General features: G+C 41.1%; 3 protein-coding genes, 2 long non-coding RNA genes and 3 pseudogenes across 7 annotated transcripts; 3 read left to right on the top strand and 5 right to left on the bottom strand.

Moving 5' to 3' along the window:
• Nucleotides 1-17,127: 17,127 nt before the first annotated feature.
• On the top strand, nucleotides 17,128-18,691 carry IFNE (interferon epsilon). Its single transcript, XM_004828359.3, is given in 3 exon segments — nucleotides 17,128-17,389; nucleotides 17,392-17,603; nucleotides 17,605-18,691. Coding segments are annotated over 3 exon segments (561 nt in total). The 5' UTR covers nucleotides 17,128-17,283; the 3' UTR covers nucleotides 17,848-18,691.
• An 11,466-nt stretch (nucleotides 18,692-30,157) lies between these two features.
• On the bottom strand, nucleotides 30,158-31,018 carry LOC101683200 (interferon alpha-1/2-like). Its single transcript, XM_004761833.3, has one exon. The coding sequence runs from the start codon at nucleotides 30,974-30,976 to the stop codon at nucleotides 30,413-30,415; it is 564 nt and encodes a 187-aa protein (XP_004761890.1). The 5' UTR covers nucleotides 30,977-31,018; the 3' UTR covers nucleotides 30,158-30,412.
• A 5,341-nt stretch (nucleotides 31,019-36,359) lies between these two features.
• On the bottom strand, nucleotides 36,360-36,897 carry LOC101674448 (annotated as a pseudogene).
• A 706-nt stretch (nucleotides 36,898-37,603) lies between these two features.
• On the top strand, nucleotides 37,604-49,071 carry LOC101674744. Of its 3 annotated transcripts, none has more exons than XR_200133.3 (4): nucleotides 37,604-37,799; nucleotides 37,911-37,994; nucleotides 39,815-39,991; nucleotides 48,910-49,071. It is a non-coding gene; the product is annotated as an uncharacterized LOC101674744 (long non-coding RNA). The 3 variants fall into 3 exon arrangements; XR_006606680.1 differs by lacking the exon at nucleotides 48,910-49,071 and adding an exon at nucleotides 40,167-41,263; XR_006606679.1 differs by lacking the exon at nucleotides 48,910-49,071 and having other exon boundaries at nucleotides 39,815-41,263.
• A 579-nt stretch (nucleotides 49,072-49,650) lies between these two features.
• On the bottom strand, nucleotides 49,651-50,506 carry LOC123391997 (interferon alpha-1/2-like). Its single transcript, XM_045079700.1, has one exon. It carries the CDS (start codon nucleotides 50,458-50,460, stop codon nucleotides 49,873-49,875), a length of 588 nt encoding a protein of 195 aa, XP_044935635.1. The 5' UTR covers nucleotides 50,461-50,506; the 3' UTR covers nucleotides 49,651-49,872.
• Nucleotides 50,507-55,643: 5,137 nt separating this feature from the next.
• Nucleotides 55,644-56,210, bottom strand: LOC101683504 (annotated as a pseudogene).
• Nucleotides 56,211-56,986: 776 nt separating this feature from the next.
• Nucleotides 56,987-69,869, top strand: LOC106006731. Its single transcript, XR_006606678.1, has 4 exons — nucleotides 56,987-57,132; nucleotides 57,259-57,327; nucleotides 68,281-68,402; nucleotides 69,643-69,869. It is a non-coding gene; the product is annotated as an uncharacterized LOC106006731 (long non-coding RNA).
• Nucleotides 69,870-70,421: 552 nt separating this feature from the next.
• On the bottom strand, nucleotides 70,422-70,985 carry LOC101683809 (annotated as a pseudogene).
• Nucleotides 70,986-71,834: the final 849 nt, after the last annotated feature.

Below are 71,834 nucleotides of genomic sequence, written 5' to 3'. Positions count from 1 at the left end.
TTCTGTTGACCCATTTTTTTCCTGAATATGGGTCACATTTTCCTATAACTCATAGGTATAGTAGTTGTATACTGAATGCTAGACATTGTGATTTTATATTTTAGTATGCTGGATTTTGTTGTATTTCTTTAAAGAATTGTGGGTTCTGTAGTGGCAGGCAGTCATTGGTTGTAGATTAGTTGGGTTTTTTCCCAGTCTTGTTTTTAAGCTCTTTCAAAAGACAGGTCTAGATTAGTTTTAGGATTAATTTAGCTTCATATTTAAGAGCGACTCTTTTGGGGTTCTTTATTGAATCCCCTATGGGTTTAAGAAGGTCTCTTCTAGGTGGCCAGTGGGAACTTGGATTATTTCTGACCCTGATTGCTCTTTGGCTTCAAGCTCCATCATAATTATTTTCTTCCTCTGGATGTTATACTTGTTGGGCCTTGTAGGGCTTCACCTGCACAGACTAGGATTCACCAAAGACTCAAGAGTATCCCTACAAAAATCTCTGGAACTCTTCCTCTGGATAGCTAGCTCCCTCCTTTTGGGTACTCTGCTCTGCAAGTTCTGGCTGTTTGGCCTTCCCAAACTCTGATTTCTGTTTCTTCAACTCAGAGAGACTATCTCAGGAGGCTCCTCCTCCCTGCAGCCTAATTTAGAAATTGCCTTCGATCAGAAAGCTTCATTTGCTTCCCATCTCCCAGGAATCACAGTCTTAAACTGCCGATAATTCAGTGACTACAAATAGTTGTTGCCTATATTTTGTCTAGTTTTCTGTTTACTGCAGGAGGGTAATTCTTGACCCTAATACTCCCTCATGATCAGCAGTGTAAGTCCCTATGGTTAGAAATGTTATTTAACTTCTTAAATCACAGGTGGTTTCTTTCTTTTCATTTTTAAAGTGGAGATAAGACCTATCTCTCAAGCACAATATAAATATTAGAATTAATATTACTGCACATTTGGACTTAATATGTCTGTATCTTGATTTCCTTCTTTGTGCAATGGAGATTGTAATAAGACTTAAATCATAGAGTAATCATGTGGATGAAATGAACTAATATCTGTAGTTTGCCGAAAGTAATGCCTTGCACATAGTAAAACTTACAAGTGTTCGCTGAATAAGTAATTTTAGATAATCATGGGAATGTCTGCTATCAGAAAGAAAATAATCCTACCACTAACCAACAGCAAACACATGTGGAGTTCAGAGGACATACAAGAAATTTCTTAGCTTTTCCCACTGAGATACTATCCAGTTTGGAGAGACCATCTTTCATGGTTGTCCAGGACTCCATTTCTCTCTTCTCCTGCCCTTCATTTTCCTTCAGTCTTAATCTCTTTTCCCTTCCCTGCCCAATTACCTTGTTCACTCTGGCTGCATGATGAATGTTAGGATGACCATACTTGCCTGCATCTTTGAAGAGCTTCGGAGTACCTTTTACTGCTGATCTTAGAAAAGCTTAGGTTTTTTAATTTTTTAAATTTTGTCAGAGTGGATCATATATAGCAGAAATCTTTCTCTTGTTATCTGGACCACTTCTTATAACTTTGATGTGTTTGATGTGCTAAGCCACAGAGATTGCTTTACAGTATTTGACCAAAGAATCCTGCTGAGGGTTGGAGGGTAAAGGAAAGAAGGAGGTAATAAATACCAAATCCACAAAGCTTTTTGAGAAAATATGTATGTAGCATATGTAGTATATATTAAATAAGTGGTGGCTATTACTTGGATATTGTCATGTGAGTGGATACATAAATGGCATTGTTACCCAACCAAGTATTAATATTAAGATTAGAATAAGAAGTCAATTGTAAAATACGATCAGTGAGATTTAGGTGGACTATATTGCCCTTGAACTTGATCATTTTGGTATAATCCAGACTCATCCGTTATCAGTTCCAGGGTTCAATACTTCCACTGCTCTCTTACTAATATTTTAGATTCCCTTGTTTCATTATCATTCAGAACATCCCCTGACAAAGTCCCAATCCTGGATGAACTGTGGACCTTCTCTGCTTCTATTAAAAGCAAGGTAAATTGATGTTATTATTAACTAGGGTCACCAAGCAACCTAACCATGTATACCAGTTAACTTAATACACATACATTAAATATGAAATATAATTGTGTATTATTTTATTGTCTACTTTTTTGTCCATTCTTACTGCTAAAGACCAAGCCTGCCATGAGTTCCATCTCTTTCTCCTCTCTCTACTGGCTTCTTCCAGTCAACAGGTTGTCTTCCTTACCTTAAAAACAAGCCAAAATTAAAAACAACAACAACAACAAAAAAACAAGCCTTTCCAAGATTGAATATCCCATTCTTGCTTTCAATTTATTTCTCTCCTCCATGGAGTGATCAAATTTTTGTTGGCATCACCTACATTGTTTCTTCCATTACATCTTAAAAGCATTGAAATCTGTCTCCCACTCAGACTACTCTGTTGAAAATTCTATTATTTACAAAAACCACTAATGATTTCCATGTCATTAGTTCGTATATATGTTTTCAAGTAGTTTCTTCGCTTATCCACTCAGTAGCATTGGACACTGTTAGACTATCCTTCTTTCTTGAAAACTGGTTTCCCTTCTACTGATCTAGACACTCTTTTTCCCTTTGTTGTAGCCTCTTCTCATTCCTGAAATACTGGTGTTCCTCAGGGGTTGATCTTAGGCTACTTGCTTTTTTCACTCTGTATATGGAAGTTCTGCAGCCAGGTTGTCTATAAATGGAAAGAAAAGATGTTCCCAACTGATCTTATTCTGATCCACTTTTATGTTATGTTATGATGTGTACTTTGTTTATACATTATTGTTTTTTCCTTCTCACCCTACCTAATCCAACTAAGCTCCATTCTAGGCATCTTTATCACTGGCTCAGAGAATAGGGCTAAACAGTGATGGGAAGATAATAGGCAATCAATAAAAATGTGTTGAAAGAATTAATGTCATGAGGGCCAGTACATGTTGTGTAAGTGCTTTTAGAACATGCACCCACTTGATCCTTCTTTCTTTGGATTAATTAACATTTACTAAAAAAAAAAAAAAAAACATTGATGGAAGATAGGCTTCATCTTATTTCCGTCTGTGATTGATTAATATGGGACTGTGCTTGGAGAGCTATGCTGAATGTACTTATACAGGGGTCAGTGGAAAAAGGTATTACAATCTATTAATACTGTTGTGCCTCATACAAATAACATAATAATATCATTTATTGAGCACGGACCATGTGCCAAACACTGATAAGCACGTTATTTCAATTAGAGGTCACAAAAGCTACATGAAGTATTGTTATTACCCTTGTCTTTGCATTGATATAACTGAGATAGAAAGATGTTAATAGCTTGCCCAAGACCACACAGCAAACAAATGGCAAAGTTGAGATTTAACTATAGTCTGTCACACTTTAGTCTGTAGTCTGTAGTCTGTCACACTAATGGGCTTAAGCATCACCCTATAGTCATAACCTGGAGTGGTGGCCTTTTCTTTCTGTGTATTTTTGTCATTCTTTGCCTAAATTAAACTCTGAAGAAGGGACAGAAGAAGAGTATAGGTGATGTTAGTATGGAGAAAGAAGGTTCCTCTGGCCTAGGAGGCCTCAGCTATCACATCTCAAAAATGAATTATCTCTTTAAAAAACACATGCACACACAAACACACACACACTATTTTTTCCTTTTTGAAATAGTCACAAAAATTGCCAATATAGGAGAATCTTGGTTTTAAAACCAGTTCAGGGTAAGCTGCTGGTTTTATGCCCCAATAGTCTCACACACTTTAATGTGTATTGCCTATATAGAGGAACATTTCTCCTGCATAACCACAATGTCATTATCAAAACTAAGAAACTAACATCCTGGGGTACCTGGGTGGCTCAGTTGGCTAAGCGTCTGACTCTTGTTAGGTGTCCGACTTTTGATTTTGGCTCGGGTCATGATCCTGGGTCATGAGATTGAGCCCCAAGTCAGGCTCCATGCTGAGTGAGGAGTCTGCTTAAGATTCTTTCTCTCCCTCTCTGTCTTCCCCTCCCTCACATTCAAACTCTCTCTCTAAAAAAAAAAAAAAATTAAAAAGGGAAATTAGCATCATTACATTTGAACCATGTAATACTCAACCTTCATGTTTAGATTTGTCCAGTCGAACCAATATTATCCTTAATAGTAAATGGAAACTGTTAAAAATTATACTGGTGTTCCGGTGACATATTCTTTAGTCTCAAGGAGCCTCCAGCAACCCACCAATAACAGTTCAGCTTTCCTACCCCAACGCGGGTTCCTGCGGTGGTTTCCATTTACAAGTCTCTGCTTTGTAAAACTGTTAGTCCCTGGATTCCCTGCCTCTCTCTCCAATTTAGGGGGCATTGGTTTGCCCTGTGTCTTCCTCTATCTTGTGGATCCAAAAAGAGTGATTGATTTTTCAGTCTGTTCAGCTTTTTACTTAATAAGCCTGAGTAATGACTTCTAACCTCCTTATATGCAGAACTGGAAACCAGAAGTCCCTTTGGTCTCCTTTAATCTGGAACCATTCCTGTCTTTCTTTGACTTTCACAACCTGAAACTTATAGGGCAATTATTCTGTAGAATGTTCCTTAATTTTGGTTTAAGTGATGTTTCCTCATAGTTAAATTCAAGTTCTTTACATTGATGGAAATAGCCCAGAAGGCATGTTGTGTTATTTTGAGTTGCATCTTACAAGGTGGTGCATGATTTGATGAGGTTGATGAGGTTCACTTTGATCCTTTGAATAAAGATGGCATCTAGGCATTTTGATGTGACTGCCAGGCTTTTCCACTATTTAACTCATTAAAACTAGTAAGTATTTAGGTGGCTATGTAAGGTAATGGATATATTACTTAGCTTGACTATAATAATCATTTCACAATGTACATGTATATCAAAACATCATGTTCTATACCTTAAATATATAGAGCATAAATAAATAAGTAAATAATAAAATAAATTAAAAATAAGCAATATAAATAAATATAATAATATTATAATATAAATTTAATTAAATTATGATTAATCATAAAATAATTATAAATTATTGAAATAACCATAAATTATAAAATATTATAATTAATAAATTAAAATATAAATATATTATAATTATAATATATTTGTTTATAATATATAGACAATACAAATAAATATAAATAATAAAATGTCTAAAAATAAATAAATATTTATTTTTAAATATTTGAGTAATTTCTAAGGCAGTACTTTGAAACTTTGTCCACAAGAACTTTGCCTTCCTCACCCCACTTTGGCTGTGACTCTTCACAGAAACTATACCCCCTCAAATACTCTGCTCACTCTTCTCAGGCTCTAACACCACATGCCAGGTTCGCTCTCCATATGGACATTTGCCTCATCCTCTTTGAACCCTGGCATCCCGTTCCAGACTACCATACATCCTGCCCCTTTTAGCAGAGTGCTTCCTTTTTTTCTCTCTTTGTTGGCTTTAGAACTGAATTTTTCAGGAAGGGAACAGGAAGCAGAGATTATATGTGATTTAAGATCACTTCAAACTACAGCATTCTAGGACAGATAAATTAATATGGTTAAGTATTTGCTAGTGTGTGCTCAGAAAATGGGAGTAGAGGTGTGTTGAGGTCGCTGGGACAAAGGACCCTGCCTGAAGTAATCACTGAGGCTAGGGAAAGTGAAGCACTGAGTAGCCTGGAAAGGGCTAGATGTGTCAGATGGGGAGTCAGGCCAGAAGCCCAGGATCTAAGAGGAGGCAGAGAAGTCAGGCTATGCATACCAGTAACCCTCGAAAAGGGAGAGGTGATGACAGTGAATAGCCAGAAAGCAACAAATGTCCACTAAAGCAGTTAAGGCAGGAAAAGGAAGATACTTAACAATACTAACCATCAAGTATCTTAATATGAGTTAGAGTGATTAGTAATCTTATGCATTATCGGAACAAGTCATTTTGTCAAAATAATAATGCGTTGCTCACATGTCATTAGACCACTAGATGCCATGTACATTTTGATTTCCCTTGCCAACAGTGCAAAATTGATCCCAGGCTTTAAGTAATTGATGTTATGCTGCCATCCTTTGGCCAAATTTAAAGTGTCTTCCTTACTAACGAACTCTTGGTATGTTTTTAACATACAGAAGTGATCAGAATTTTAATTACAGCATTATACATTTTAGATTGACAATGTTAAATTTGTGGGGGGGGGAGGTGAATAAAAATGTAAGCTTGTGCAGTTATTTTTTTCTATTATTATGTTAGTACTACATCATTAGTTTTTGTAGTGTTCTAAAATTCATTGCTTGCGTGTAATTTTAAAAGTCACTTACAAGTCCATTCTAGTCAGATAGATTGCCACTGTTAGTTTATTCCATTTTCTTCAAAGATTGTCTTTTTTTTAAGATTTTATTTATTTATTTGTCAGAGAGAGAGGGAGCACATGCAGGGGTAACAGCAGGCAAAGGGAAAAGCAGACTCCCTACTGAGCTGGGAGCCCAATATGGAACTCGAACCCAGGACTCTGAGATCATGACCTGAGCTGAAGGCACATGCTTAACCACTGAGCCACTCAGACAACCCCAAAGACTTTGTCTTAATCAGTGATGCTTAAGACTTAGCGCTTTTTTTTCCCACTGTCATGATATTTCCCCATTGTTTTTCTCTAAAGTAGTGTAAGTTTGCAGTGGATTGTCTTAATACCATCCACAAACAAAAGGGACCTATGCACCAAGCTTTACTGTCTCATGGGCTCTGAGTGTTATTCCTGATCCTCCACATGCAGACATGTGTACAGGCACACACTTAATTCCATGTAAACACACACATGCACACACATAACTTTTTAAAAGAATACCTAGTGCCCATGTCACTTAAAGTCTGGAGACCAGGGAAAGAATTCTCAGGAAGGAATGGGCCAACTATCCCCAGGGTGGGCACGGGGCTGGGATTAGTACATGTTTCCACCACCCAAAGTGCAAAGATTTCATAGAATAGGGACCAGCAAGTAAAGTCCTTATAAGGATAGTCCCTTGGTAGTGAGATGACATTGCCCTAGACTATGAAGTCTGCTCCATCCATGCTAGCAAGGTGTAAAAGCAAGCCCCAAAGGAATCGAAGAGAGTAACTCAACGATGTCCTAAAACAAAGCCCAACCATACACGAAGCACTTCACAGATCCAGTAATGTCAAAATTACAATGTTCTGACTCCAATCAAATGCTACCAGACATACAAAGAAGCAGGGCAATAGGACCCCAAAACAGTAGAAAATATAATCAAGAAACAAGGACTAGAAATGACACAAATAACTGAAGTAGCAGACAAGAAGGCTAGAATACCTCTTATAAACATGTCGCATAAGCTCAACAAAATAGGAGAAAAGATGAATGTGATGAGGAGGAAAATGAAAGATATTAGAAAGGAGCAAAGTGGACTTCTGGAGATGAGAAACATACTACCTAAAGTGATAAATATGCTAGATGGATTAACATTGAGGTAAGATATTACAGAAAACAGTATCAGTGAGCTCGAAGACATCACATTGAAACTATAAAAAATAAAAGAGATAAAGACTAACTGAATATCAATTGCCTGTATGATCATACTAAATGGGTCTGGTATTTCTGTAGTTAGAGTCCCAGAAGGGGATAAAAAACGTTGAAAAAACAAGGTCTGAAACTTTTCCGAATTTAATTAAAATGATGAAACCACAGATTCAAGAAGCATAAGAAACTCCTAATAGAAGGTACAAGAAGAAAATCACACCAAGGCACATTATCATCAAATAACTGAAATATAATGACAGAAAGAATACCTTAAAATCATCCAGGGAAAAAGAAGACTGATGATGCACAGAAAAATAAAATTAAGATCACAGCCATCTTCTCTTTGGAAATCATGAAAGCCAAAAGACAGTGGAACGGTATCTTTACAGTACTGAAAGAAAAACTATCTCCACCTGGAATTCTGTACTCAGCAACAATATATCCCAAACTGAGGACAAAATAATTTTTCAGACAAACAGAAAGCCAGGAGAATTCATTGCCAGGAGACCTGTGATACAAGAATAATTAAAGGAAATTAGTCAAGAGGAAGAAGTTATTCAAGAAATTTAGATCTACCAAAAGGATTGAACAAGACCAGAAAGGGTAACTATGTGGTTAAATACATGATAATGAGTCAATATAAATGAAATACTTTCTCATCTTAAAAATCTCTTTGAAATGTAACTGACGATTTAAAATAAATATAAATATTTGTGGGGTTTAAAACATATGAAAATGTATGACAACAAAGGATGAGAGGAAGGAAAAAGAAATATATTGTTGTAATACCCTCCATACTGAACTTTAAGCCATGTGTTATTAAGCCATATTATTTAAAAGTAAATTGTAATATGCTAAATAAGGATATATATATTTTAAGCCCTAGAGAAACTACCATAAGAATAAAATGGCGTAGGTAGGGGCACCTGGGTGGCTCAGTGAGTTGGCGTCTGTCTTCAGCTCAGGTCATGATCCCAGGGTCTTGGGATCGAGTCCCACATTGGACTCCCAACTCTGTGGCAGCCTGCTTCTCACTCTCCCTCTGTCCCTCCTTGTGCTCTTTCTCTCCCTAATAAATAAATAAAATCTTTGGGGGAAAAAAGTGGTATAGCTGATAAATCAGTAGTGGAGATAAAATGGAATCATTTTTTTAATCAGTCCCAAAAAGGGGAAAACATGAACAATTTAAAAATAAATAGTAACACGGTAGAGGTAAATCCTGCTGTAGTACATTAATTATATTTATTTATGTATATAATCACATTAAATGTAAATGTGACCCAAAAAATAGCCATATATGAGACAGAGAAAGAAAGGCATTTTAAAAAGGATAGACGGTACTGTGAGCATCCAGAAGAGATTATAGCTTCTTTAAAACAAAATCTAGGCTGTAAAGGAGAAATAATCCTTGGTCCTTGCACAGACAGGTACTGGGGGTGAAGGAGGCATGGGTGATGTTTCTGAGACACACACACGCGCGCGCACACACACACACACACACGATGCTAGATATATTAAGGCAGTAGTGAGTCATTAACCTTATCTGGCATTCATTTTCCCTCACAGGACATTTGGAGCAATAGTGGGAGATAAGATTGGGAATGCATACTGGAGGCATATTCAGGATTTAGAATGTGGAGCTGGGTATTTGTAATTCGAGAGGCATTACTGATTTAAAGATATTGATGTGAAAGTTTACCATAGTTACAGGTACCCTAAGGAATACATACCAGCCAACTGCCCCCAATCTCTTCACATATAATTGTATCATTTATAATAGTTACATAGCGGGGCCCCTGGGTGATCCGGTCGGTTAAGCGTTGGATTGTTGGTTTCAGCTCAGGTCCGATCTCAGGGTTGTGAGACTGAGCCCCGAGTAGGGCTCTGTGCTCAGCACAGAATCTGCTTGGGCTTCTCTCTCCCTCTCCCACTGTGCACATGCATGCTCTCTCTCTTTCCTTCTCTTTCTCTCAAAAAAATTTAAAATATCGATCAGGATGGAACTAGAGGGTATTATGCTTAGCGAAATAAGCCAATCAGAGAAAGACAACTATCATATGATCTCCCTGATATGAGGAAGTGGAGATGCAATGTGGGGGGGTTGGGGGGCAGGAAAAGAAAAAATGAAAGAAGGTGGGATCGGGAGGGAGACAAACCATAAAAGAATCTCAAAAAACAGACTGAGGGTTGCTGGGGGGAGGGAGGGACGGGAGAGGGTGGTTGGGATATGGACATTGGGGAGGGTATGTGCTATGATGAGTGCTATGAAATGTGTAAACCTGGCGATTCACAGACCTGTACCCCTGGGGATAAAAATACATTATATGGTTTTTTTTTTTTAATTTTTTATTTTTTATAAACATATATTTTTATCCCCAGGGGTACAGGTCTGTGAATCACCAGGTTTACACACTTCACAGCACTCACCAAATCACATACCCTCCCCAATGTCCATAATCCCACCCCCTTCTCCCAAACCCCCTCCCCCCGGCAACCCTCAGTTTGTTTTGTGAGATTAAGAGTCACTTATGGTTTGTCTCCCTCCCAATCCCATCTTGTTTCATTTATTCTTCTTCTACCCACTTAAGCCTCCATGTTGCATCACCACTTCCTCATATCAGGGAGATCATATGATAGTTGTCTTTCTCTGCTTGACTTATTTCGCTAAGCATGATACGCTCTAGTTCCATCCATGTTGTTGCAAATGGCAAGATTTCATTTCTTTTGATGGCTGCATAGTATTCCATTGTGTATATATACCACATCTTCTTGATCCATTCATCTGTTGATGGACATCTAGGTTCTTTCCATAGTTTGGCTATTGTGGACATTGCTGCTATAAACATTCGGGTGCATGTGTCCCTTTGGATCACTACATTTGTATCTTTAGGGTAAATACCCAATAGTGCAATTGCTGGGTCATAGGGCAGTTCTATTTTCAACATTTTGAGGAACCTCCATGCTGTTTTCCAGAGTGGCTGCACCAGCTTGCATTCCCACCAACAGTGTAGGAGGGTTCCCCTTTCTCCGCATCCTCGCCAGCATCTGTCATTTCCTGACTTGTTGATTTTAGCCATTCTGACTGGTGTGAGGTGATATCGCATTGTGGTTTTGATTTGTATTTCCCTGATGCCGAGTGATATGGAGCACTTTTTCATGTGTCTGTTCGCCATCTGGATGTCTTCTTTGCAGAAATGTCTGTTCATGTCTTCTGCCCATTTCTTGATTGGATTATTTGTTCTTTGGGTGTTGAGTTTGCTAAGTTCTTTATAGATTCTGGACACTAGTCCTTTATCTGATATGTCGTTTGCAAATATCTTCTCCCATTCTGTCAGTTGTCTTTTGATTTTGTTAACTGTTTCCTTTGCTGTGCAAAAGCTTTTGATCTTGATGAAATCCCAGCAGTTCATTTTTTCCCTTGCTTCCCTTGCCTTTTGCGTTGTTCCTAGGAAGATGTTGCTGCGGCAGAGGTCGAAGAGGTTGCTGCCCGTGTTCTCCTCAAGGATTTTGATGGATTCCTTTCATACATTGAGGTCCTTCATCCATTTTGAGTCTATTTTTGTGTGTGGTGTAAGGAAATGGTCCAATTTCATTTTTCTGCATGTGGCTGTCCAATTTTCCCAGCACCATTTATTGAAAAGGCTGTCTTTTTTCCATTGGACATTCTTTCCTGCTTTGTCGAAGATTAGTTGACCATAGATTTGAGGGTCTATTTCTGGGCTCTCTATTCTGTTCCATTGATCTATGTGTCTGTTTTTGTGCCAGTACCATGCTGTCTTGATGATGACAGCTTTGTAATAGAGCTTGAAGTCCGGAATTGTGATGCCACCAACGTTGGCTTTCTTTTTTCAATATCCCTTTGGCTATTCGAGGTCTTTTCTGGTTCCATATAAATTTTAGAATTATTTGTTCCATTTCTTTGAAAAAGATGGATGGTACTTTGATAGGAATTGCATTAAATGTATAGATTGCTTTAGGTAGCATAGACATTTTCACAATATTTATTCTTCCAATCCAGGAGCATGGAACATTTTTCCATTTCTTTGTGTCTTCCTCAATTTCTTTCATGAGTACTTTATAGTTTTTCTGAGTATAGATTCTGTGTCTCTTTGGTTAGGTTTATTCCTAGGTATCTTATGGTTTTGGATGCAATTGTAAATGGGATTGACTCCTTAATATCTCTTTCTTCTGTCTTGTTGTTGGTGTAGAGAAATGCAACTGATTTCTGTGCATTGATTTTATATCCTGACACTTTACTGAATTCCTGTATAAGTTCTAGCAGTTTTGGAGTGGAGTCTTTTGGGTTTTCCACATATAGTATCATATCATCTGCGAAGAGTGATAATTTGACTTCTTCTTTGCCGATTTGGATGCCTTTAATTTCCTTTTGTTGTCTGATTGCTGAGGCTAGGACCTCTAGTACGATGTTGAATAGCAGTGGTGATAATGGACATCCCTGCCGTGTTCCTGACCTTAGCTGAAAAGCTTTCAGTTTTTCTCCATTGAGAATGATATTTGCGGTGGGTTTTTCATAGATGGCTTTGATGATATTGAGGTATGTGCCCTCTATCCCTACACTTTGAAGAGTTTTGATCAGGAAGGGATGTTGTACTTTGTCAAATGCTTTTTCAGCATCTATTGAGAGTATCATATGGTTCTTGTTCTTTCTTTTATTGATGTGTTGTATCACATTGACTGATTTGCGGATGTTGAACCAACCTTGCAGCCCTGGAATAAATCCCACTTGGTCGTGGTGAATAATCTTTTTAATGTACTGTTGAATCCTATTGGCTAGTATTTTGTTGAGTATTTTTGCATCTGTGTTCATCAAGGATATCGGTCTATAGCTCTCTGTTTTGGTGGGATCCTTGTCTGGTTTTGGGATCAAGGTGATGCTGGCCTCATAAAATGAGTTTGGACGTTTTCCTTCCATTTCTATTTTTTGGAACAGTTTCAGGAGAATAGGAATTAGTTCTTCTTTAAATGTTTGGTAGAATTCCCCCGGGAAGCCGTCTGGCCCTGGGCTTTTGTTTGTTTGGAGATTTTTAATGACTGTTTCAATCTCCTTACTGGTTATGGGTCTGTTCAGGCTTTCTATTTCTTCATGGTTCTGTTGTGGTAGTTTATATGTTTCTAGGAATGCATCCATTTCTTCCAGATTGTCAAATTTATTGCCGTAGAGTTGCTCATAGTATGTTCTTATAATAGTTTGTATTTCTTTGGTGTTAGTTGTGATCTCTCCTCTTTCATTCATGATTTTATTTATTTGGGTCCTTTCTCTTTTCTTTTTGATAAGTCGGGCCAGGGGTTTATCAATTTTATTAATTCTTTCAAAGAACCAGCTCCTAGTTTCGTTGATTTGTTCTATTGTTTTTTTGGGTTTCTATTTCATTGATTTCTGCTCTGATCTTTATGATTTCTCTTCTCCTGCTGGGCTTAGGGTTTCTTTCTTGTTCTTTCTCCAGCTCCTTTAGGTGTAGGGTTAGGTTGTGTACCTGAGACCTTTCTTGTTTCTTGAGAAAGGCTTGTACCGCTATATATTTTCCTCTCAGGACTGCCTTTGTTGTGTCCCACAGATTTTGAACCGTTGTATTTTCATTATCATTTGTTTCCATGATTTTTTTTCAATTCTTCTTTAATTTCCCGGTTGACCCATTCATTCTTTAGAAGGATACTGTTTAGTCTCCATGTATTTGGGTTCTTTCCAAACTTCCTTTTGTGGTTGAGTTCTAGCTTTAGAGCATTGTGGTCTGAAAATATGCAGGGAATGATCCCAATCTTTTGATACCGGTTGAGTCCTGATTTAGGACCGAGGATGTGATCTATTCTGGAGAATGTTCCATGTGCACTAGAGAAGAATGTGTATTCTGTTGCTTTGGGATGAAATATTCTGAATATATCTGTGATGTCCATCTGGTCCAGTGTGTCATTTAAGGCCTTTATTTCCTTGCTGATCTTTTGCTTGGATGACCTGTCCATTTCAGTGAGGGGAGTGTTAAAGTCCCCTACTATTATTGTATTATTGTTGATGTGTTTCTTTGATTTTGTTATTAATTGGTTTATATAGTTGGCTGCTCCCACATTGGGGGCATAGATATTTAAAATTGTTAAATCTTCTTGTTGGACAGACCCTTTGAGTATGATATAGTGTCCTTCCTCATCTCTTATTATAGTCTTTGGCTTAAAATCTAATTGATCTGATATAAGGATTGCCACTCCTGCTTTCTTCTGATGTCCATTAGCATGGTAAATTCTTTTCCACCCCCTCACTTTAAATCTGGAGGTGTCTTCGGGCTTAAAATGTGTTTCTTGGAGGCAACATATAGATGGGTTTTTTTTTTTTTATCCATTCTGATACCCTGTGTCTTTTGACAGGGGCATTTAGCCCATTCACATTCAGGGTAACTATTGAGAGATATGAATTTAGTGCCATTGTATTGCCTGTAAGGTGACTGTTACTGTATATGGTCTCTGTTCCTTTCTGATCTACCACTTGTAGGCTCTCTCTTTGCTTAGAGGACCCCTTTCAATATTTCCTGTAGAGCTGGTTTGGTATTTGCAAATTCTTTCAGTTGTTGTTTGTCCTGGAAGCTTTTAATCTCTCCTTCTATTTTCAATGATAGCCTAGCTGGATATAGTATTCTTGGCTGCATGTTTTTCTCGTTTAGTGCTCTGAAAATATCATGCCAGCTCTTTCTGGCCTGCCAGGTCTCTGTGGATAAGTCAGCTGCCAATCTAATATTTTTACCATTGTATGTTACAGACTTCTTTTCCTGGGCTGCTTTCAGGATTTTCTCTTTGTCATTGAGACTTGTAAATTTTACTATTAGGTGACGGGGTGTGGGCCTATTCTTATTGATTTTGAGGGGCATTCTCTGAACCTCCTGAATTTTGATGCTCGTTCCCTTGGCCATATTGGGGAAATTCTCCCCAATAATTCTCTCCAGTATACCTTCTGCTCCCCTCTCACTTTCTTCTTCTTCTGGAATCCCAATTATTCTAATGTTGTTTCGTCTTATGGTGTCACTTATCTCTTGAATTCTCCCCTCGTGGTCCAGTAGCTGTTTGTCCCTCTTTTGATCAGCTTCTTTATTCTCTGTCATTTGGTCTTCTATATCACTAATTCTTTCTTCTGCCTCATTTATCCTAGCAGTGAGAGCCTCCATTTTTGATTGCACCTCATTAATAGCTTTTTTGATTTCACCTTGGTTAGATTTTAGTTCTTTTATTTCTCCAGAAAGGGCTTTTATATCTCTCGAGAGGGTTTCTCTAATATCTTCCATGCCTTTTTCGAGCCCAGCTAGAACCTTGAGAATTGTCATTCTGAACTCTAGATCTGACATATTACTGATGTCTGTATTGATTAGGTCCCTAGCCTTCGGTACTGCCTCTTGTTCTTTTTTTTGTGTTGAATTTTTACGTCTTGTCATTTTGTCCAGATAAGAGTATATGAAGGGGCAAGTAAAATACTAAAAGGGTGGCAACAACCCCAGGAAAATATGCTTTAACCAAATTAGAAGAGATCCAAAATCGTGAGTGGGGAGAAAGGGGATATAAAGAGGTTCAAAAAGGAAGAAAGAAAAAAGAAAAAAAAAAAAAAAGAAAAGAAAAGAAAAGAATTTTTAAAAAAAGAAAACACCTAAGAAAAATGTAAAAATATATATATATATATATTAGATAAACTAGTAAAAAATCGTTAAAAAAGAAAAAGGTAACAGTTAAAAAAATAATTTTACCCGAAGGCGAGAAAAAAAAAATGAAAAAGAAAAAATTAAATTAACTGCAAGACTAAAAAAAATCACAGGAAAAAAGCCATGAGTTCCGTGCTTGGCTTTCTCCTCCTCTGGAATTCTGCTGCTCTCCTTGGTATTGAAACCGCACTCCTTGGTAGGTGAACTTGGTCTCGGCTGGATTTCTTGTTGATCTTCTGGGGGAGGGGCCTGTTGTAGTGATTCTCAAGTGTCTTTGCCCCAGGCGGAATTACACCGCCCTTCCCCGGGGCCGGGGTGAGTAATCCGCTCGGGTTTGCTTTCAGGAGCTTTTGTTCCCTGAGCGCTTTCTGTAGAGTTCCAGAGGACGGGAATACAAATGGCGGCCTCCTGGTCTCTGGCCCGGAGGAGCCGAGAGCCCGGGGCCCCACTCCTCAGTGCGCCCTCAGAGAACAGCGCCCAGTTACTCCCGTCTGCCTGACCTCCGGCCGCGCTCCGAGCTCACCGAGCCTGCGACCGGTTCAAGGTAACACGGAGCTGCGAGCTTACTGTCGGCTCTGTCTCTGTAGCCGGCTTTCCCGTTCCAATACCCGCAAGCTCTGCGACACTCAGACACCCCCGATCCTTCTGTGACTCTGCGGGACCTGAGGCCACGCTGACCCCGCGTGGGCTTCGCCCCGGTTTAGCCTCTGGAGCGATGTCCCTCAGCGGAACAGACTTTTAAAAGTCCTGATTTTGTGCGCGGTTGCTCCGCCGCTTGCCGGGAGCCGGCCCCTCCCCCCGGGGTCTATCTTCCCGTCGCTTTGGATTCACTTCTCCGCCGGTCCTACCTTTCAGAAAGTGGTTGTTTTTCTGTTTCCAGAATTGCTGTTCTTCTTCTCTTCGATCTGCCGATGGATTTTAAGGTGTTTGCAATCTTTAGATAAGCTATCTAGCTGATCTCCGGCTAGCTGAAGCAGTCTCAGCTTGCTACTTCTCCGCCATCTTGACTCCTCCTACATTATATGTTTATTTAAAAAAATAAATAAAAATTTAAAAATTAAAACAAAAATAAAATATCTTTTAAAAAATGGTTACATAGAATTTTTTAAAAGATTTTATTTATTTATTTGAGAGAGAGATGGCGAGCATGAGCACAAGTGGGGGGAGGCAGAGGGAGGAGTGGACTCCCCACTGAGCAGAGAGCACAATGTGGGGCTTGATCCCAGGACTCTGGGATCATGACCTGAGAGCTGAAGGCAGCCTCTTACCTTACTGAGCCACCCAGCTGCCCCTACACAGCATTTAATTAAATGGATTTAACATTTATTTAACCATTTCCTTATTGTTGGACCTATAGGCCATTTCTAGTATTCTGCAGATGCAATAATTTTATAACAACCTTCTTTTCCTATTTTTTTTTCTTTTTCATATTACCTTTTATAGGCCAGGAACTTAGATATTCAACTGCCTCAATAAGATATAAAACAATTTAAGATTGCTCATATGTATTTTAAAGTTAATTTGCTCAAACATTTGTGCAAATTTACAGTTCTACTTGAGGTTTTAAATTTAGTAGTCTGTATAGATTTTAATTATCCCCCCTGAGTGCCTTATATGTGCTGCTAAACCTCTGATATGTATTTAATATAAATATTAAAAGAGTACTCCTTTAAAAATACTATCAATAAAAGAACTTTAATAAACTTGACTAAATATTGAGAAGCCATATTGTGTTGAGTGAAACTTTGTATGGAGTAATGAGGGTAGTAGAAAATCATATTGGATGACTAGGCTGTAATTACCTCAAGGAACACATACAATGAAACAAGTTCTTTTGGTTACTTTGTCAAACAGCCAACACAATGGGGAAAGAGGAGGAAGTGTTCCATAAACACTGTGAAAAGGTAACCAGAAAACCTAATGTCTAATCTTGGAGTTAGGACAGCATTAGAAAACAAAACCCACAAAGGAGGACACTTCCCAGAACAATCTGAGATGCATGAAAAGCAAACATTCACTAGAGCTGGAGCTGTGCTAAGTCTGTACAGAGATAAGTGGCGCATTCGACCTTCACCATGATTAACAAGCATTTCTTTGAAATTGTGTTGTTGCTCTTGGCCTCTTCTACTCTCTTCTCCCCTGAACTGAAACTGGCTCTCTTCCAACAAAGAGTAAACAGAGAGGTTTAAAACTGTTGAATAAATTCCCCAAATCATCAGTTCAGCCGTGTCTGCCACACAGGACAAACTTCCTCCTTTCCCAGCAGTCTGTGAATCGTCGCCGGTCCCAGAGTGGACAGGCCCTGGCCATTCTGCATGAGATGCTTCTGCAAACCTTCAGCCTCTTCAGGGCAGGTATTTCTCTGGATGGTTGGGAGGAAATCCGCGTGGAGAATTTTCCTCACTGAACTTCATCAACAGCTGGAATACCTAGGGGCCCTCAGAGGCCTGGGAGCAGAGCAGAACAGCGGTGTCTTGAGTGGTGGGAACTCTAGGATGCAGGTTAAAAAGTACTTCCGGAGGATCCACAATTACCTGGAAAACCAGGAGTACAACAGCTGTGCCTGGACCATTGTTTGAGGAGAAATCAACCGGTGTCTGTTCTTTGCATTCCAGCTAGTAAGAAAGCTAAGCAAATAAGAAACAGATTCCTTCCAAGTGGAGCAAGAGCCATCTCCAGGCTTTAAAAGCATAGGGTAGAGAGAGGGGTGGGAGGGCTTTTCTGGACTCTATTATTTCTTTTTGTCATAAACTGGTAGTATTGTTTTGGTTTTATGTGGAGATATATATATTTTAATCTGTCCTTTAAGATCATGCATACTGACTACAATCGTCTGTAACTTGTAATGTCACTTTGTATCTTTGATTTGTCTTAAGTTTTATGAGTTAAAGTAGATTCATTAATATTTCATAACTGGTTCTTCAAATGGGTATATTTTCATGCAAGTTGACCAGGTAAATAAAACGAAATGTGTCCTCAGTGTAATAATGCTTTTCTTGACGTAGAACATCCATTCCAATGATTTCTTTGCCAGAACTTGGTAGACACAATGAGAAATAACTAGGGATAATGTGCACTGTAAGATTTGAAAATATCCATATACACCAAATGCATGAAAAGAGATTCAACCTCACTCATAATAATAAGAAATACAGATTAAAAGTGAGTAACATGACATTTATACCAGATGGGTGAAGGCCCACACTCTATGGAGATTTGGGGGAGGGATGCTCTTATAATTTGCCAGAGCACTGGAAATTGGTAAGATCACCATAAAGGCAATTTGGTGATACCTATTAAAATTATAGTTTTTTGATCCATAAATTCTGGGTTTGAAAATTATCTTATAAAAAGCCTTGCACGGGGCGCCTGGGTGGCTCAGTGGGTTAAGCCGCTGCCTTCGGCTCAGGTCATGATCTCAGGGTCCTGGGATCGAGTCCCACATCGGGCTCTCCCACATCGGGGCCTGCTTCCCTTCCTCTCTCTGTGATCTCTTCCCTTCCTCTCCTACTGTTATCTCTCTCTGTCAAATAAATAAATAAAATCTTTAAAAAAAAATAAAATAAAATAAAAAGCCTTGCACATGTGTATAATGACTTATGTGCAATATTATTCATTACAGCATTATTTATAATATCCCAATACAGGAAATTACACAGACTCTTCTAATTAGAGACTGTTAAATTATGTTCACACAAAGGAGCACTACTTAGCTCGAGAAAAGAATGAGGATGCTCTTCCTATACTGAAAAAAGTTAAAAAAAAAAAAAAGGCAAGAGGCAGAACAGTGTGTCTAAAATGCTGTATTTAAAACTAAAATGTAAAACAAAATTTACATTTGGCCTAACTTGTATATGAGCAAATAAGGAATATATAAGAAATAAATTACAATGATAACCTGTATTTTGGGAAAGAGAGACTAAGGGAAGAGGACAGGGCAGAGGTGCTTTTACAGCTTATTTTTGTAGTTCAATTTTTAGTCACATGAACATTACAATTTAAAATAATAAATTAAAGTGTATCCAACAAGAGCCAGTTATTAGAAATATGCATGAAGGAGGGATTCCTGAGTGGCTCAATCCATTAAGCATCTGCCTTCAGCTTAGACTGTAATCTTGGGACCTTGGGATGGGCCCTGCATGGGACTCCTTGCTCAGTGGGGAGTTTGCTTCTCCCTCTGTTCCTCCCCCTGCTCATGCTCATTTTCTCTCTCTCTCTCTCAAGTAAATACATAAAATCTTTTAAAAAAGAGGAAGTATGCATGGAGTCTTGCAAGCAAAAGGAAGTGTTAGATGAAGATTAGAAGAAACAGGACTGCACCAGACTTCCCTTGGTGGGAAGGGGAGTGGCTGGGAGGAAGAAAGCTGGACAGGAGGGCACCCATGCCAACTGAGGGAGAAGTTTTCCACTCTCATCACAGCTGCCGTTGATGAAGGGATTCCAGCTCTTCCAGCCAGGAGCTCTTAGAAATCATTGTGGATCAAATGTGGGAACTGACGTTCAGTGAGACTTGATGGCTTTCCCACAGTCACAGTGACTTTCGCCCAATGTGAGAACCAGAGCCATGGCCCCAGATGTCTGGGGCTAGTTCTACTACTTGACGTCATGTTCTGCTTTAGAGTCATCTCATAATTTGAGATGAAATTGATCACTGATTGTGAAAACTTGCTGAAGAACAAAACATATTTCATCCCGGTTTAATTAATGTAAGTGTGTTAGCTGTTTCGATTTTGGCCATTCTGATAGGTGTGTAGTGATATCTGATTGTGGTTTGAGTTCCCGTTTCCCTAATGGCTCCTGCTGTTGGATATTTTTTCATGTGCTTATTTGGCATCTTTATAACCTCTTTGGTGAAATGTCTCTTCATGTCCTTGGATTTGACTTCAAAGGGAGGAGGATGAACTGAACAGGGTCCTGAGCCTGAGCTGGGTCCACTGCCCTAGAGAAAGAGACAGGGAGGCAGAGGCTGGTCGGTCAGGAGGACGTCTTGGCCACACTTCAGCCCTGGTCTTGACCTGTTTACTTTCAGGTTCACCTGGAGGTAGGGAAGTGGAGAGAGGAAAGACACAAGCAAATATAGGTCATTTGCTTCACATGATCAGTAGAATTTTTGTTTTCTTTAAACCAGGAAGTTTTCAGAACAAAATCCTTGATTTAACACATTACACAACTCTCAAATTAACCTAGCAAAGTAGTTTCTGTTACTGTAGTCCTTTCTCAGGTGAGAATGACCAGACTTTCAAGGTGAAGTGATTTGTTCAAAGTAACATAATAAGCCATGGAGCCAGCCAATGCCACAACAAAGATGCTCAGCCAGATCTGCCTGACTCAGAAGGCTGCCCTGTGTTCCAGACCCCACAAACCCGAACAGCAGGCACTATGAAATATCTCTGCAAAATAATAATAACAACAATGATGATAATTTGCTCCGGCTTTCCTTATTCAAGTTCACACAAGTACAGCCTTGAATTGAAAAAAGAACATTTTCTCTCCCTGGACATTTCTTTCCTGAGAATTAAGGGAAACAGAATGGAGGAAGTGCTAAGTAGAAATTCAGAGCAGATAATATATACTCATATTTAGAAGCTAAAACCTATACTGTGTCTGCTAATGTTTACCCAAACATTTAGCTTTATTAGTTGACATCCTGCTTCTGTAACTGTCTTCACTGCCTAATACAAAATAAAAATTGCTTGCTTTTAAATATATGTGCCATCTTAAAGCTTTAAAACCAGAGATATAAACTTGGAGGAAATATTGGGGAAGATAGGCACTTTATAGAGACTAGATGAGAAAAATAAAACGTTTAAAAAAAATAAAGAGACTACATGCCCGGCCATCAGTGCATAGATGGGCTCAGAGTAAAGGTAAGATCATTTGTACTCACAGGCTGGGTCATCTAAGTTATCCGAGGCACATGTACTGAGCTAAATAGATTATCAAATGAAAAAGCAGTTTACAAAATAACTAGTATCATCATATTTTCTACAAATAAAAATACATGTAAAATGTCTGAAAAGAAATGCACTACAATGTTTGTAATAGTGCTATCTAGGTGATAGAATTTTCATTCTCTTATCCTTTTTGAATTTTAAATATTTCTCCATGAATATAAATTCATTTTAGGATCAGGGAAAAATGATATTCTTTGTGAAATTTTAAAAAAGAACAATAAATATGGCTCCTTGTAGAGAGTTGGCTTAGGATACTTATCACCTGCAATAAATTAAGCCCTACCTCCAGTATATAGCAGACTCATCTGGGGGGCTTGTTAAAACAGAGATGGCATGGCGTCACCCCCAATGTTTCTGGTCCAGTAAGTCTGTAATGGAGCCTAAGTGTTTGCATTTCTAGCAATTTCTAGATGATGCCGATGCTGTTGGCCCTAACACTCCACATCATAAACCATTCCTCTATTTCTTGATAGCCTTGATAGACGATTAACAGATAAAGGCCTGGTCTCCTTGAGGTTACTGATCTCATATTTTCCCACAGTCCCACCCCAGGTGGGAGACTGCTGATGAGGAAAGGTTTTTTTGGTTTTTTTTGGTTTTTTTTTCCTATCACTACCTTTTCATAGCAGATTCAGTGGTCCTTCTCCTTCTTAAAGAAGCAGGATATAGAGTCTGTGATACTCCAGGTACATTCCATGACAGAAACTGTCTTCTCAGGAAAATGATCCAAACTAAGTTTTTGTCTGGAACGTTCTGTTCCTCATGCCTGTGATTGTATAAAATCAAACCTGCAACCATAACCTGACCAGATGAGGAATGGGATGTGAACACAAAGGAAATCAAACCTCTGAAAGATAGAGGATTCCAAGGTAAGAGACAGCAAACTGGTTCAGTAACTGAGAAGTATAGATGTTTGGTAAATACAGAGATTTGGGGGGCATTCTTGGAATTGCCTTTGGCTGAAATGAGTCATGTAGCCCATTTTCTCCCCTGTATCCAATGACTGGATGTAGGGGGATGAAGGCTCAGACCCCTCACTCTGCCTCTGAAAGGCCATTGCCACTTCAGAGCCCCCTCCCCAGCCCAGGTTTTGACTGAAGCCACGTTGTGAAGCTTTTCCTGTCCTCCATCTGCGGCCTTCTCTTCTCACATGTGTTGAGCCTATAACCCTCCCAAATAAACTCCTTGCATGGTAATTTTGTCTCAGAGTCTGCTTTCTCTGCACCTAACTTCCAAAAGCAAACCCCACAGACCTTCCATCTGGGGCCATAGGAAACCCAAACTCACATATTGCCTTGGTCAAATACATATTAGCACCCTAATATGTGTTACTATCTCATTCTTGCTATTTATGACTCCTTAAGTTTTCATTTCTCAGAAAACCCTTAGAGTCTGATTTGTCTAAATCTGTTTACTCTTCCAGAGCACACCACCAATCACATCACAAACCGCGCTGTACGATGCTGGATCACTTCTCTTTCAACAAAAGTAGGACCTACTTAAGGGTGGGGAAATAGCTTCTTAACTCTTTGCTTAGCACATTCTTGAACACATAAAGGGACAATCTAAACACTAAATGAATAAAGACATTTAAAATGCAGTGTTAACAGAAAGAAGAGATATATATACGGTGCCTAGGTGGCTTAGTCAGTTAAGCATCTGCTTTCGGTTCAGACCATGATCCTGGGGTCCTGGGATTGAGACCCGTGTTGGGTTCCCTGCTCAGCGGGGAGTCTGCTTCTCCTTCTCACTCTGCTGCTCCCTCTGCTTGTGCTCTCTTACTCTCTCTCTGTTAAATAAATAAATAAAATCTTAAAAAAATAAAAGAAAAAAGAGATATATAAATACCATATCATCGTCGTCAGTTGTATGTGTAAGAAGACACTCTACCTAGAGATGAGGAAGTCTTGTTTATGAGCCTGCTAAGAGGTTAATTCTTATTTTTGTTTTTCATTTTCTCTACTTTTCCTGGATGGACAGTTTGGATAAGTTATGTCTTGCACTAAAAAGTAAAGTGTCTTTCATTCTCTAATGAATCCTTGGATGGTAAAGGTACAATAAGACAATGACATAATATATAGATCAGAAGTGCTGGTGGGATCCCTTCTTCTGACTAATTGTTCTACTCATCTGAGAAAATCCTTTCCTGAACCCACTCATCATGGGCCTTTGGTCCCTGTCTGCTCTTGATGGTTAGTCACACTTTCAACAGCCAATTAATATAGAAACCACTGACAACAACTTAATGTTTCCTATTTGGGGTTCAGTTAAAAAAAAAAGTAATAGAAAAATATAAAACAATTCATGTAAATAGTGTAAATGGCTACTTTTACAGTTGTATAAAGTGTAACACTCCTCCCATTGTTCTGTTGGAAAGACCACTCATCTTGTTATTGTCCAAAGTTGGGTGGATGTTGAATCAGTTTTTGCACCTGCTATCAGTAGAGATTTTATGACAAATTTCTTTATTTCTTTGGCTTGTATACTTGAAACATTATGAGTAAGCAGAAGATAGCCAGCATGTAGTATCTGGAGACTAGTAGCCAGAGTCACATTACAAGGATTCGGGGAAGTGATCATAACACAAAAATGGTACCATGGTTTTACCGTCAATGTAAGAAGAATCCATCTTAGAAACCTGTTCAGACAAGTTTTAGTCATTAAAGGTGAAGATGTGTACCTCTTGGGAAGGGTGAAGCAAGGCTCAAGGAGAAAAAAGAACAGTGTTGCCCTTGACCTATAAATCATGTGACTCTTTTCTACCTAAGACAGCTAAGTGCATATTGTTTTAGTAAAACTTATTCCAAGTTTCAACATAAGCCTTATCATTAATAAGGTATTTCCCTAAGAGAAAATTTAATTATTCCAAATAACGGTAATTCATGTGGGTTCTTGTCAGATAAACAAGGTAGTTATCAATGTGGATAAAAATATTTATGATCAGGCAAACCATAAGAGACTGTTAATCTCACAAAACAAACTGAGTGTTGCCAGGGGCAGGGAGGTAGGGAGAGAGGGGTGCGGTTATAGACATTGGGAAAGGTATGCGCTATGGTGAGTGCTGTGAAGTGTGTAAACCTGGCGATTCACAGACCGGTACCCCTGGGGCTACTAATGCATTATATGTTAATTAAAAATTATAAAAATATTTATGATCAAAATGGAGTTAATTTGAGAGCATTGAAAGTGGAATTTTTAGCTGGTATATTATTCAGTATAGTGGACTTATTTTAGTAACAGCTCCTAATCTAGTGTTGAGTGGGAGAGAAAGAGACTCAATGAAACTGGGAAGGAAATAAGCATATTTCCAGGGCAAATTATGGGGTTACATGAGAAATACCTTGAAGGACCTAATTGTGCCCACTAGAGGGGGAAGAAAAAGAGGATGCACTCTCTGTGGGTGAGACAGGGCTCAGGAGCCGAAACAAAAATGTCCTCAAAATCCCTCTGGCTAAGTAGATTTCTACTATGCGTTGACATTAGAAAAGCAAAGAGAGCTGTTTGGACATTTCAGGGTTTCAGCTGTAGCCCTCTGTAGGGAAACTGTACCAGAAGACACACAAAGGAGGGTCCTATGTAGAAAGGATGTTAGAAATTTCACCAACAATCCATCTCTAAGTTCTGGGCAAAAAGTTTCCTGGAACACTTGGACCCATATCTGAGGGGTTAGACGTCAGAAACCACATGTAGCATTATACATATGTGGGGTAGAGCGCAAGGTTCCAGAGGAAAGATTTTTTCCCTAAAGCATCTCTCTCAGATTGTTGTGTGCAACGAATGCCTAACATATTAAAAATAATCAAAACAAAAACAAAAAAACACCTAAAGTGCTCACCACTCTGAGATCAGACCTGAGCTGAAACCAAGAGCTGGTTGCTTAACCCACTACACCATCAATGTGCCCAATACGTAAATTTTTTTAAAAAGTCTGTCCAGTAAAGAACTATCAAGAGAATAAAAAAATATATAAAAATGTATGTCATATATAGACATATAGAAAAAATCTCAAAATATATCATTGATATTAATATTATTAATATAACAAACTCAAAAATGTTTAACAATACAATAGCAATATCAGCAAGAAGTACAGAAGCCGGGGCGCCTGGGTGGCTCAGTGGGTTAAAGTCTCTGCCTTCGGCTCAGCTCATGATCTCAGGGTCCTGGGATCGAGTCCCACATCGGGCTCCCAGCTCAGCGGAGAGCCTGCTTCTCCCTCTCCCTCTGCTTGCTGCTTTGCCTCCTTGTGTTCTCTCTGTCTGTATCTCTCTGTCAAATAAATAAATAAAATCTTAAAAAAAAAAAAGAAATACAGAAGCAATTTACAAAAGCAGACATAGCTACAAGTAGATAATATACATATATAGCCTTCCTAGTGATCATTTATATAAATGTAAAATCTGATAAACAGCAAGATGGTTTGGAGATAACTGGGTTAAGAGCACACAGCTGTACATAGGAGAAGTGTTCAATTTTTAAATATAGGTGGTTATTTTGGTAAAATTGACCAAAAATTTTTTTAAAGATTTTATTTATTTATTTGACAAAGACATGGTGAGAGAGGGAACACAAGCACGGGGGAGTGGGAGAGGGAGAAGCAGACTTTCTGCTGAGCAAGGAGACAAATGCGGGGCTCGATCCCAGGACCCTGGGATCATGACTTGAGCTGAAGGCTGATGCTTAATGACTGAGCCACCCAGGTGCCCCAATCTACCAAAAATTTTAAATGCAAATGCATTTCTGGATATTTATATTACAGAAAGACTGTTCATACACTTGCCTAAATGTGTGCCCAAATTTATTTATTGCAGCATTATTTTTATAAAAGATAATTGCAGCCAAGTTAATGTGCTCTTATAAAAGATTAGGTGAGTAAACAGTGGACATGCCATGTTATAGAATACTCTAAAGCCATTAAATTCATTTACATAAAGCCTGCGTCCAGGTTCATGTTAAATACTGATGAATAGATTGTTTTGAATGTCTCCCAGTAGTTTGTTAACCTTAAAAAAAATAAAACTGCCAGTTATTTACCAACAATAGTTAGCTTTATTCAGGAATACCACAAAATTGCAATCAGGCACAGCAAGGTATACAAAACAGTAGGCAAATTTGGAATAAAAAGAAGGAATGTAGGGGCATCTGGGTGGCTCAATAGGTTAAGCATCTTCCTTCAGCTCAGGTCATGATCTCGAGTCTTGGGATTGAGCCCTGAGTTGGGCTTACTGCTCATTGGGGAGTCTGCTTCTCCCTCTCCCTCTGCTCCTGCTCGTGCTCTCTTTCTCTCATTCGCTCTCGCGTGTGCACTCTCTCTCTCTTTCTTTCTCTCTCTCTCTCAAATAAATAAAATCTTAAAAAAAAAAAAGAATCTACTTTTAAAAAGAGAAAAATGGTGGAGGGCTTTGGGAGTTGGGGTGGGTGGGTAGAGCAGTTATAAACAAAAAGTCCATCGGGGAAAAACTAGGGATGCAAAGTATAGTGGTTTCTCATTGGCTGAATTGTGATTTATCTCTCATTGGCTGGGCTTTTGCCAAGGGAGGAAGAAAACTTCCTCCTGCTCAAATAGTAAATTAGTATTCGATTGCAAGGTCTATCTCTTCCTCTGGGATTTACAATTGACTTTGAGTGGTAGCAGTGGTAAGGCATCAGAGTTCCCTGTGTCCAACTTCCCAACTCCATTTTGGTAAGGTTTCTGTTTATTAATTTTCACATGTTGTATAGAAAATCTATGTTACACATAGATTACACATATAGAAAATTTAGATTTTCCATAGAAAATCTAATGACCACATTACTGATTGTGATAACTAGCTTAAAAACAATGTGTATAAAAGTGTTCTGTCATTTTATTTAAACAGCAAACATATTTATGGGAATCTAGAATAAATGCATAATGCAAAATAAAGGGGAAAGTCAGGCTTTAAAATGGTGATGTCATGCTAATACCAGTTTTGTGTAGTTATTTACTATCTAATCTGACTACATCACACCGTCCAATATAATTGGTTTTTAAGGGAATTTGGGGATTTTTTTTCCAACCCGATTTTAACAACTTTGTTCTCTGGTGTCTCTTTGCTAAGAAGCATATCAGAATGGCTTAGTGCTGGTTAAGAAAGAAAGAAAGAAAGGAAAAAGAAAGAAAGAAAGAAAGAAAGAAAGAAAGAAAGAAAGAAAGAAAGAAAGAAAGAAAGAAAGAAAGAAAGAAAGAAAGAAAGAAAGAAAGAAAGAAAGAATGAATTTTAGCTGTCTTCATTAAGGATAAACAGAACAGAGTGCTATGTTAATGGTGCATATAAATACGTAGAGTTACTTTATTTCACTATGTTGAAACCATTCTAGTGACTGATGTTATTCTGCCCTCTAGTGGTTCGAATTAAAAATTCCTGTTTGACTACATTCCAGGAAAATAGCTTTGAGGCAGGATCTTTATGAAATTTTCCCTTTAAAAGGACAACAAACCAAAAATGAAAAACAGCATGGAAAACTTGATGTATATACATCATCAAATAATCTCAGCAGAAATATTTTGATCTCAACGTATTTCAGATTTGCATTGTTTTGCCCAGTACATCATTAAAAGTTTTTAAGACTGCAATATTTCAACTCGATTTTAAGTATTCACAACCAACAGTGGAGTTCTACAGAGGCTTCCCCAGGCCATTTTTTGAACAGAGTACCATCGCTTAAAGCCTTAAGAAAACAAGGTTTTCCGAAGGCAGAAAAAGGGGACCACACAACATATCCAAACATAAATAAAGCTGACCAAGTTTTAGTATTCTAAGTGCTTTTTTATACACTATTTCCTTGAAGGCACTAGGATCTTTGCTGCTTTGCTTCAGTAGCTTTCGTCCAGTTCCAGCAAACACACACATACACGCCCACGTGTATGAATGACACAGAATGGCTTCTAGACCAGCTAACCCAGATTATCCCAGTGCTCACACATGTTTCAGCCAAGGTTATTTATTGACCTTCTACATAGCCAAGTGGCATTGACTACGTCCCCCATTCTCCAGCCCATTCTCTTGGCATTATGTTCTCCTATACTAAGCATTGCCTCCCTTAGGATAGATGTGCCTGTAAACATGTGTGCTATTTCATGGTGCTTCCTAAGCCTTGGCTTGCCTGGACGTAATTCCATCTTTCCTTTGTTGATATGATGGAAGGAACAGTTGAAATAAGAAGCAGTATCAGAATGAGATTGATAAATATCAGTTGACAGCTTCCCAGATCTATGACTCAAGCATACCGTTTTATTATGCACTGTCTCCTTTTCTAGCTCTTGTCTATAAAAGCATGACCAGCTCTTTACTGGTCCATCTTCCCAAACTGTTACAATAAAAATGAGGCTTATTATTCTTTAATTCAGCCAGGAACCAGTCAACAGCTCTGCCTGCTACTCCCCCTGCTTGTGCTCTCTCTCTGACAGATAAATATATAAAACCTTTAAAATCTTAAAAAATATATAAAATATTAAAATATACATAATATATAATTATTGTTATATTAGACTATTATAAATAATACTATAATTTATAATAATATGTAAATATATTATAATATATAAATATATATTATTATTATAAAATTATATAAAATCTTAAAAGAATAAATAAAATAAACTTTAGTAACATTTTTAGGTCTCTGTCCCTGTGAGACTAAGTTTCAATACAGTAGGAAATACATGTGCCTTATTTAACTGTAGGCTTTTCTTTTTATTATTTTTTTTAAAGATTTATTTATTTATTTGAATGGAATGCACGGGGTGTGGGGGTAAATTTCAAGCAGACTCTCTGCTGAGCAGGGAGCCGGACCTGGGGATTGATCTCACAACCCTGAGATTATGACTTCAGCCAAAATGAAGAGTCTGACGTTTACCCACTAAGCCACTCAGGTGCCCCTTATTTTGGTTTCTTTTTAATATTTTATTTTTAAGTAATCTCTACTCCCACTGTGGGGACAGAACTCACAACCCTGAGGTCAAGAGTTGCTGATCCACACTGTCCATGAAATCACTGAGGAAAAAATCATATGGCATAAAAGGGTAAACTATGCACAGAAAAACTAACCCACATTATTCCCAGATCCCATGCAATATTCTTCTCCAAGTCAGATGCACTTCTCTTATTCATGCTCCCACCCGCTCCAGGGTGGTCTCTGCTTATGCATTCCAAACCGACTCTCAGGAAGGTCAGCCAGGCATCTGTGTTTCTGACATCACAGGCAGTTTCAATCCACATCTTCCAGGAATCTGCTGATGGTATTCAAAGCACATTTACTTCCTTAAAGACACTCACCAGCATCCTCCCTTATCCCTGTGCTGTATGGCCAAGAGTCCACCGTCTACTTTGTGGCTCTTCTCTCCTGTTCCTTCAATGGCTGAAGAGCCTCAGAATCAAGTTTATGTCTGTTTCTCACATGATACCGTCTCCCTGCGTGACCACCTCTGTTTCTGGCTTTGCCTGCTAGATGTGGACCTCAGCCATGGCGTTTCTTGTCAACTGCCAGCTCACCTGCCCCCGACACCGGACATACGTGTCTCCATGTCTGCCAGTGACCTGCCGAGGGGCCCGCAGATTTTCTGTGAGCACTTCCTGTGTGCTTCTACCTCTCTGCTCAGGCAGCAGGTGAGAGAAGTCACTTCCTTTCCTTCTTCATTAGAACACTAGGTAGGAGGATTGTTTATAGATTCCATCCCTACAGCAACCATATTTATATGTTCCTACAACCAAAGATGTAGACATCAGGATCTGTACTTATTATGTCCTATAGCCTAAGGTCAACTTGCAAGTGTCTTAGAGAAAGTCATTGTCATTTCCAACATTAATGCAGTATGATGGTAAATGCATACTGCTGTCCAATTTCCAATGAAATTACACAATCAGACCTGGTGTTCCTCTTTGAAAACCCTTTTGTCCTTAAAGTTCCATAAAGAAGAAAATGATAAACTGATTACATATTATAAATATATTTTGTTATATTCTGCTATGTAAAGGTGCACATAATATTATATGAAAAAACTGAATCTTACCAATATTTATATAAATAAATATTTTAATAGATAAATAGACACAAACAAGGTCATCTGTAAGCAACTACTGCTTGTAGAGTTGACATGTTCTGAAAACACTTGACAAACTGACTGTGTTCATGTCTTCACAACAGCAGAAATGAGAGTTTCTGACTAGGCAGAACTCCAGAATGTGTGATGTTACAGTCAGAGGGAATCATTTCCATGTTGAAACAGGTCTCACTTACTGCTCCTTAATTCCTTTCGCAAGGCTGTTGATGCATACAAGGGTTTCATAATCTCTGCTCGGACCATCTCCCAGGCACAAGGGCTGTATTGCTTCTCTTGCAGATAGAGGGAGATTCTCTGGAAGTAGTTCCTCAGGATGGAGTCCCCATTCACAAGGGGCGGCTCTCCTACCCCCGCCTCCTGCAGGGGACAGGCTTCCAGGTGGCCCAGCTGCTCAGAAAGTCCTGAGCACAATTCCTCCAGGAGGGTCGTGTTCCAGGGAGCAGGTGAGGCCTCTGTGCAGAAGAGGTGGAAGGTCTTCTGGTTCGTCACATGGATGACAGAGAGGGCTTGAGCCTTCTGCAGCTGCTTGCCGTCAAACACCTCCTGGGGGAAGCCAAAATCATTTGTGTAGTTGTCACAGGAGCTAGCAGACAGTCTCCTCATTTGTCGCAGGAGCATCAGGGTCTTCCAGTGTAGCAGGCCATGATCCTGAGGCAGGTCACATCCCAGAGAGCCGAGTGAGTGGCAGCTGAGCACCACCAGGGCCACCAAGAAGGAGCAGGGCAGGGCCATCGGGGATCCTGTAGGTGCTGTTGGCCTGGCTGGGGTGGGCACGTCTGGGAACCGTGGCTCTAGCTTCTCTGAACTTCTTGTCTTGTGCATGTGGCTTAAGTAGGGGACATAGGCATTTTCAATTTCTGAACGTTTCCCTTCCTTTCTACTTCTCTTTTTGCTTTCCTTTCTACACTTTCTTCTGGAATTCTATTAGATCATGGGTTTCTCAACTGTTTCTTTTTCCTATTGCCGCCTCCTGTCACAGTCTTTCGAATATTTATGTAATTGAACCTTCCAAAAAAACATGGTAACACAGATCTAAAGTCTATATTGTTATGTATTTATGGCTCTGCTTTATAGATTAAAAAAGACAGAGTTCATTTTAGTCTTTTTAATTCAGAATTAAGATGGACGAAAAATTTCAACTGAAAGCTATATTTTAAACCTAATTACTCTTTACTGGATATCTGAATATGATGTGTGAGTTCTACATTTTTCTTACTTAAATGGAAATATGAAAGTACAATGCAAATTAAGTATTTCTAGAAAGACAATACTATCAGTGTCCCTAGATTCTGAGAATCATTCCAAATTGCTAACAGACAATGAATTTTTCAAACATTTATTGGATGTTTGTTTTTACTGTATGGTATTTTAGTATGGCCTCAATAAGAAAATGATTTTTTAACTTCAATTGATGCTAGATACTCAACAATTTATTCTAAAAATATTTTCTGTATTTAGTACCAGATAGAATTCCCGATTCAATGAATACATTTTGAATAATTAAATGATTATGTAGAATCTATTTGTATTTATTTCCAAAGCACGCATCAAAACAAGGCTCAAACACCAGCAACTTCGACAAGACAGCACAGGCATGTTGAAGCCTTGTTCCCAACCCTAGAACTACTTGTTACATTGTTGGAAATAATTGGAACACGTGTTCCCTCTGGTAGGGGGATGCTGAAATGTGGGAGAGACCTTGAAGCTCCAGAGCAGGAAGGATGGGGAAAATCTCTGGACCTTCTGCTCACTTTTACTAGGAATCTATCTGCTGTTTTTGTAAAGAAAAAAGAAAAAAGAAAAAGAAAAAAGAAAAAGAAAAAAGAAAAAGAAAAAAAAAGGATTTTTGTTGAAGGTCATGGCTTATAACACAAGCAGAGTCTGTTCATTCCAGGAAAGTTTTTGTTTGTGTTTGTTTGTCCTTCTTTGCTTGTTCTGGAGGAAAATCTCCCACCAGGGGACGGACTTCTACATACAACACGAGCCCGTGTGCACACCTGGTCACTGTCTAGCCCACCTTGCCCCCTCGCTGGCAGCCTCCCCTGTAAAGACTGTGACGGGCCACAGAACAGCAGCCTCCTGCTCCTATCTCCTCTCTGCTCCTGCCCCTGTGACATCACTGCAGTGGGGACATTCCCTCAGGTCAACAATAGTCACCAGGAGAAAAAAAAACAACAAGGCTTCTGCTAGGAGAGTTTTGAAAAAATCTGGAAATTTCAAACAACTTGAGTTCTTCTTTGTGGCTTGGTAATTGGAAGTAAAAGGGCCAGACAGAAACCACAAAGGAAAAGGAAGCAGCTGTGTGAATGGGCAGGAGAGGCTCCGGAAGGGGCAGGGGTGAGGGGAGCTCACAGGAGGTTTCTCCACTGGGGAGAGGGAAACTCTGTGATTGGAGAGTGAAAGGATGGGATCTCGGAGGGCGTGGAGGAAGGGGACATGTGCTGTACCAGAACATATGGAGTATGCGGACATAGGCACAGTGTATATGTATACGTATTACATTACTGTGTAACTAATTACATTCAGTGGATAGGACACCCGTTCCCAATGGGTATTTTATTTTTTTTCACAACAGTATTTTGGAGGATCCGCCCTTTGTAGTCAGATACAGGGGAAAGGCTATGAAAAGATCAATATTCAGGGAAAACATAAGATAATAGTTCTCATCTGTTAAGATGAGACCTTCACTCAGTGGAAGTTACTAGATGCTTTGAAATGTGCCACTTCATTATCACAACAGCTCTAGGAATATTTCCACCTCACTTTACATCCAGGGAAACTGAGCTATAGAGTGTTCAAGTGAGGTTTTCATGATTAAACAACGAGTTGGAAGCAGAATCCAGATGCAGGGCACAGTCCTGTAGCCCATGTCATAAATTCCTGCCTGAGGTTCTTCTTGGAAAATTCTGAAACTTTCCTTCTTCCACACTTCCTGGAGATCATTCTTCCCTGGTTGCATCCCATCTGCACTGGCTGCCGCATCGCTGTGCCCCTGACAGGCTCCCCTTCTCCTTCTCAGCCGTAAATGTTAAAGACTCTCTGAAGCTTTAGGGCATCTTCTCATTTCACTCATGTGAGACAGAAGGACTTTCAGTACAGTGCCTCGATTTCCAAATACACAAAGGAAATTGCGATTTAATGTCTCCAGGACATGCATTGTTGGAGAGTCCAGACTCACCCTTGCATCTCCAGTGGGAAGTCCACTGTCCCCTCTTCCTGAGTTTCCTCCTTCAGGCTCCTGGTCACAGATCCCCCTGGCCTCTAGCACTGTGAAGAGGTAGCCTCAGACTACTCTAGAATGATTGCTTTCCCTCTCTCTCTGCTGGCAAAACCAGCAGATTTCCCTCTGCTCTTCACAGGGGCAGCCTAGTGGTGATTCCAAAGGTACAACTCACAAACCGGGTTGCACCAACTAGGGAGGACTGGACATTGTAACTGCCCAGTGGAAACCCACAGTGCCTCGAACCATGCTTCCGTAACAGCTCAAGTTCCTACCATTGCCTGCTCCTAGCGTGTGTGATTGTCTGCGTGCTCCTTTTTCTCCTGGTACCAGCGCTGAGACTAGCCCTGGGACCTCAGCTGTGAGTAGATCTAAGAAGAGTTGTTGTTTTCTGTTTTCTTGCAATTGGTGGTTGTTGGTTTTGTTCTTGTGCTGCAGCTATGAGGTCAGGAAAACTGTTCCAAATGGTTCAGTGTTGATCCAGAAACCAGAGGATCCTGCAATACATGAATACATGAACAACTTCAGGCTAGCTCTGTCCTGCGATGGAGGCCCTTAGGGACAATCCTGTCACACACACATTTTACCCACAATGCTGAGTAACTTAACTCAACACATTGTATGGCTGAAGCAGAAAGAGTAGTCGTTAGAAAGATGGAACTCATGGCTATGTAACTTAGTGTTGTAGGTCAAGAATATCATTTGCAGGTCCCTTTCTTGCTTTCTTCCTTTTTATCATATCCCTGTCCTTATGTCTCCATTTGAATATGAAGAGATGGGTCTCCGGATTTTGACTCAGACTCCTTCCCAGGTAGTCACTTTGTTTCTTCTGTCTCTGATGGAGATGGATTCTCTGGAAGCACGTCTTCAAGGCTAGGGCAGGGCCCTCAAACCCAGGGGCGGCTCCCCCACTCCCATCGCAGGTACCACACAGGTTCCCAGGGTTCTGGCTGCCCCAGCAGGGACAGGTTCAGGCAGCAAACGGCGGGGCCCAGTGAGGAAGAGGGTGAAGGTCAGCTGAAGCATCTCAAGGAGGACAGACTTGGTGTGGACCTCTTGGAAGTGGCAGCCATGCACCTTGTCCCAGTGGAGGTGTCCCTGGTTCAGAAGAAGGGGCTGATGCTCCTCCTCTGTTCAGAAGCAGCAGGTCCACCTGTGAAGCTGCCCAGGGCCAGGAGGCCGCTCCGATCCCAGAGCTGAGATGCTGCCAGGGGGATCCAGGAGGAGCCCAGCAGAGGGGATGGGCGCTGCACCTGAGGGCTTCTGGAGGCCTGCTGGACCAGTGGGGGGTGCCCTGGCCCCTCATTCATCTCCAGTTCTTTCCATTCATGAGTCTTCAATAGAACAGGGTAGTTTTCATTTGCAGAATGTTCCCGTACACTTTTCATGCCTTTTCATTTTTCTTTGCTTTTTTAATATATGCTTTACATGGCTTAGAAGACATTTGAAGACATCGCCCATTTCAATTATTAGTTTATTTTTTCATGGAAGTTTAATTAGCCCAAAGAAGGTAATCTCCCAATCTATTCTATCTATAGTCACTAGCTTCTGTTCTGTTCCTCGCCTTTCCTCTGCCGCCAGTATGGTTTCTGGTGAGTAATTCCGTCAAAACAGGTGGTCCCCGTGTTCACAACCTTTCTACTTCCTGGCTTCACGGACCCTTTCCATGCACCCTTTGCTATGATGCAATTCCTTGAAGTGTTTCTCGGCTTTGAAATAGACTCTTAACCAATATTCGCTCTTATGCTACTGCCTTAGGGCCATTCCACCTTTGTTTGCAGTGTGGCTCTTTTCTCCCTTAACCAGGGGAGGCTTGAGGCACCATTTCTCATTCTACGCTCTCTTCCCAGGCAACCACTTCCCTCCCTGGGTTTTCTGTGAATGGAATGGCTTGTAAATGGCAGGATCAAGGATCCATTTGTTTGTTTTATTTGTTTTGTTTTGTTTTGTGTTTTTTAAAGATTTTATTGATTTATATGACACACAGAGAGACAGGGAACACAAGCATGGGTAGTGTGAGAGGGAGAAGCAGACTCCCAGCTGAACAGGGAGCTCGACACAGGGCTTGATCCCACGCCCCAGCATCATGACTGAAGCCTAAGGCAGACACTTAAGCAACTCAACCACGGGTGCCCCTGAACGATCCGTTTTGTAAAGAATATTCATTCTTAGGGGGTCTACCAGTGCGATGTAGAACATATCCGGTGCTTTTCAGTTTTTTCCTCACAGGTCTGCTTCCTTTTCTACTTACAGAATTCACATTATCCCTTCTTCTCACTCTTCCCTTTAACATAACTGATATTAGTTCACTTCAATTATTATTCCAAGGTTAGTTTTTCTACAAAATCCAAGATACCAACGCAGCTTGGACTTGTGAAGTCTGCCTTTCCCGTGACGACAGCATGCAAAGTGACTTCCAGGAAGTCGAAGCGATTACTTCTAATGTGAAAACGAAATCACGAGTGAGAGAATGGTACAATCCGTTCTTTCATCAGGGTGTAATCAGACTTGTTTCCTGCTTCAAAAAGAAACAAACACAAGAAGTTTTCTATAGAAACATTTAATGAACAGAAAATAAAGAATTTAATATATGTAAAACATATACAATTCTCTTAACCACAAAGGGTAGGTACAACTAATATAATACAATAAAAAAATAACTTAAATCTTATAAATTGTAAAATAAATAGTGAAATAAATAGGCAGATCAGCATGGTCATCTGAAGGCGACAGGTGTTTGTAACGTTGACTTCTAGTTGCTTAATACTCCTGAATACATGTGACAAATTAATTCAGTTCATGTCATGATGACAGCAGAAATGAGAGTTTTTGACACTACAGGACACATGGGAGTGTGATAGTATTCTTCAGAGAGAATCATTTCCATCTTGAAAGGGGTGTCACTTCCTGCTCCACAATCTCTTATGCAAGGCTGTTGATGCATACAAGGGTTTCATGATCTCTGCTCGGACCATCTCCCAGGCACAAGGGCTGTATTGCTCATCCATCCTCAGGATGGAGTCCCCATTCACCAGGGGTGGCTCTCCCACCCCCGCCTCCTGCAGGGGACAGACTTCCAGGTGGCCCAGCTGCTCTAAAGTCCTAAGCACAATTCCTCCAGGAGGGTCGTGTTCCAGGGAGCAGGTGAAGCCTCTGTGCAGAAGAGGTGGAAGGTCTTCTGGTTTGTCACCTGGACGACTGAGAGGGCTTGAGCCTTCTGTAGCTGCATGCCATCAAACACCTCCTGGGGAAAGCCAAAATCATTTGTGTAGTTGTCACAGGAGATAGCAGATAGTCTCTTCATTTGTGACAGGAGCATCAGGGCCCTCCAGTTCAGCAGGCTGTGGTCCTGAGGCAGGTCACATCCCAGAGGGCTGAGGGAGTGTCAGCTGAGCACCACCAGGGCCACCAAGAAGGAGCAGAGCAGGGCCATTGGGGATCCTGCAAGTGCTGTTGTCCTGGCTGGGGTGGGTACGTCTGGGACCCGTGGCTCTAGCTTCTCTACATCTTCTCTTGTGCGGGAGGCTTAAGTAGGGGATATAGAAATTTTCAATTTCTGAACATTTCCCTTACTTTCTACTTCTCTTTTTGCTTTCCTTTCTACATTTTCTACTTGGGTTTGGAGCATGGGTTTTTCAACTATGTATTATTTTCTTTAAGTATTATCCTTGCCTCCAGAATCTTTTTGGATGTTTTTTAATGGAAATTTCCAAGAAAACTTAATAGCAGGGAGACACAGTATATATCATTATTTAATGTATTTTTTTCTGTGCTTGAAGATTAAAAAAAAAGTATAACGTTTATCAAAATCGGGGTCCAGAATGACTAAAAATTTTAAGCTAATAGTTATATTTTAAAGCTATTGATGTTCATGTATATAAGTAAACTTCATGAGTGACTCATAATTTATTTATATGTATACAGTGAAGTATATGGAGTACATATGCAAAATAACAATTTCTAAAAGGACATAATGATTTCAGTGTACCTGAACATTTACAATCAATCCTGATTGCTAAATGCAAGTGCAAACTGAAATTATTTACTTAACATGTGTTTTTAGTGCACTGAATTTGAATGTTGCCTCATAGGACAAATCATTTTTTTAAGATTTTTATTTATTTGACAGAGAGAAAGATGCAGAGAGAGTACAATTAGAGCAGCAGGCAGACAGTGAGGGAGAAGCAGGCTCCCAAGGAGCAGGGAGCCTGATGCGAGGCTCCATCCCAGCACCCTGGGATCATGACCTGAGCTGACAGCGGCCGCAAAACTGAGTTGCCCAGGCACCATGAGAACCTCGTCTTTAACTTCACCTGCTACTATGTACTCTGGAAGGTATTGTCAAAATGTTTTTTCTGTTTAACACTAGATAACTACTGAGGTGTTGAATGAGTTTTGTAGAGCTAAATCATAAAATTTAATGTATTTGTGTTTTCATTTCCAAAGCCTGCATCACAAGAGTCCTCAGACATCAGCAATGACCACAAGACACCACTGGCAGCTCACCAGTAAGAAAGATGACCTGTCCAGGTAAGACTCTGAGACCCAGGAAATGATGAAGAGAAACTCCTCCAATCCTAAAGGATTCCTGTTATTCCTAGATTTCTCACATTGATCTTGAGGACAGTTTGTGTCCTCTAAGAATTCTGTGCCATTGTTCCTTTTGTAATATCCACTAAAACTAGTGAACGACAATAAATAACACGGTTTTGTTAGAGCGCTCCAAGGCATTGCAAGTGCCCCCAGCAGGAAGCCTGGTTCTTGTTTGGGAAGAGGAGGTGTCAAGGTTCTAATTCCAGATGATGGGATTTTCCCAGCAGCACCTTACTGACGAGGTAGTTAATCACCTCTACTAACCTCTTTCCTCTGCAGTGACTGAGTGTCCTCCACCTGGCTCTCCTGGACTCACTCCTGAAGACAGGCTGGCCATATCCTGAGGACTCTAGATTCCCCTGATGTGCAGGGGCTGGTTTCCTTGTTATGAAAGCACTTACTCCCCCTAGATCCTTACCCTTGCCTTTGACCCTGGAGTGTTTGTGTCTGGGACCCTCTCAGTGCTCACCTCCTCCTCTCCTGACCAGGTATCAAAGGTGTCAACAGCCACCAGATGCTGAAGGTGAACGTTTGTTTTCTCCAAGTAGAGAAAAGGTCAATTATAATCCTTTCCCCTTGAATAAGGAAATACATATATTGTGCCATCACAGCTCCTAATTTTCTTTTGTTTTATTGTTTTAAGGTAAGCTCCACCCACATTTTTTTTTTAAGATTTTATTCATTTGACAGGCAGAGATCACAAGTAGGCAGAGAGGCAGGCAGAGAGAGAGGTAGGGAAGCAGGCTCCCTGCTGATTAGAGAGCCTGATGCAAGACTCGATCCCAGGACATTGGGATTATGACCGGAGACAAAGGCAGAGGCTTTAACCCACTGAGCCACCCAGGCGCCCCTCACCCACATTTTTTTTAAAGTAAGCGCAACATAGGGTTCAAATCACAGTCTGACATCAAGCCCTGAAGTTAGAATAAGAATCATATCCTCAACCAACTGAGCCACCCAGGATCCCCCATGGTTCAGATTTTCCTGAAGCTAGGGAACACTTATTACGTCGAAACTTTCTGAGCTCAGCACAGGGATTTCACTGACTGGGTCTCTCAGGAGAAACTTTCAGCACAGAAACTGATGACCTTCACTGGCTCATTCAGACTGTGTGTTTCCAGTCGGCAGCTTCATCTGGCCATCTGTCTGGTGCTCAGAATGTGTGTGGGGGGATGAGGCCCAGGCTATGGTGTCAGGGACAAACCACCTTGTTGCCTTTCCTTATTCACGGTGTTGCATTTTCAACTTAAGTAACAACAGCAAAGAGAATTTGAATAGCTTAGTATTTCCACATGCTTTACTGGACATGCTCTCACTTGCTGGTCCTGATCATGTTCTACGTCATCACAAGGATCACATAGAAGGAAGGAAGAGGAGGGCCAAGGGGCTGCCTCGCGTTTCTCTTTCATTTTTAAGACATCAGTTTTTCTGTTTCTCATGTCACCTTTCCTCGAAAGCAAAACGTGACAGCTGTGTGGGGGAGGGGGGAAGACAACTGTTCTGTCTGAACGTGACAAAAGTGAAAGGGTGGCCTGTCCACTGAGAAAATGGCAGAGTGTACGTCAGCAAATTTGATGCAGCAACATTGGGATGAGCAGCTCCAGCAGACAGGGAGAATGAAGGCTGTACTGAGTTATTACAAGTCAGGAAAGTGACTCCCTTGGCCAGAGGATCCCACAAGACCAACTCTTGAGTCCCCATGAGGCCCTCAGCTCTACAAGAGGAGCCATCTCATTTTCCTTTTGTTCAATCCACAGGTACTCAGCTCTGAGGAGAGATAAGAGTCACACCAACCAGCTCACAAGAGATTGGCGACCAGGACTCAGCTGATCACCCTCTCTGGAAGGAGACAGGATCCTCACCCTGCCTGAGAGCTCTACCTACCTGTTAAGTCTCAGACCTGGAAAATGTTGCCTGAGAAATCCAATATGAAGGTGAGGGGAACTGAAAGATCCTACATGATTCTGCTCTGTACCTGGATTAGAATAATGATGAGGATCTTTCAAATGACATCACTAAAGCTAACTGCAGTCTAACCCTTCTGAGATCCTTGAAACCATTACCTCTGTCTTCTCATTAACCCCATTTAAATCCCGCTTATTTCTGCAGCTATTTGGAGAGAAAAAGAAACCTGGATTTAGAATGTTTCAGATCAAACCAATATCCAAGGTGGAACACAAAGGAGTTGTGAGATAATGGCTGGTCTGGAAGCAGCTGTTAAAACATGTGAGGAATAGAAATGGACAGAGGACTCAAGAACCAGGAGAGTCCATGGCATGAAGTCAGTCAGGTGTTGAGGGTGAGGGATCAAGGACTCTAGATTGCACTGAAGATGTCAAAGGCTTGTTGACTGTGGTTGTGTGTGGCAACAGGGAGTGTGGGAGGATGCATGAGTGACTTGAAGTTCCTAAGACAAGTTGTCAGGATCCCTTTTAAACATTCATGATAGTGGGGGGGAGTCAAGATGGCAGAGAAGTAACAGGCTGAGATGACATCAGGTAGCAGGAGATCAGCTAGATAGTTTATCCAACCATTCCAAACAGCTACACTCTAACAGAAGATCGAAGAAGAACAGCAATTCTAGAAACAGAAAATCAACCACTTTCTGAAAGGTGGGACCTGTGGAGAAGTGAATTTAAAGTGATGGAAAAATAGATCGCAGGGGGATGATCTGGCTCCCTGCAAGCAGTGGATCAATGGAGCACAAAATCAGAACTTTTAAAAGTCTGTTCCACTGAGGGACATCACTCCAGATCGTAAGCTGGGGTGAAGCCCAGTTGGGGATAGCATGGTCTCACAACCTGTGGGGTTCAAGAAGGGTCGGGGTTGTTTGAGCGTCACAGAGCTCCCAGGTATTAGAGCCAGGAAACCGGTTACAGAGACTGATCTGAGAAATGAGCTCTGAACTCGGAGTTACCTTCAGCTGTGATCTGCGGCATAGGCAGACCCCTTCTCTGTGAGCACGGACCCCACAAGGTCCTGGGAGATCCCCGGAAGAGTGCAGGGATCTCCTGGGTTTGGAGACTTCAGGCGGGGCTGTGTGCCAGAGTGGCTTGGTCATAGGCTGGGGGAGCTCAAAGCGGGGCTATAGGCCAGGGAGATGCAAATGATTGAGCACTTTTCTCCAAGGGTGCACTGAGGAGTAGTGCTCCGAACTCTCAGCTCCTCTGGGCCAGAGATTCTGAGGCCACCATTTTCATGCCATCCTCCAGAACTCTATGGAAAGTGTTCAGGGAACAAAAGCTCCAAAGTGGAACCCCAGCGGATTACTAACCCCGCCCCTGGTAAGGGCAGTGCAATTCCACCTTGGGCAAAGACACTTGAGAATCACTACAACAGGCCCCTCCCCCAGAAGATCAACAAGAAATTCAGCCGAGACTGAGTTCACTACCAAGAAGAACAGTGGAATTCCAGAGGAGGAGCAAGCAAAGCATGGAATTCATGGCTTTCTCCCCATGATTCTTAGTCTTGTAAAATTAATTAATTCTTTTGAATTTTATTTTATTCTTAAGCTAAAATTTTTTTTAACCTTTACCCTTTCCTCTTTTAACTTTTAAACCTGTTTATCTCAACAATACCTTTCATTAAAAAAAAAAAAAACTTTTTTGAACATTCATTATTATAGTCATATTTTATCCTTCATTGTATCTACCTTTATTGTTTGTATATGCATACGGATTTTTCTTTTAAAAAATTTTGGGTTACAACTTCTTCTAATAGCTCAAAATATACCCTAAATCTATCACAGGTCTTTGTTCTACTCTCCAGCCTAGCAAAGTCTCTCCACTTATCTTATCAACTCCTTTTTAAGAAATTCTTTTTAAAAAGTTTCATCTTTATAGTCATATTCCATACCTACATCGTGTTTACTCTGTGTGTGTGTGTGTGTGTGTGTGTTTTATTCATTCTTTAAAATTTGGGAGATAGTGTCTTTTAGGAGACTAAAATACTTCCAACATTAAGTGGATGACTCTGTTCTAGTCACCAATCTAATATATATACATATATTTTTCTTTATTTAATTTTTTTATCTGAACTCTTTGTACCCTATTTCTTACCCCCATGATTTGGGTTTCTTCTGATTTAGTTAGAGCACATTTTCCTGGGGTCCTTGTCACCCTTTTAGTATTTTATTCACTCCTTCATATATTCTTATCTGGATAAAAGGACAAAGTGGGAAAATGCACTGCAAAACAAAACAAAAACAAACAAACAAACAAGAGGCAGTACTGAAGGCTAGGGACCTAATCAATATGGACTTTCGTAATATGTCAGATCTAGAGTTCAGAATGATGATTCTGGAGTTCAGATGGCCTCCAAAAAGACATGGAAGATATAGAGAAACCCCGTCTGCAGAAATAAAGGTCCTTTCTGAGAAATAAAAGAACTAAAATCTAACCAATTTGAAATCAAAAAAGCTATTAATGAGGTACAATAAAAACTAGAGGCTCTTACTGCTAGGATAAATGAGGCAGAGGAGAGAATTAGTGATATAGACGACCAGATGACAGAGAAGAAAGAAGCTGAGGAAAAGAGAGACAAACAATGACTAGACCATTAGGGGAGAATTCGAGAGATAAGTGACACCATAAGACAAAACAACATTAGAGTAATTGGGATTCCAGAAGAAGAAGAAAGAGAGAGGGGAGCAGAAGGTAAATTGGAGAGAAATATTGTAGAGAATTTCCCTAATATGGCAAAGGAAACAAGCATCAAAATCCCAGAGGCACAGAGAACTTCCCTCAAAATCAATAAGAATAGGTCCACACCCCGTCAGTTAATAGTAAAATTTACAAGTCTTAGTGACAAAAAGAAAATCCTGAAAGCAGCAAGGGACAGGAAGTCTGTAACATACAATGGTAAAAATATTAGATTGGCAACAGACTTATCCACAGAGACCTGGCAGGCCAGAAAGAACTGGTGTGATATATTCAGAGCACTCAAGGAGAAGAACATGCAGCCAAGAATACTATATCCAGCTAGGCTATCATTGAAAATCGAAGGAGAGATAAAAAAAACTTCCAGGAAGAACAAAAACAAAAACAATTTGTAAACACCAAAACAGTTCTAAAGGAAATATTGAAAGGGGTCCTCTAAGCAAAGAGAGAGTCCAAAAGTAGTAGACCAGAAAGGAACAGGGACAATACACAGTAAGAGTCACCTTCCAGGCAATACAGTGGCACTAAATGCATATCTCTCAATAGTTACCCTGAATGTAAATGAGCTAAATGCCCCAAGCAAAAGACACAGGGTATCAGAAAGGATAAAAAAATCAAAACCCATCAATATGCTGCCTATAGGAAACTCATTTGAGACCCAAAGATACCTCCAGATTTAAAGTGAAGGGGTGGAAAATAATTTACTATGCTAATAGACATCAAAAGAAAACTGAGGTGGCAATCCTTATATCAGATGAATTAGATTTCAAGACAAAGACTCTAATAAGAGATGAGGAAGGACACTATACCATACTCAAAGGGTTTGTCCAACAAGGTCTAACAATTGGATGTATCTATGCCAATAACATTGGAGCAGCCAATTTTATAAATCAATAACAAAATCAAAGAAACACAGTGACAAGAATACAATAATAGTAGGGGACTTAACACTCCCCTCACTGAAATGGACAGACCATCCAAGCAAAAGATCAACAAGGAAATAAAGGCCTTAAGTGACACACTGAAATGCAGGGACATAACAGATATATTCAGAACATTCCATCTCAAAGCAAAAAAAAAAAAAAAAAAAAAAAAAAAAAAAAAAAAAATTCTCTTCCAGTGCACATAGAACATTCTCCAGAATACATCACATCCTGGGTCCTAAATCAGGTCTCACCCAGTATCAAAAGATTGGGATCATTCCCTGCACACTTTCAAACCACAATGCTCTGAAGCTAGAACTCCATCAGAATGAAATTTGGAAAGAACCCAAATACATGGAGACTAAAGAGCATCCGTCTTAAGAATGAATGTGTCAAACAGGAAATTAAAGAAGAATTGAAAAAATTAATGGAAACAAATGATGATGAAAACAGAATGGTTCAAAATCTGGGGGACACAGCAAAGGCAGTCCTGAGAGGAAAATATATAGCAATACAAACCTTTCTCAAGAAACAAGAAAGGTCTCACATACACGACCTAACCCTACATATAAAGGACCTGGAGAAAGAACAACAATGAAAGCCTAAACCCAGCAGGAGAAGAGAAGTAATAAAGATCCAGAGCAGAAATCAATGAAATAGACACCAAAAAAAAAAAAAAAATTGAACAAATCAATGAAACCAGGAGCTGGTTCTTTCAAAGAATGAATAAGATTGATAAACCCCTGGGCAAGACTGATCAAAAAGAAAACAAAAAGGAACCAAATAAAATAAATCATGAATGAAAGAGGAGAGACCACAACCAACATGAAAGAAATACAAACAATTATAAGAACATATTATGAGCAACTATACGCCAGCAGATTTGACAATTTGACAATCTTCCAGATTTAACAATCTGGAAGAAATGGATACATTCCCAGAGACATGTAAACTACCACAACTGAAACAGGAAGAAGGAGAAAACCTGAACAGATCTATAACCAGTAAGGAGATTGAAGCAGTCATCAAAAACTCTCCAAACAAACAAGAGCCCAGGGCCAGACGGCTTCCCAGGGGAATTCTAGAAACATTTAAAGAAGAACTCATTCCTATTCTCCTGAAACTGCTCCAAAAATAGAAATGGACGGAAAACTTCCAAACTCATTTTATGAGGCCAGCATTACCTTGATCCCAAAACCAGACAAGGATCCCATCAAAAAGAATTACAGACCAATATCCTTGATGAACACAGATGAAAAATTCTCACCAAAACACTAGCCAATAGGATCCAACAGTACATTAAAAGAATGACTTTCCATGACCAAGTGGGATTTAATCCTGAGCTGCAAGGTTGGTTCAACATCCTCAAATCAATCAATGTGATACAATACATTATGTGATACACTACATTATGTGACACAATACATTACTAAAAGAAAGAACAAGAACCATATGATACTCCCAATAGATGCTGAAAAAGCATTGGACAAAGGAAAGCATCCGTTCCTGTTCAAAATTCTTCAAAGTGTAGGGATAGAGGGTACATACCTCAATATCATCAAAGCCATCTAATGAAAAACCCACCACAAATATCATTCACAGTGGAGAAAAATGGAGAGTTTTTCCAATAAGTTCAGGGAACACGGCAGGGATGTCCATTACCACCACAGCTATTGAACATAGTAGTAGAAGTCCTAGCCTCAGCAATCAGACAACAAAAAGAAATTAAAGGCATCCAAACTGGCAAAGAAGAAATCAAACTATCACTCTTTGCAGATGAGATGATACTATATGTGGAAAACCCAAAAGACACCAGTCCAAATCTGCTAGAATTTGTATAGGAATTCAGTAAAGTGTCAGTATATAAAATCAATGCACAGAAATCACTTGCATTTCTTTACACCAAAACAAGACAGAAGAAAGAGAGAGTAAGGCATCAACCCCGTTAACAATTGCTCCCAAAACCACAAGATACCTAGGAATATACTTAATCAAAGAGGCAAAGAATTCATATTGAATCCTATAAAGTACTCATGGAAGAAACTGAGGAAGACACAAGGAAATGGAAAAATGTTCCATGCTCATGGATTGGAAGAACAAATATTGTGAAAATTTCTACGCTACCTAAAGCAATCGACACATTTGATGCAATCCCTATCAAAAGCCCATCCATTTTTTTTCAAAGAAATGGAACAAAGAATCTTACAATTTAAATGGAACCAGAAAAGACCTCAAATAGCCAGAGGAACACTGAAAAAGAAAGCCAAAGTTGGTGGCATCACAATTACAGATTTCAAAAGACATTAGATTTTTCTGCCAGTGAGATCTAGGTTTGCAGCTGGCACTAGACTGACCCTCCTTCTTTGAACACATTGCAGGCTGCTGTCCTGTCAGGGTTACCCGTGGTGGGGACACAACCATGGGCCACATCTGCCTAGAACAACTCTGTGCTCCCAGCGTCCACTTGAAGCATCTCAGTCTGGGGAAGGACCCAGAGAGACAGTTGACTCGATGCTGCCCTACTGTCCTACTGTTCCACCTCCTGAGGATAAGTCACTAAACCAGTGGACACTTCCCCATTTCCACTCTCCTTCCAGGTTCCCACACTGCTGTTGACTTCCAACACTTTCATGTTTCCAGAGTCAGCTGTGGTTTTCTAAGCAAAGGAGTATCCTACTCCTGGTGTAACGAGAACTTAGGCAGTGCTCCAACACAGGTACAGTTGAGCTCCGGGATTCTTTGCTGAGGGGCCCTGGAATTAGCATGTTTCTGTGTGGGACCAGACATCTGGGGGCCTTGAGCTCCACAGCACAGGAATCAGCTGACAGGGAGGGTGAGGGAGGGCAAGTGGGCACTCTGGTTCCTGAAGCTGCCAAGCCTTGGCTGTGTGTGGCCAGTAGTGCAGGGTGAGTCTCCCAGCCTGACCGTGGACAACCAACGCTGAGCCCTGCCTCCTCTACCTCCCCTGGCAGACTGAAGAGCAATGCCTGGGTAGGAAAGTTGGTTGGGGTTGAGGCTCCTGGCTGGCTCAGTCCTTTAAGCATCAGCCTTGAGCTCAGGTCATCATCTCGTGGTCCTAGGATCGAGTCCTACATTAGGCCATCTGCTTAGTGCGGAGTGCTCCATCTGACCAACCCCCCTCCCAGGCTCTGCCTCTCTGTCTCTCTCAAATAAAGAAATAAAATCTTTAAAAAAATGTTGGCAGGGATGTTCATTCCCCTCGCCCCTGTATTTGGCCTTTGCTGCTTCGTTCTGCAACACTTTCCAGTATTTAATAATCAATAACACTGGATTGAAACAAACTATGGCGATAGGGATTTTCAGGACAAGACTTATTCTTTGTCATAGAGTAAGGAAATGGGTTTATGACAGCATTAAAATCTCTGGGTGTCCACAAGTAGGCTTTTTGTAGCTGGAAGGGAGATCCTCAGGAAGGGGTCCCATTTTGGTCACAACCGTTGTCACATTTGGCCACCAGGGGGCGGCCTCCCAAAGAGGGAGCTGCACTAGGCTACCCTTCAACCTGTTCTGCTTTCTGTTTCCTTTCAGCCACAGCTGCTATTCCATCACATTGGATGGAAATGGGAGCAAAGCCTCTCCAGCAGGTGGCTCTGCAAAACCTAGAGATTTCAATGCATTTTTGCTTTCTACTTGCTTTCTTGTGCTGCTCCTAGGAAAACCTTTAAGCTGAGATGACAGCAAAACAGAAAGCTGTTGTGTGAACAGGCTGAGAGGTCAAGAGAGTGAATGCCAAGGGGGCTATGGGGACTTCTGCCTTGGCAAGGAAGGTAACTGTTAGGACAGGGGAGTGTGTTCTGGAATGAGAAAGCGGTGGTGGGTAGAGGGCAGGGTGGGTGCCAGAAGTTAAGGAAATAGCATGTTCTTCCGCACTTCCACTACATATTTATTCTCAACTCTCAGATGTTTGCAGAAGGCACTGGTGAAAAATAAAAACCCTTCTTGGCAATGGGGCATGAATGGGTCAGCCTTTTCTAGAATTCACAACAGAATTCCAGTTTGAGAGGCTGCCTCCTTTGCAAGTCAGGTACTGCAGTGTAGGCCACACTGTTCCCAAGAATTTTGTAGGAGGAGACGAACAATATTCTCATATATAGCTGTCAGAATTAAGATAAGACCATCGCTACCATATTTAGCCATTCTGTAGGACGATGCACTGCTAGGTGCCTTTCAGTGCATGAGTTCAGTGAATATTCATGCTATTTTGTCAAAATTGTTAAACCTGCTTTTACTCCTGAATTATGCACAACTCACTATTGCTCCACGGATTTCCATGATTCATGTATTTTCAGCTGATTGGACCAATGATTTTCCATTGCTCTAAATATTAGGAGAGAGAATGCTTAACCGGGCTTCCCCCCTTTATTTTTGAAGAAAGTCTGTCACTGTTTATGTGCATGAGAATCTCGTGATGTGGATATCCACCAAACATTGTGGTATTCTGAACGTGAGGAAATACTAGCAGCGAGCAACAGAGAAGAATTCTTAAAACATCAAACTCTCTAAAAAACAGCAATGGGGTATTATGCTGCTGTAGGAAACAGTGTCACAAGGAGGACTTAGGGAAACTAATAATTAAGCTGATAATTCTGGGAAACATGATTTTATCTGTCGTAATAGATAATTTGATGAAGGATTGAATGAGTTATCCATTTCTGCCAAGTGAATTCTTAAAGCCAAGAGGCTCACTGATGTGCAAGGAAGTAAGAACCAAGACAGGATAAACCACCATCAGTATTTCAGTCATGATGAAAAATAAATACAACATTAAACATATTAACATGATTTGCAGAACATCGAATCCATGAAATCACTCAGGAAAAAAGAAATGACATAAAAAGGCAAACCATGCCCAGAATTACGAACCCCATTATTCCCAGATCCCATGGAATATTCTTCTCCAAGTCAGACGCACTCTTATTCATGCTCCCACCCGCTCCAGGGTGGTCTCTGCTTATGCATTCCACCAAATCGACTCTCAGGAAGGTCAGCAAAGGCTTCTGTGTTTCTGACATCGCAGGCAGTTTCAATCGACATCTTCCAGGAATCCGCTGATGGTCTTTGAAGCACATTTACTTCCTTGAAGACACTCACCAGCATCCTCCCTTATCCCTGTGCTGTATGGCCAAGAGTCCACCGTCTCCTTTGTGGCTCTTCTCTCCTGTCCCTTCAATGGTTGAAGAGCCTCAGAATCAAGTTTTGTCTGTTTCTCATATGACACAGTCTCCCTCTGTTTCTGGCTTTGCCTGCTAGATGTGGACATCAGCCGTGGCGTTTCTTGTCAACTGCCAGCTCACCTGCCCCCGACACCGGACATACGTGTCTCCATGTCTGCCAGTGACCTGTCGAGGGGTCCACAGATTTTCTGTGTGCACTTCCTGTGTGCTTCTACCTCTCTACTCAGGCAGCAGGTGAGAGAAGTCACTTCCTTTCCTTCTTCATTAAAACACTAAATAAGAGGATTGTTTTTATTTATTTTTTTTTTAAAGATTTTATTTATTTATTTGACAGAGATCACAAGTAGGCAGAGAGGCAGGCAGAGAGAGAGAGGGAAGCAGGCTCCCTGCTGAGCAGAGAGCCCGATGCGGGCCTCGATCCCAGGACCCTGAGATCATGACCTGAGCCGAAGGCAGCAGCTTAACCCACTGAGCCACCCAGGCGCCCGAGGATTGTTTTTAGATCCCATCCCTACAGCAACTATATATATATATCCCTACAGCCAAAGATGTAGACATCAGGATCTGTATTTATTATGTCCTGTAACCTAAGGTCAACATGCAAGTTGTCTTAGAGAAAGTCAGTTGTCATTTCCAACGTTAATGCAGTATGACGGTAAATGCATTCTGCTGTCCAATTTCCAACAGAGTTACACAATCAGACTGGTGTGACTCTTTGAAAACCCTTTTGTCCTTAAAGTTCCATAAAGAAAAAATGATAAACTGATTACATATTATAAATATATTTTATTATATTCTGCTATGTAAAGGTGCACATCATGTTATATGAAAACTGAATCCTATCAATATTTACATAAATAAATATTTAAATAGATAAATAGACACGAGCAAGGTCATTTGTAAGCCACTACTGCTTGTAGAGTTGACATGTTCTGAAAACACGTGACAAATAGCCTGTGTTCATGTCTTCACGACAGCAGAAATATGAATCTCTGACACGCCAGAACTCCAGAAGTGTGATGTTATCAGTCAGAAGGAATCATTTCCATGTTGAAAGGGGTGTCCACTTCCCGCTCTTTAGTCTCTTATGTAAGGCTGTTGATGCATACAAGGGTTTCATGATCTCTGCTCGGACCATCTCCCAGGCACAAGGGCTGTATTGCTTCTCTTGCAGATAGAGGGAGATTCTCTGGAAGTAGTTCCTCAGGATGGAGTCCCCATTCACCAGGGGCAGCTCTCCCACCCCTGCCTCCAGCAGGGGACAGGCTTCCAGGTGGCCCAGCTGCTCAGAAAGTCCCGAGCACAATTCCTCCAGGAGGGTCGTGTTCCAGGGAGCAGGTGAGGCCTCTGTGCAGAAAAGGTGGAAGGTCTTCTGGTTCGTCACATGGATGACAGAGAGGGCTTGAGCCTTCTGCAGCTGCTTGTTGTTGAAGGCCTCCTGGGGGAAGCCAAAGTCGTTTGTATAGTTGTCACAGGAGCTAGCAGACAGTCTCCTCATTTGTCGCAGGAGCATCAGGGCCCTCCAGTGCAGCAGGCCATGGTCCTGAGGCAGGTCACATCCCAGAGAGTCTAGGGAGTGGCAGCTGAGCACCACCAGGGCCACCAAGAAGGAGCAGGACAGGGCCATCAGGGATCCTACCGATGCTGTTGGCCTGGCTGGGGTGGGCACGTCTGGGAACCGTGGCTCTAGCTCCTCTGAACATCTTCTCCTGTGCGTGTGGTTTAAGTAGGGGACACAGGAGTTTTCGATTTCTGAACGTTTCCCTTTCTTTCTACTTCTCTTTTTGCTTTCCTTTCTACACTTTCTCCTGGGATGTAGAGCGTGGGTTTCTCAACCATTTCTTCTTCCTATTGCCACCTCCTGTCACAGTCTTTTGAATATTTTTGTTTTTGAACCTTCCAACAAAACTTGGTAACATGGATCTACAGTCTATATAGTTATGTATGTATAGCTCTGCTTAATAGATTAGAAAAGAAAGTGTTCATTTTACTCCGTTTATTTAATTCAGTGTTTAGATGGACAAAAATTTCAACTGAGAACTATATTTTAAGCTACTTATTCTTTACTGGATATCTAAATATGATGAATGACTTCTCAATTTTTCTTATTTAAATGGAAATATAAAAGTACAATGCTAATTAAGAATTTGTAGAAAGACATAATAATATCAGTGTCCCTAGATACTGAGAATCATTCCAAATTTCTAACAGCCAATGAATTATTCAATTATTTATTGGATTTTTTTTTGTGTACTGTATTTTCATGGCCTCAATTAACTTCTCTTGCGCTAGATACGCACCAAGTTATTATCAAAATATTTTTTCTATTTATACCAGTTAGAATTCTTGATGCAATGAATAAGTTTTGAATAATTAAATCATGACGTAGAATCTACTTGTATTTCATTTCCAAAGTCCACATCAAAACAAGGCTCAAACACCAGCAACATCCACAAGACAACCCATGGCATGTTGAAGCCTTGTTCCCAACCCTAGAACTACTTGTTACATTGTTGGAAGCAACTGGACAAGTGTTCCCTCTGGTTGGGGGGATGCCGTTATGTGGGAGAGACCAATCCACTACAGAGCAGGGTGGACGGGAAATAGCTCACGACCATGGCGAACCTGAAACAACTCAGGACTTTCTGCTCACTTTTACTGGGAATGTATCTGCTCTATTTTTTTTTTAAGGGAATTTTTGTTGAAGTTCATGGCTTATAATGCTAGCAGAGTCTGTTCATTCCAGGAAAGTTTTTGTTTGTGTTTGTTTGTCTTTCTTTGCTTGCTCTGGAGGAAAATCTCCCACCAGGGGACAGACTTTACATACAACACGAGCCTGTGTGCACACCTGGTCACTGTCTAGCCCACCTTACCCCCTCGCTGGCAGCCTCCCCTAAAGACTGTGACGGGCCACAGAACAGCAGCCTCCTGCTCCTATCTCCTCTCTGCTCCTGCCCCTGTGACATCACTGCAGTGGGGACATTTCCTCAGGTTAACAATAGTCACCAGGAGAAAAAAAACAATAAGGCTTCTGCTAGGAGAGTTTTGAAAAAATCTGGAAGTTTCACACAACTTGTGTTCTTCTTTGTGGGTTTGTAAGGAAGTAAAAGGGCCAGACAGAAACCACAAAGGAAAAGGAAGCAGCTGTGTGAATGGGCAGGAGAGGCTCCTGAGGAGGGAGGTTGGAGGGGAGCTCACAGGAGGTTTCTCCACTGGGGAGAGGGAAACTCTGTGATTGGATAGTGAAAGGATGGGATCTCGGAGGGCGTGGAGGAAGGGGACATGTGCTGTACCAGAACACATCGAGTATGCGGACATAGGTACAGTGTATATGTATACATAATACATTATTGTGTATATAATTACAGTCAATGGATAGTCACCCATTACGAAGGGGTATTTAATTTTTTTTCACAATGATATTTTGGAGGATGATCATTATTACAACAGCTCTAGGAATATTTCCACCTCACTTTACATCTGGGGAAACTGAGCTGCAGAGAGCTCCAGTGAGGTTCTCATGATTAAACAGGGAGATGGAAGCAGAATTCCAGATGCAGGGCACAGTCCTATAGCCCATGCCATAAATTCCTGCCTGAGGTTCCTCTTGGGAAATTCTGAATCTTCCCTTCTGCCACGCTTCCTGGAGATCATCCTTCCCTGGTGGCGTCCCACCTGCACTGGCTGCCCCATCGCTGTGCCCTTCACAGGTTCCCCTTCTGCTTCTCAGCCTTAAATGTCAAAGATTCTCTGAAGCTTTAGGGCATCTTCTTATTCCACTCTCATGTCAGACGGAAGGACTTTCAGCACCGTGCCTCGATTTCCAAATACGGAAGACACATTTCGATTTAATGTCTCCAGGACATGCATTGTTGGAGAGTCCAGACTCACCCCTGCATCTCCAGTGGGAAGTGTGCTGTCCCCTCTTCCTGACATTCCTCCTGCAGTCCTCTGGTCACAGATACCTTTGGCCTCTAGCACTGTGGAGAGGTAGCCTCAGACTATTCTAGAATGATTGCTTTCCCCCTCCCTCTACTGACAAAGCCAGCAGATGTCCCTCTGCTCTTCACAGAGGGTGACTAGTGGAGATTCCAAAGGTACAACTCAAAAAAACTGTGGGCTCCACCAACTAGGGAGGCCTGGACATTGTAGCTGTCCAGTGGAAGCACACAGAGCCTCGAGCCAGGCTTCCGTAACAGTTCAAGTTCCTACCAGTGCCTTCTCCTGGCCAGTGTGATTGAAAGCTCCTTTCTCTCCTGGTACCAGCGCTGAGACTGGCCCTGGTACCTCAGCTGTGAGTGGATCTAAGAAGAGTTGTTGTTTTCTGTCTTCTTGCATTTGGGGGTTGTTGGTTTGTTTTGTTGCTGCAGCTGTGACGTCAGGAACAATGTTCCAACAGGTTCACTGTTGATCCAGAAACCAGAGGATCCTGCAATATGTGAACACGTGAACAACTTTAGCTAGCTCTGTCCTGCAGACGGCGGCCCTTAGGGACAGTCCTGCCACAGAGACATTTTACCCACAATACTGAGTAACTTAACTCAACACATTGTATGGCTGAAGCAGAAAGAGGAGGATTTAGAATGATGGAACTCATGGCTATGTGGCTTAGTGTTGTAGGTCAAGAATATAATTTCCAGGTCCCTTTCCCACTTTCTTCCTTTTTTCCCTTTCCTTATGTCCTCATTTGAAGAGGAAGAGTTGGGTTGCCTGATTTTGACTCAGACGCCTTCCAAGGTAGTCACTCTGTTTCTTCTGTCTCAGATGGAGACGGATTTTCTGGTAGCACATCTTCAAGGCCAGGGCAGGGCCCTCAAATCCATGGGAGGCTCCCCCACTCCCATTGCAGGTACCACTCAGGTTTCCAGTGTTTTGGCTGCCCCAGCAGGGATGGGTTCAGGGGAGGAATAGTGTGAAGCTCAGCAGCAGCATCTCGTGGAGGACAGACTTGGCATGGACCTCCTGGAACTGGCAACCACCCACCTTGTCGCAGTGGAGGTGTCCCTGGTTCCGGAGAAGGGACTGATGCTCCTCCTCTGTTCAGAAGCAGTGGGTCCCCCTGTGAAGCTGCCCGTGGCCAGGAGGCAGCTCACAGCCCAGAGCTGAGATGCTGCTGGGGGAACGAGTAGGATCCCCATGGAGTGGCTGGGTGCTGCACCTGAGGGCTTCTGATGGCCTGGGGGAACAGTGGGCGGTGCCCTGTCCCCTCATTCATCTTCAGTTCTTTCTATTCATGAGTCTTCAATAGGAGAGCGTGTTTTCATTTGCAGAATATTCCGATATACTTTATATGCCTTTTCATTTTTGTTTGCTTTTCTTTAGATATGCTTTACATGGCTTAGAAGACATTAGAGGGCATCCCCCATTTCAATTATTTTTTCATTTTTTCATGGAAGTTTAATTAGCCCAAAGAACATAAATCTCTCAGATGTATACTCTATCTATAGTCACTAGCTCTGTTCTGTTCCTCACCTTTCCTCTGTCACCAGTATGGTTTCCTGGTGAGTAATTCAGTCAAAAACAGCCGGTCCCCTTGGTCACAACCCTTCTACTTCCCGGCTTCATGTACTCTTTCCATGTACCCTTTGCTATGATGCAATTCCTTGAAACCTTTCTCGGCTTTGAAATAGACTCTTATCCAATATTCGCTCTTATACTACTGCCTGAGGGACATTCCACCTTTGTTTGCAGTGTGGCTCTTTTCTCCCTTAACCAGGGGAGGTTTGAGGCACCATTTCTCATTCTACGCTCTTTTCCCAGGCAACCACTTCCCTCCCTGGGTTTTCTGTGAATGGAGTGGCTTGTAATGGCAGGATCAAGGATCCATAATTTTTCTTTTGATTTGTTTATTTTGTTTTGTTTAAAGATTTTATTTAACTATTTGACACACAGAGAGAGAGACAGTGAACACAATCAGGGACAGTGTGAGAAGGAGAAGCAGACTCCCAGCTGAACAGGGAGCTTGACACAGGGCTCGATCCGGGACCCCATCATCCTGACCTGAACCTAAGGCATACACTTAATCTACTGAGCTACTTGGGTGACCCTGAACGATCCATTTGCTAAAGAATATTCGCACTTGGGTGTCTACCGTGTGATGTGGAATGTATCTGGTGCTTTTCATTTTATTTCCTGACATGTCTGCTTCCTTTTCTACTTACAAAATTCATGTTTTCCCTTCTTCTCACTCTTCCCTTTAACATAACTGATATTAATTCACTACAATTTTGTCCCAGGGTTAGTTTTTGTACAAAATCCAAGATACAGACACAGCATTGGACTTGGGAAGTCTGCCTTTCCCGTGACGACAGCATGCAAAGTGACTTCCAGGAAGTCGATGCGATTACTTCTAATGTGAAAACAAAGTAATGACTGAGAGTGGTACAGTCCATTCTTTCATCAGGTTGTAATCAGACTAGTTTCCTGCTTCAATTAGAAACAAACGCAAGAAGTTTTCTATAGAACATTTAATGATCAGAAAATAAAGAATTTAATACATGTAAAATATATACAATTCTCTTAACCACAAAGGGAAGATACAACTAATATAATACAATAAAAAAGAACTTAAATCTTATAAATAGTGAAATAAATAAATAAAGAGTTAAATAGGCAGATCAGCATGGTCATCTGAAAGCAACAGGTGTTTGTAACGTTGACTTCATGTTGCCTAATACTCCTGAATACATGTGACAAAGTGATTCAGTTCATGTCATGATGACAGCAGAAATGAGAGTCTTTGATACCACAGGACACATGGGACTGTGATAGTATTCTTCAGAGAGAACCATTTCGATGTTGAAATGGGTGTCATTTCCATTTCCCGCTCCTTAGACTCCTTTGCAAGGCTGTTGATGCATACAAGGGTTTCATGATCTCTGCTCGGACCGTCTCCCAGGCACAAGGGCTGTATTGCTTCTCTTGCAGATAGAGAGAGATTCTCTGGAAGTAGTTCCTCAGGATGGAGTCCCCATTCACCAGGGGCAGCTCTCCCACCCCCACCTCCTGCAGGGACAGGCTTCCAGGTGGCCCAGCTGCCCAGAAAGTCCTGAGCACAATTCCTCCAGGAGGGTCTTGTTCCAAGGAGCAGGTGAGGCCTCTGTGCAGAAGAGGTGGAAGGTCTTCTGGTTCATCACATGGACGACAGAGAGGGCGTGAGCCTTCTGTAGCGCCTTGCCGTCAAACACCTCCTGGGGGAAGCCAAAGTTGTTTGTTAGTTGTCACAGGAGCTAGCAGACAGTCTCCTCATTTGTCGCTGGAGCATCAGGGCCCTCCAGTGCAGCAGGCCGTGGTCCTGAGGCAGGTCACATCCCAGAGAGCCGAGGGAGTGGCAGCTGAGCACCACCAGGCCACCAAGAAGGAGCAGGACAGGGCCATCGGGGATCCTACAGATGCTGTTGGCCTGGCTGGTGTGGGCACTTCTGGGACCCGTGGCTCTAGCTCCTCTGAACATCTTCTCTTATGAGTGAGGCTTAAGTAGGGGACATAGGAGTTTTTAATTTCTGTATGTTTCCCTTACTTTCTACTTCTCTTTTTGCTTTCCTTTCTACACTTTCTACTTGGGTTGGAGCATGGGTTTCTCAACCATGCATTATTTTCTTTAAGTATTATCCTTGCCTCCAGAATCTTTTTGGATTTTTTTTTTAATTGTAACTTTGAAGAAAACTTTATAGCAGGGAGACACAGTATGTATCGTTATATATTGTATTTTTGTCTGTGCTTTAAGATTAAAAGAAAAAGTATAACATTTATCCAATTCAGGGTTGAGAATAACTGAAAATATTAAGCTAATCGTTATAGTTCAAAGCTATTGATGCTCATGTATATAAGTAAATTTGATGACTGACTTATAATTTCTATACATTTATACAGTGAAGTATATGGAGTACATATGCAAATTAACAATTTCAAATTGGATATAATGAATTCGGTGTACCTGAATATTTACAATCAATTTAGATTGCTAAATGCAAGTGAAAACTGGAATGATTACTTAACATGTGTTTTTTAGTGGACTGAATTTGAATGTTGCCTCATATGACAAAAATCATTATTTTAAGATTTTTATTTATTTATTTGACAGAGAGAAAGATACAGAGAGAGAGTACAAGTAGACAGAGCAACAGGCAGACAGTGAGGGAGAAGCAGGCTCCCAACGAGCACGGAGCCTGATGCAAGGCTCCATCCCAGCATCCTGGGATCATGACGTGAGCTGACAGCAGCTGCAAAACTGACTGAGCCCCCCATTCACCAAGACAACCTCATCTTTAACTTCACCCACTACTACGTACTCTGGGAGGTATTGTCAAAATATTTTTTCTGTTTAACACTAGATAGTTACTGAGGTGTTGAATGAGTTTTGTAGAGATAAATCATAAAATTTAATTTATTTGTGTTTTCATTTCCAAACCCTGCGTCACAACAGGCCTCAAACATCAGCAATGGCCACAAGACACCACTGGCAGCTCACCAGTAAGAAAGATCACCTGTCCAGGTAAAACTCTGAGACCCAGGAAATGATGGAGAGAAACTCCTCGAATCCTAAAGGATTCCTGTTATTCCTAGGTTTGTCACATTGACCTTATAGACAGTTTGTGTCCTCCAAGAATTCTGTGCCATTGCTTCTTATGTAATATCCTTGAAAACCAATGAAAGACAATATATACCAAGGTTTTTTAGAGTGCTCCAAGGCATTGCAAGTGCCCCCAGCAGGAAGCCTGGTTCTTGTCTGGGAAGAGGAGGTGTCAAGGTTCTAATTCCAGGTGACGGGATTTTTCCAGCAGCACCTCACTGACAAGGTAGTTATCATATCTACTAAGCTCTTTCATCTGCAGTGACTGAGTGTCCTCCACCTGGGCTCTCCTGGGCTCACTCCTGAGGACAGGCTCATCATGACCTGAGGACTCTAGATTCCCCTATTGTGCAGGGGCTGGTTTCCTTGTTAGCAAAAAACTTAATGGCCCTACATCCTTGCCCTTGCCCTTGCCCCTGGAGTGTTTGTGTCTGGGACCCTCTCAGTGCTCACCTCCTCCTCTCCTGACCAGGTATCAAAGGTGTCAACAACCCCCAGATGCTGAGGGTCTTCTTTAGTTTTCTCCAAGTAGAGGAAAGACCAATTATAATCCTTTCACCTTGAATAAGGGAATACATTTATTGTGCCATCACAGCTCCTAATTTTCTTTTTTTTTTCATTGTTTTAAAGTAAGCTCCACCCACATTTTCTTTTAAAGTAAGACTAATGTGGGCCTTGAACCCAAAGTCTGACATCAAGCCCTGAAGTTAGAATAAGAATCATATCCTCAACCAACTGAGCCACCCAGGATCTCTCATTGTTCAAGTTTTCCTGAAACTAGGGAACACCTGTTACGTCCAAAATTTTTGAGCTGAGCACAGGGATTTCACTCACTGGGTCTCTCAGGAGAATCTTCCAGCACAGAAACTGAAGACTTTCACTAGCTCATTCAGACTGTGTGTTTCCAGTAGGCAGCTTCATCTGGTCATCTGTCTGGTGCTCCGAATGTGGGGGTGGTGAGGTCCAGGCTATGGTGTCAGGGACAAACCACCTTGTTGCCTTTCCTTATTCATGGTGTTGCATTTTCAACTTAAGTAACAACAACAAAGAGAATTTGATTTACTTAATATTTCCACATACTTTACTGGACATACTCTCACTTGCTGGTCCTGATCATGTTTTATGTCATCATGAGGATCACATAGAGGGAAGGAAGAGGAGGGCCAAGGGGCTGCCCCAGGTTTCTCTTTCATTTTTCTGTTTCTATTGTCACCTTTCCTCGAAGCAAAACATGACAGCTGTGTGTGTGTGTGTGGGGGGGAAGACACCGGTTCTGTCCGAACATGACAAAAGTGAAAGAGTGGCCTGTCCACTGAGAAAATGGCAGAGTGTACGTCAGCAAAGTTGATGCAGAAACACTGGGGATGAGCAGCTCTGGCAGATGGGAAGAATGAAGGCTGTACTGAATTATTGTAAGTCAGGGAAGTGACTGCCTCAGCCAGAGGATCCCACAAGACTAACCTTGGGTCCACATGAGGCCCTCAGCTCTACAAGAGGAGCCACCTCATTTTCCTTTCGTTCAATCCACATGTACTTGGCTCTGAGGAGAGATGAGAGAAGTCACACCAACCAGCTTAGAAGAGATTGGTGACCTGGACTCAGCTGCTCACCCTCTCTGGAAGGAGACAGTATCCTTACCCTTCCTGAGAGCTCTACCTACCTGATAAACCACTTAGACCTGGGAAAGGTTGCCTGAGAAATCCAATATGAAGACAAGGGGAACTTAAAGATCCTACATGATTCTGTTCTGCACCTGGATTAGAATAATGATGATGATCTTTTAAATCATAACACTAAAGCTGATTACAGTCTAGCCCTTCTAAGATCCTTGAAACCATTACCTCTGTCTTCTCAATAACCCCATTGGGATTCCACTTATTTTTGCAGCTGTTTGGAGAGAAACAGAAACCCAGTGTTAGAATTATTCAGATTGAACCAATATCCAAGGTAGAACACAAAGGAGTTGTGAGATAATGGCTGGTCTGGAAGCAGCTGTTAAAAGATGTGAAGAATAGAAATGGACAGAGGGTTCAAGAAGCAGGAGAGGCCATGAATGAATTCAGTCAGGTGTAGAGGAAGAGGGATCAAGGATTCTAGATCGCACTGTAGATGCCAAAGACTTGTTGACTGTGGTTGTGTATGGTAACAGGGGGCGTGGGTGGAGTCAAATGCATGAGTGACTTGAAGTTCCTAAGACAAGTTGTCAGGATCACTTTTAAATACTCATGAGAGTGGGGAGGAGTCAAGATTGCAGAGAAGTAACAGGCTGAGATACATTAGGTAGCAGGAGATCAGCTAGATAGTCTATGAAATCATTCCGAACAGCTACACTCTAACAGAAGATTGAAGAGAAGAAGAACAACAATTCTAGAAACAGAAAATCGACCACTTTCTGAAAGGGGGGACCTGTGGAGAAGTGAATCCAAAGCGATGGGAAGATAGACCGCGGGGAGATTGTCTGGCTCCCCGCAAGCAGTGGAGCAATGGAGCACAATACCAGAACTTTTAAAAGGCTGTTCCACTGAGGGACATCACTCCAAAGGGTAAGCTGGGGTGAAGCCCATGTGGGGATAGCGTGGTCTCACGTCCTGTGGGGTCACAGAAGGGTCGAGGTTGTTTGAGTGTCACAGAGCTCCCAGGTATTAGAGCGAGGAAGCCAGTAACAGAGACTGAGCTAATGAATGAGCTCTCAACTCAGAGTTACCTTAAGCTGTGATATGTGGCATAGGCAGGACCCTGCTCTGTGAGCAGGGACTCCACAAGATCCTGCAAGACCCCCCTGAAGAACGCAGGGATCTGCTGGGTTTGGAGACTCCAGGCAGGGCTGTGTGCCAGAGATGCTCGGTTGCAGGCTGGGAGGGGGGGGCTCAAAGTGAGCCTAGAAGCCAGGGAGATGGGAGTGATTGAGCACTTTTCTCCAAGGGTGCACTGAGGAGTGGGGTCCCGAGCTCTTGGCTCCTCTGGGCCAGAGATTGGGAGGCCACCATTTTCATGCCATCCTCCAGAACTCTATGGAAAGCATTCAGGGAACAAAAGCTCCAAAGGGGAACCTCAGTGGATTACTTAGCCCAGCCCCTGGTAAGGGCTGTGCAATTCCGCCTTGGGCAAACACACTTGAGAATCACTACAACAGGCCCCTCCCCCAGCAAGAAATTCAGCCAAGATCAAGTTCACGTACCAAGGAGAACAGTGGAATTCCAGAGGAGGAGCAAGCAAAGCAAGGAATTCATGGCTTTCTCCCCATGAGTCTTTAGTCTTGTAAAGTTAATTAAGTTTTTTTAATTTTATTTTTTTCTTAAGCTAAAATGTTTGTAACCATTACTCTCTCCTCCTTTAACTTTTTAACTAGTTTATCTTAACAATACCTTCATTTTATTTTAAAGATTTTATTTATTTATTTGACAGAGAGAGATCACAAGTAGGCAGAGAGGCAGGCAGAGAGAGAGAGAGGAAGAAACAGGCTCCCTGCTGAGCAGAGAGCCCGACGCGGGACTCGATCCCAGGACCCCGAGATCACGACCTGAGCCGAAGGCAGCGGCTTAACCCACTGAGCCACCAGGCGCCCCAACAATACCTTCATTTTAAAAATCTTTTTGGAAACTTCATCATTATACTCATATTTTATCCTTCATTGTATCTATCCTTATTGTTTGTATACACTTAAGGTTTTATCTTTTAAAAAATGTTGGGGTAGAACTTCTTCGAATAGCTCAAAATAAACCCTAAATCTAGCACAGGTCTTTGTTCCAGTCTCTAGCCTGAGCAAATTCTTTCTACTTATCATATCAACTCCTTTTTTAGAAATTTTTTAAAAAATTTTTTATCTTTATAGTTCTATTCAGTTCATTATGTTTACCCTTATTGTGTGTGTGTATGTGTGTGTATTTTTTCATTCTTTAAAATTTTGGGAGATAGTTTCTTTTAAGAGACTAAAATACTCCCAAATTAACTAGGTGACTATATTCTAGTCACCAATCTAATATATATATATTTTTTAAATATTTTTTTCTTTATTTAATTTTTTTCTCTGAACTTTTTTTACCCTATTTCTTCCCCCCATGATGTGGGTCTCTTCTTATTTGGTTAGAGCACATTTTCCTAAGGTCCTTGCCATCCTTTTAGTATTTTATTTGCCCCTTCCTATATTCTTATCTGGATAAAAGGAAAGGTGGAAAATTCACTGAAAAAAAAAAATAACAAGAGGCAGTACCAAAGCCTAGGGACCTAATCAATACAGACATTGGTAATATGTCAGCTCTAGAGTTCAGAATGATGATTGTCAAGGTGCCAACTGGGCTCAAAAAAGGCATGGAAGATATTAGAGAAACCCTGTCTGGAGAAATAAAAGACCTTTCTGGAGAAATAAAAGAACTAAAATCTAACCAAGTTGAAATTTAAAAAGCTATTAATGAGGTACAATCAAAATAGAGGCTCCTACTGGTAGGATAAATGAGGCAGAAGAGAGAATTAGTAATATAGAACCAAATGACAGAGAAGAAAGAAGCTGAGCAAAAGAGAGACAAACAACGACTGGACCACGAGGGGAGAATTCGAGAGATAAGTGATACCATAAGACAAAACAACATTAGAATACTTGGGACTCCAGAAGGAGAAGAAAGAGAGAGGGGAGCAGAAGGCATATTGGAGAGAATTATTGTAGAGAATTTCCCTAATATGGCAAAGGGTACAAGCACCAAATCCAGGAGGCATGGAGAAGTCCCCTCAAAATCAATCAGAACAGGTCCACACCCCATCAGCTAATACTAAAATTTACAAGTCTTAGCAACAAAGACAAAATCCTGAAAGCAGCAAGGGACAGGAAGTCTGTAACATACAATGGTAAAAATATTAGATTGGTAACAGACTTATTCACAGAGACCTAGCAGGCCAGAAAGAACTGGTGTGATATATTCAGAGCATTCAATGAGAATAACGTGCAGCCAAGAATACTATATCCAGCTAGGCTATCACTGAAAATAGAAGGAGAGATAAAAAGCTTCCAGGACAAACAAAAATGAATACAATTTGTAAACACCAAAACAGCTCTACAAGAAATATTGAAAGGGGTCCTCGAAACAAAGAGACAGCCCAAAAGTAGTAGACTAGAAAGGAACAGAGACAATATACAGTAAGAATCACTCTACAGGCAATACAGTGGCACTAAATTCATATCTCTCAATAGTTACCCTGAATGTAAATGGGCAAAATGCCCCAAGCAAAATACACAGGGCATCAGAATGGATAAAAAAACAAAAACCATCAATATGCTGTCAACAAGAAACTCATTTGAGACCCAAGGACACCTCTAGATTTAAAGTGAGGGGGTGGAAAATAATTTACCAAGCTAATGGACATCAAAAGAAAGCTGGGGTGGCAATCTTTATATCAGATAAATTTCAAGCCAAAGACTATAATCAGAGATAAGGAAGAATACTATATCATACTCAAAGTGTCTGTCCAAGAAGAAGATTTAACGAGCATTAAGTATCTATGCCCCTAACATGGGAGCAGCCAATTATATAAATCAATTGATAACAAAATCAAACAAACACATCGACAAAAGTACAATAACAGTAAGGGACTCAACACTCCCGTCACTGAAATGGACAGATCATCCAAGCAAAAGATAAACAAGGAAATAAAGGCCTTGAGTGACACACTGGACCAGAGGGGCATATCAGATAGATTCAGAACACTCCATTGCAAAGCAAAAGAATACATGTTCTTCTCTAATGCACCTGAAACGTTCTCCAGAATAGATCACCTCCTGGGTCCTAAATCTGGTCTCAACTGGTATCAAAAGATTGGGATCATTCCCTGCACACTTTCAAACCACAATGCTCTGAAGCTAGAACTCCATCACAAGATGAAATTTGGAAAGAACCCAAATACATGGAGACTGAAGAGCATCCGTCTTAAGAATGAATGGGTCAACCGGAAATTAAAGAAGAATTGAAAAAACTTATGGAAAAAATGATAATAAAAACACAACAGTTCAAAATCTGTGCGACAGAACAAAGGCATCCTGAGAGGAAAAGATATAGCAATACAAGCCTTTCTCAAGAAACAAGAAAGGTCTCACATATACGACCTAACCCTACACGTAAAGGAGCTGGAGAAAGAACGACAAGAAAAGCCTAAACCCAGCAGGAGAAGAGGAGTAATAAAGATCAGAGCAAAAATCAATGAAATAGAAACCAAAAAATCAATAGAACAAACCAATGAAACTAGGAGCTGGTTCTTTGAAAGAATGAATAAGATTGATAACCCCCTGGCCACGCTTATAAAAAGAAAACAAAAAGGATCCAAATAAATAAAATCATGAATTAAAAAGGAGAGATCACAACCAACATGAAAGAAATACAAACAATTATAAGAACATATTATGAGCAAATATATGCCAGTAAATTTGACAATCAGGAAGAAATGGATGCATTTCTAGACACATATAAACTACCACAACTGTCCCAAGAAGAAAGAGAAAACCTAAACAGACCCATAACCAGTAAGGAGACTGAAACAGTCATCAAAAACTCTCCAAAGAAACAAGAGCCCAGGACCAGATGGCTTCCCAGGGGAATTCTACCAAACAGTTAAAGAAGAATTAATTCCTATTCTCATGAAATTGTTCCAAAAAATAGAAATGGAGGGAAATCTTCCAAACTCATTTTATGAGGCCACATTACCTTGATCATAAAACGAGACAAGGATCCTATCAGAAAAGAGAATTATAGACCAATATCATTGATGAATGCAGATGCAAAAATTCTCACCAAATTACTATCCAAAAGGATCCAACAGTGCATTAAAAGGATGATTCACCACGACCAAGTGGGATTTATTCCAGGGCTGCAGGCCTGGTTCAATATCTGCAAATCAATCAATGTAATACAATACATTACTAAAAGAAAGAACAAGAACCATATGAGACTCTCAATAGATGCTGAAAAAGCATTGGACAAAGTACAGCACCCTTTCCTGTTCAAAACTCTTCAGTGTAGAGATAGAGGGTACATACCTAAATATCATCAAAGTCCACCATGAAAAATCCACTGCAAACATTCTCAGTGGAGAAAAACTGAGAGTTTTTCCACTAAGGTCAGGGAACATGGCAGGGATGTCTATTACCACTACTGCTATTGAACATAGTAGTAGAAGCCCTAGCCTCAGCAATCAGGCAACAAAAAGAAATTAAAGGCATCCAACTCAGCAAAGAAGAAGTCAAACTATCACTCTTTGCAGATGATATGATACTATATGTCGAAAACCCAACAGACACCCGTCCAAATCTGCTAGAAATTGCATAGGAATGCAGTAATGCATGAGGATATAAAATCAATGCACAGAATACAGTTGTATTTCTTCACACCAAAACAAGGCAGAAGAAAGAGAAATCAAGGAATCAATTCCATTTACAACTGCACCCAAATACATAAGATACCTAGGAAGAAACCTAACCAGAGCAGCAAAGAATTCATACTCAGAAAACTATAAAGTACTCATGAAAGGAATTGAGGAAGACACAGAGGATTGGAAAAATGTTCCACGCTCATGGATTGGATGAACAAATATTGTGAAAATGTCTATGCTACCTAAAGCAATCTACACATTTGATGCAATCCCTGAAAAGCCCATCCAATTTTTCAAAGAAATGAAACAAAGAATCCTACAATTTATATGGAACCAGAAGAGACCTCAAATAGCCAGAGGAATACTGAACAAGAAAGCCAAAATCGGTGACATCACAATTCCAGACCTCAAACTCTATTGCAAAGCTGTCATCACCAAGACAGTATGGTACTGGCCCAAAAACAGACACACAGATCAGTGGAACAGAATAGAGAGCCAAGAAACAGACCCTCGACTTTATGGTCAACTAATCTTCAACAAAGCAGGAAAGAACGTCCAATGGAAAAAAGACAGCCTCTTCCACAAATGGTGTTGGGAAAATTGGACAGCCACAAGCAGAGAAATGAAGCTGGACCATTTCCTTACACCACACATGAAAATAGACGAAAATGGATGAAGGACCTCAATGTGAGAAAGAATCCATCAAAATCCTTGAGGAGAACACAGGCAGCAATCTCTTTGACCTTAGCCACAGCAACTACTTCCTAGGAACATCACCAAAGGAAAGGGAAGCAAGGGCAAAAAAATGAACTGTTGGGACTTCATCAAGATCAAATGCTTCAGCACAGCAAAGGAAACAGCTAACAAATCCAAAAGACAACTGACAGGATGGGAAAAGATATTTGCAAACGACATATCAGATAAAGGGCTAGTATGCAAAATCTATAAAGAGCTTAGCAAACCCAACACCCAAAGAACAGGTAATCGAATCAAGAAATGGGCAAAGGACATGGACAGGCAATTCCACAAAGAAGACTTCCAGATGGCCAACAGACACATGAAAAAGTGCTCCACATCACTCGGCGTCAGGGAAATACAAATCAAAACCACAATGAGATACCAGCTCACACCAGTCAGAATGGCTAAAATTAACAAGTCAGGAAATGACAGATTCCGGGTAGGATGGGGAGAAAGGGGAACCTGCCTACACTGTTGGTGGGAATGCAAGCTGGTGCAACTATGCTGGAAAACAGCATGGAGATTGCTCAAAAAGTAGAAAATAGAGCTGCCAAACACCCCAGCAATTGGTCTCCTGGGTATTTACCCTAAAGATACAAATGTAGTGATCCAAAGGGGCACGTGCACCCGAGTGTTTACAGCAGCAGTGTCCACAAGAGCCAAACTACAGAAAGAACCTAGATGTCCATCAACAGATGAATGAATAAAGATGTGGTGTATATATATAAAATGGAATACTATGCAGTCATCAAAAGAAATGAAATCTTGCCATTTGCAATGATGGGATGGAATTAGAGAGGTTATGCCTATTGAATGAATTCAATGAGAGAAAGACAATTATCATATAATCTCCCTGATTTGAGGAAGTTGAGAAGCAACGTGGGCGGTTTGGGAGTAGGAAAAGAATAAATGAAACAAGATGGGATAGGGAGGGAGACAAACCATTAAGAGACTCTTAATCTCACAAAAGAAACTGAGGGTTGCTGGGGGAAAGGGGGTTAGGGAGATGGAGATGAGTTTATGAACATTGGGGAGGGTCTGTGCTACAGTGAGTGCTGTGAAGTGTGTAAACCTGGGGATTCACAGAACTGTACCCCGGGGCTAGAATACATTATGTTAATAAAAAAATAAAAATTAAAAAATTAAATGAATACTCATGAGACATTAGATTTTTCTGCCAATGAGATAGATGTTTGCAGCTGTCACTAGACTGACCCTTCTCCTTCCAACACATTGCAGGCTGTTGTCTTGTCAGGGTCACCCACGGTGGGGACACTACCATGGGCCACATCTGTCTAGAAGAATTCTGTGCTCCCAGTGTCTACTTGAACCTTCTCAGTCTCGGGAATGACTCAGAGATACAGTTGACTCAATGCTGCCCTACTGTCCAACTGTTCCACTTCCTGAGGATAAGTGACTAATCCAGTGGACACTTTTCCATTTCTGTTTCCTTCCAGGTTCCCACACTGCTGCTGACTTTCAACACTTACATGTTTCCAGACGTCAGTGTGGTTTTCTGAGCAAAGGAATGTCCTACTCCTGGTGTAACAAGAACTTAGGGAGTGCTCCAACACAGGCACAGTTGAGCTCCGGGATTCTTTGCTCAGGAGCCCTGGAATTAGCATGTTTCTGTGTGGGACCGGATTTCTGGGGGCCTTGAGCTCCACAGCACAGGAATCAGCTGACAGGGAGGGTGAGGGAGGGCAAGTGGGCATTCGGCTTCTGACGCTGCCAGACCTTGGCTGCTTGTGGCCAATAGTGCAGAGTGATGTCTCCCAGCCTGTCCCTGGGCATCCAACCCTGAGCCCTGCCTCCTCTTCGTCCCCTGGCAGGCTGAATAGCAATGCCTGGGGATGGAAAGTTGTGGGGGTCGGGGCGCCTGGCTGGCTCAGTCGTTCAAGCATCTGCCTTGAGTTCAGGTCATCATCTCATGGTCCTAGGATCGAGTCCTACATTAGGCTACCTGCTCAGTGGGGAGTGTGCTGCTCCATCTGACCTTCCCTGCTCTCATGCTCTGCCTCTCTGTCTCTCTCAAATAAAGAAATAAAATCTTTTTTAAAATGTTGGCAGGGGTACTCACTCCCCTTGCCCCTGCATTTGGCCTTTGCTGCTTGGTTCTCCAACACTTTCCAGTATTTAATAATCAAGAACATTGGGATTAAAACTGACTATGGCTATAGGGATTATCAGGACAAGTCTTACGCTTTGTTATAGACAGAGTAAGGAAACGAGTTTATGACAGCATTAGAATCTCTGGATGTCCACAAGTAGGCTTTATGTAGCTGGAAGGGACATTCTCAGAAAAGGTCCCATTTTGGTCACCACCCTTGACGCATTTGGCCACCAGGAAGCGGTCTTCCCAGAGAGGAGCTTCACTAGACCACCCTTCAACCTGATCCTGCTTTCTGTTTCCTTTCAGCCTCAGCTGCTGTTCCATCATATTGGATGGAAATCCGAGCAAAGCCTCTCTAGCAGGTGCTTCTGCAAAACCTAGAGATTTCAATGCATTTTTGTTGTCTACCTGCTTTCTTCTGCTGCTCCTTCGGAAAACCTTTAAGTTTAGATGACAGCAGAACAGAAAGCTGTTGTGTGAACAGGCTGAGAGGTCAAGAGAGTGAATGCCAAGGGGGCTGTGGGGACTACTGCCTTGTTGAGGAAGGAAACTGTTAGGACAGGGGAGTGTGTTCTGGAATGAGGGTTGGGGGAGGGTAGAGGGCAGCGTGGGTGCAGAAGGTTAAGGAAATGTTCTTCTGCACTTCCAACTAGATATTTATTCTCAACTTTCAGATGTTCATAGAAGCCACCGTCTCATCACTGGTGATAAATAAAAACGTTTCTTGCCAATGGGGATGAATGCGTCAGCCTTTCCTAGAAGTCACAACAGAATTCCAGTTTGGGAGGCAAGTCAGGTACTGAAGTGTAGGACCACTGTTCCCACGAATTTTGGAGGAGGAGACAAACAATATTCCCATATATAGTTGTCAGAATTAATAAGACGATTGCTACCATATTTATGCCATTCCCACCAGAAGATGTACTGCTAGGCTCGTTTCAGTGCATGAGTTCATTGAATATTCACGCTCTTCTGTCCTAATTGTTAAACCTGTTTGTACTCCTGAATTATACACAGCTCACTATTGCTCATGGATTTCTATGATTCATGTATTTTCAGCTCATTCAACCAATGATTTCTCATTGCTGTAAATATGAGGAGAGAGAATACCTGACCCAGCTTTCCACCCTCATTTTTGAAGAAAGTCTGTCAGTCTTTATGTGCAAGAGAATCTCATGATGTGGATATCCACCAAACATTGTGGTATTCCGAACATGAGGAAATAGTAGCAGTGAGCAACAGAGAAGAATTCTTACCACATCAAACTCTTTAGAAAAAGCAATGGATATCATGCCACTTTAGTAAACAGGGTCACAAGGAGGGGTTAAGGAACCTAATTAATGATGCCAAATAATTCCAGGAAACATGATCTTATCCGTGGTAATAGATAATTTGATGTAGAATTGAATGAGTTATCCATTCCTGCCAAGTGAATTCTTAAAGCCGAGCAGCTCGCTGATGTGCAAGGAAGTAAGAACCAAGACACGATAAATCACGGTCAAAATTCAGTCATGATGAAAAAGAAATACAACATTAAACATATTAACATGATGTGCAGAACATCGAATCCATGAAACCACTCAGGGAAAAAGAAATGACATAAAAGTGCAAACTATGCGCAGAATAACAAACCCCATTATTCCCAGATCCCATGCAATATTCTTCTCCAAGACAGATGGACTGACTTCTCTTATTCATGCTCCCACTTGCTCCAGGGTGGTCTCTGCTTATGCATTCCACCAAACTGACTTTCAGGAAGGTCAGCAAAGGCTTCTGTCTTTCTGACATCACAGGCAGTTTCAATCCACATCTTCCAGGAATCTGCTGATGGTCTTTGAAACACATTTACTTCCATAAAAAAACTCACCAGCATCCTCCCTTACCATATGCTATGGCCAAGAGTCCACCGTCTCCTTTGTGGCTCTTCTCTCCTGTCCCTTCAATGGTTGAAGAGCCTCAGAATCAAGTTTATGTCTGTTTCTCACATGACACGGTCTCCCTGCATGACCACCTCTGTTTCTGTCTTTGCCTGCTAGATGTGGACCTCAGCCGTGGCGTTTCTTGTCAACTGCCAGCTCACCTGCCCCCGACACCGGACATACATGTCTCCATGTCTGCCAGTGACCTGTTGAGGGGCCCGCAGATTTTCTGTGTGCACTTCCTGTGTGCTTCTACCTCTCTGCTCAGGCAGCAGGTGAGAGAAGTCACTTCCTTTCCTTCATCATCAAAACATTAAATTGGAGGTTTTTAGATCCCATCCCTATAGCAACCATATTTATATGTCCCTACAACCAAAGATGTAGACATCAGGATCTGTATTTTTTATGTCCTATAGCCTAAAGTCAACGTGCAAGTTGTCTTAGAGAAAGTGAGTTGTTATTTCCAGTGTTAATGCAGTATGATAGTAAATGATTTCTGCTGTCCAATTTCCAATGGAGTTACACAATCAGACCTGGTGTACCTCCTTGAAAACAATTTTGTCCTTAAAATTCCATAAAGAAAAAAATAATAAACTGATTACATATTAAAAATATATTTTATTATATTCTACTATGTAAAGGTGTACCTCATATTATATGAAAAAACTGAATCTTATAGATATTTACATAAATAAATATTTAAATAGATAAATAGGCATAGGCAAGGTCATCTGTAACCAACTACTGCTTGTAGAGTTGACATGTCCTGAAAACTCTTGACAAATTGACTGTGTTCATGTCTTCGCAACCACAAAAATGAGAGTCTCTGAATGGCAGGACTCCGGAATGTGTGATGTTATTAGTCAGAGGGAATCATTTTCATGTTGTAACGAGTCTCACTTGCCACTCCTTAGTCTCTTATGCAAGGCTGTTGATGCATACAAGGGTTTCATGATCTCTGCTCAGACCATCTCCCAGGCACAAGGGCTGTATTGCTTCTCTTGCAGATAGAGGGAGATTCTCTGAAAGTAGCTCCTCAGGGTGGTGTCCCCATTCACCAGGGGCAGCTCTCCTACCCCTGCCTCCTGCAGGGGACAGGCTTCCAGGTGGCCCAGCTGCCCAGAAAGTCCCGAGCACAATTCCTCCAGGAGGGTCGTGTTCCAGGGAGCAGGTGAGGCCTCTGTGCAGAAGAGGTGGAAGGTCTTCTGGTTCGTCACATGGATGACAGAGAGGGCATGAGCCTTCTGCAGCACCTTGCCGTCAAACACCTCCTGGGGGAAGCCAAAGTCATTTGTGTATTTGTCACAGGAGCTAGCAGACAGTCTCCTCATTTTTTGCAGGAGCATCAGGGTCCTTCAGTGCAACATGCTGTGATACTGAAGCAGGTCACATCCCAGAGAGCCGAGGGATTGGCAGCTAAGCACCACCAGGGCCACCAAGAAGGAGCAGGGCAGGGCCATTGGGGTCCTGTAGGTGCTGTTGGCCTGGCTGGGGTGGGCACGTCTGGGAACCGTGGCTCTAGCTTCTCTGAACTTCTTGTCTTGTGCATGTGGCTTAAGTAGGGGACATAGGCGTTTTCGTTTTTTGAACTTTTCCCTTCCTTTCTACTTCTCTTTTTGCTTTCCTTTCTACACTTTCTTCTGGGGTTTAGAGCATGGGTTTCTCAACTGTTTCTTTTTCCTATTGCCGCCTCCTGTCACAGTCTTTCGAATATTTATGTAATTGAACCTTCCAAAAAAACGTGGTAACACAGATCTAAAGTCTATATTGTTATGTATTTATAGCTCTGCTTTATAGATTAAGAAAGACAGAGTTCATTTTAGTCTGTTTAATTCAGAATTAAGATGGAAGAAAAATTTCAACTAGAAGCTATATTTTAAACCTAATTACTCTTTACTGGATATCTGAATATGATGTGTGACTTCTACATTTTTCTTATTTAAATGGAAATATTAAAGTACAATGCAAATTAAGTATTTCTAGAAAGACAATACTATCAGTGTCCCTAGATTCTGAGAATCATTCCAAATTGCTAATAGCCAATGAATTTTTCAAACATTTATTGGATGTTTGTTTTTACTGTACTGTATTTTAGTATGGCCTCAATGAGAAAATGATTTTTAACTTCACTTGATGCTAGATACTCAACAATTTATTTTAAAAATATTTTCTCTAATTAGTACCAGATAGAATTCCCGATTCAATGAATACATTTTGAATAATTAAATGATTATGTAGAATCTATATTTATTTATTTCCAAAGCCCGCATTAAAACAAGGCTCAAACACCAGCAGCTTCGACAAGACAG

The sequence above is a fragment of the Mustela putorius genome, unplaced genomic scaffold (genome assembly GCF_011764305.1).
Source record: "Mustela putorius furo isolate JIRA1106 unplaced genomic scaffold, ASM1176430v1.1 tig00000421_pilon_pilon_pilon, whole genome shotgun sequence".
Taxonomy (NCBI): Eukaryota; Metazoa; Chordata; class Mammalia; order Carnivora; family Mustelidae; genus Mustela; species Mustela putorius.
The sequence above is the reverse complement of the archived record's forward strand: the minus strand, read 5'-3'. Positions and strand labels throughout refer to the sequence as shown.

Coding starts and splice junctions, on each gene's coding strand:
- LOC101683200 (XM_004761833.3), bottom strand. CDS start 30,976: ATGGCCCTGCCCTGCTCCTTCTTGGTGGCCCTGGTGGTGCTCAGCTGC.
- LOC123391997 (XM_045079700.1), bottom strand. CDS start 50,460: ATGGCCCTGTCCTGCTCCTTCTTGGTGGCCCTGGTGGTGCTCAGCTGC.